The sequence below is a fragment of the Telmatherina bonti genome (assembly GCF_933228915.1).
Source record: "Telmatherina bonti genome assembly, chromosome: 12".
Classification (NCBI taxonomy): domain Eukaryota; kingdom Metazoa; phylum Chordata; class Actinopteri; order Atheriniformes; family Telmatherinidae; genus Telmatherina; species Telmatherina bonti.
In genome coordinates this window covers 6671468-6741140 of record NC_136610.1, presented here as the reverse complement: position 1 = coordinate 6741140, position 69673 = coordinate 6671468, and the positions used below count along the sequence as shown (strand labels likewise).

General features: G+C 44.5%; 5 protein-coding genes across 10 annotated transcripts in view; 1 reads left to right on the top strand and 4 right to left on the bottom strand.

Moving 5' to 3' along the window:
* The window catches only part of tbc1d2 (TBC1 domain family, member 2), a 25201-nt gene extending 5522 nt beyond the window's left edge, over positions 1–19679 (bottom strand). The window contains exons 1-11 of one of the 6 annotated variants that reach the window (XM_079249993.1): positions 19521–19679; positions 15417–16383; positions 14590–14689; positions 8482–8602; positions 8289–8401; positions 6251–6504; positions 5898–6167; positions 3320–3448; positions 2878–2988; positions 1284–1456; positions 1073–1184 (exon numbers count right to left, since the gene is read on the bottom strand). In XM_079249993.1, the coding sequence (XP_079106119.1) occupies positions 1073–1184; positions 1284–1456; positions 2878–2988; positions 3320–3448; positions 5898–6167; positions 6251–6504; positions 8289–8401; positions 8482–8602; positions 14590–14689; positions 15417–16379 (2346 nt within the window). In that variant the 5' untranslated portion in view covers positions 16380–16383; positions 19521–19679. Of the gene's footprint in view, positions 1–1072; positions 1185–1283; positions 1457–2877; positions 2989–3319; positions 3449–5897; positions 6168–6250; positions 6505–8288; positions 8402–8481; positions 8603–14589; positions 14690–15416; positions 16384–19520 lie in introns of those variants that run through there. The other 5 variants (XM_079249996.1, XM_079249994.1, XM_079249995.1 and 2 more) reach the window with 5 other exon arrangements.
* Positions 19680–25412: 5733 nt separating this feature from the next.
* Positions 25413–28420, bottom strand: LOC306763103 (tubulin alpha-1B chain-like). The gene is made up of 4 exons (XM_079249800.1): positions 28328–28420; positions 26753–26975; positions 26530–26678; positions 25413–26451 (listed from the first exon to the last, which is right to left on the bottom strand). Exons 1-4 carry the CDS (start codon positions 28328–28330, stop codon positions 25471–25473), a joined length of 1356 nt encoding a protein of 451 aa, XP_079105926.1. The 5' UTR covers positions 28331–28420; the 3' UTR covers positions 25413–25470.
* A 1069-nt stretch (positions 28421–29489) lies between these two features.
* nipsnap3a (nipsnap homolog 3A (C. elegans)) lies at positions 29490–34590 on the bottom strand. The gene is made up of 6 exons (XM_079250497.1): positions 34527–34590; positions 32306–32513; positions 32052–32213; positions 31826–31975; positions 29923–30009; positions 29490–29795 (listed from the first exon to the last, which is right to left on the bottom strand). Exons 1-6 carry the CDS (start codon positions 34587–34589, stop codon positions 29719–29721), a joined length of 747 nt encoding a protein of 248 aa, XP_079106623.1. The 5' UTR covers position 34590; the 3' UTR covers positions 29490–29718.
* Positions 34591–36645: 2055 nt separating this feature from the next.
* Positions 36646–51281, top strand: noa1 (nitric oxide associated 1). The gene is made up of 9 exons (XM_079250596.1): positions 36646–36959; positions 38986–39945; positions 41882–42046; positions 42131–42241; positions 45095–45186; positions 47083–47214; positions 47381–47497; positions 47571–47688; positions 50500–51281. The coding sequence occupies exons 1-9, from the start codon at positions 36722–36724 to the stop codon at positions 50751–50753; spliced, it is 2187 nt and encodes a 728-aa protein (XP_079106722.1). The 5' UTR covers positions 36646–36721; the 3' UTR covers positions 50754–51281.
* Positions 51282–51315: 34 nt separating this feature from the next.
* rest (RE1-silencing transcription factor) lies at positions 51316–64610 on the bottom strand. The gene is made up of 6 exons (XM_079250595.1): positions 64490–64610; positions 58491–58753; positions 57870–58418; positions 57436–57596; positions 57276–57359; positions 51316–54144 (listed from the first exon to the last, which is right to left on the bottom strand). The coding sequence occupies exons 2-6, from the start codon at positions 58736–58738 to the stop codon at positions 52427–52429; spliced, it is 2760 nt and encodes a 919-aa protein (XP_079106721.1). The 5' UTR covers positions 58739–58753; positions 64490–64610; the 3' UTR covers positions 51316–52426.
* Positions 64611–69673: the final 5063 nt, after the last annotated feature.

The window sequence follows — 69673 nt, the reverse complement described above, 5'->3', positions numbered from 1 at the left end:
TTCCCCCTTCATCCACTAGGGGCTGCAAAACAGAGCAAATCCTCATAGACTCCCATGTTAAAAAAGACCAACTTTACGGCAGAAATAAACACGGTTACAGCCTGGTTCAAAAATCCATTTTCGGTTAATATGTCAGGTTTACCTTCATGACAACTGTGGGGGCAGTGAATTTTCTTTCCAACTCGTCCGTTTAAAAGTAATTTCATCCCGAAGTTCGGCATATTTAGGGGCGTGTCCTTTTGATTGACAGGTACCCAATCTCCTGCTTCCAAGTAAGAACATAGAACAACCACGGTTTTTAGCCGGTTAACAACGTTAACGTTAGCATTAGCTGGTTAGCTCCTGTTATCTCCGGGTTAGCTTGGTTAGCTCTTAGCTACAGAAAGCTCGAAGTTGGCTAGATGTCAATCATCCAGCTCAGCTCCACCTCTTTGCCCATATATGTATTTTCCGTAGAGACAACACGCATGACGCTGTCAAGATGGCGATGGTAGGAACTGCCCACCGAGCTTCAATTCAGTTCTTCAGAAACCTACGGGTGACGTCACAGAGGCTACGTCAAATTTTCCATCTATGGTACTACCCCACGATAGCGGCGCTGAGACCGCATGTGGACCACCTGACTGAATCCTGATGCAGACAACACCAACTCCACTCGCTTAAGTCGCATTCACATCAGGATAGTCCAAGGGACTCTGTTTAATTGTAATGCCTAAAAAATTTTAACCTTTGTATGGTTTGGTTTGTTTCACAATGTACTTTTCAACCAGACCTAAGTCACACAATTACAACATACTGCTCAGTAGGGGGCAATACAACAAAGTTCAGAACACTCTGTATCTACTCTGACAACAGCAGCCGGCGTCAGGGTAAACGGGGAGTGTATGACACCCTTCGCTGCATGCTTGATAAATATAGATTCTTTTTTTTCTTTTGGTTCTTTCAAACTTTCTAGATTTCATTTGCAGGGTGAATTTTACGAATGTTTCTATGAACAGTTGATAAATGAAGGACCTGGACTCTGCAGTCAGACTGAAACTGCATCAGCATGAGTCCAGTTCAGCGTTCAGACCTGGTGCAGCAGGTTGTGGGACCGGATCTCCAGCGCCTGGATCTTTGCTAGAAGCTTCATGTCCTCCACCTCATAGTCCGGGATGATCTTAAAGCCGTACTTGTCGTGATTCCTGAAGACACAGCAGAGGGTTTACTTTCCCTGTTTGTTTCACAGGGAAATGAGACGTATGATGAACCTCTAGAAAGTTCTGTTCTGTAGGTGTTCGTACGTGTCTGAGCTGAGCTCGATGACACCATTTAGCTCTCCTCTCAGAGCATCCTCAACCATCTTTTGCACGGCCTCCCGCTGACCTGGATCCAGAGACTTGGTCTCCTGTAGCTTCCTCAGGACACCTAGGTAACGGCTCTCCATCTGACAATTACCAGCCTCCAGGTAGGCACACTGGAGCCAATCAAGAGGCAGAAGACAAGATTTATCCAATCAGAAGGCAGGAAACAAGCAATGAGCCAATCAGAAGGTGGCGGACAGAGAAAAGGACTCAATGAGACCATCGTAATCCGACAACTGGAAGTGACCATTTAGTTTTTATATGACCCGACATGACCAAATACCCTGGTCTGCATTTTCAGATCACGCTTGGAGAACATACGTGGTGACGTAACGTTATTTTCAAAACTTTGTTAGAATATTTGTTGTGGTTAATCAATAAAAGGCATTAATGTCATTGCAATACTTTAGCATGTGCAGCCCAAATTCTGACTTCCTGACTGTTTGTGACGCTGCTTCACACACAGACTGCATCAGCTGAACTCACGCACATTGTGGAGAAATTTAGTCATGATCTAACTTCTCATAATCATATTATGATGTTTACATGATCACTTCAACAATCTGATAACTAAATAAATCAGATTTTTGGTGTTTATTAATTTAACACAATAAAAAAAATAACATATTTGTCAGAACGTTTGTTGGTGCACCATTTTTCCTGGTATGCCGATAACACTGACACACGCGCTAGGTTAGCAACTTGGCGCTAAATTTAGCGTTTTTCTAAAACCTTTCAAGTGAGTCTATTTAAAGAAAAAGGAACTATCAACAAGTTCAGAAACTTTTCTGGTGGTATAATGGACCGTTAAAAGAACACGTAGTTTACTCTCAGTTAGCGGGAGCTGCTGCGTAAGCCCCTCCCCCATCCAGAAGAACACTCTAGAAGCTCTCTTTAGAAGGTCCTCCTGCAGCTTCCAGAGCAGGCAGAGCAGGAGGTGAGCAGGACCAGACTGAAGCCACAACACAGACTGCTTTACTGCCACATGGTAATGTCTGTTAAAGAAGTTAATGTTAATGTGGACGGAAACATTTTAAAGGTTAAAATTAACGACTAACATGCTGAAGACTCGTCATAACAGAGTAGCTGCAGTTGTTAGTTAAAGTATTTAAAATGACACTTTAACTTTGGTTCTGGGACATTTTCTGTTTATTTTTTATGGTTTTAAAAGTAAATGTATTTTTCAAGAAATTAATAGAGCTTAAGTTTAAAATAATAATGTTTTTAATGTGTCTTATTTTATTTAGTCGTTCACTAAAATATGTTTAAATACTTTAAACAAGTTGCTTTTTGGGGCAAATATCGTTATGTGATTAAAATGCAGTTAATGGAGATAAATTCATTACAAAGCCTGTAATTATTAGATTATTTTTTAATCTAGTTCCACACCTGGTGTTAATGTATAATAACTAAATCTGACACATTACTGCTGCAGCTGTTGGCAGTGGCAGAACCGGGCCCAGACTTTGGCTGTAGCAGAACTTGGCCCAGATTGTTTGCAGTGTAATAATCCAGTTCTTCCAGTCCGACCCACCTTCACCATCAGGCTCTTCTCCTGCTCAGAGCTCTTCCTCCACAGTTTGGTCAGCTGGTAGATCTCAGAGTTCAGGAACTTGTTCTGAATCTTGTATGCTTCAATGTCATCCTGAAGGTGAGACACAGAACCAGAGTGAGACCGCAGATCTTCCAGACCGGATCTAGATCCAGCATCTAAAGAACCTGAAACTGTTCTGAACAGAAGCTGGACTCGTTTATAGCAGAACGGACTAGAACCACTGAGTCACTGAACCATCTACAGGGTTAGGGAATGACGCTGCAGATGTTGATCAGGAAGTGGAGAAGTGGTTTTCACCGCTGTAAGTGACCTGGTCGAACCAGGTCTCTGTAAGCTGATCCAGACCCGGTTCTGTTTCAGTGCTTTCAGAGTTTCAGGTCCAGATGACTTTACAGTGTAGTCTACTACAGGGAAACTTTACCTTCAGGTTCTCGATCTTCTGCTGGAGCTGCTTGAAGCTCTGGGGGTCCAGCGCTTGAGCGGAGGAGGAGCTGGACTGCCTGGCGTCAGACAGACTGGAGGTCACCTGATCAGACAGCTTCACGATCACCTGGCGAGGTGACACAGACACGAGACACAGGAAGATGGTGAGAAGCAGCAAACAGATTTCTGCTTCCTGCAGTCCATCCAGGTGTTCAGCACACCTGCAGCTGATCAGTCAGAGGAGAGACGTTTTTCCTCTGAATCAAAGCGTTTGATCCAGTCTGCTTAGACTGGGAATGTTCTCCATGAACTGGTTTCTATGAAAACAGTTATGGATCACATGATTTTAGTTTTAAGGATTATAGTTGGACTATAATGAATGAAACTGTCTGTAAAAGTGAGAAGACTTTATTGTAAAATAAATAAGAGTTTAATTCAACATCAAACTAAATGAATTTGTTGTTTCCTGCTAGAATAAACGTTAAAGTACCGCAGAGGAAGAATGGTCAGGATGAATCATCCTAGTTGGATTTTTTTGTGCGACTCGCCTTTCCAAAAGCATTTTAACGCCACGATAAAAAAGCGAATGAGGAAAACGTGTCGCCACCAGCAGCAGGACAAGCATCCAGTTTAGCATGTTAACGTAAAAGTTCTGTAACTGGGATTTATCCAGTGGAACAGTAAACATAGTCGTCCCATTGGTAATTGTGTTCACCTGCAATCATTAAAACAAAAACCTTTTTACGGACAGTTTTATTGTGTGGAAAAGTTGATAAACTGAATGCAAGGTCACTTTTCAGTCCTCGGTGTGCAACAGCCTGTAGAGGAAACTGCGTTTAATTCCTGATGTAGGTGTTTCATCTTTCTTTTCACTCTTCAAGTATCATTTATATTTCAGCAAAACGCAGCTGTGGTATACGGAGGAGTATTAACGCCACTGAATAAAAAAAATTAAAAAAATCTGTGAAAAAAAAATCAGAATTCTGACTTTAATGTCAGAAGTTTAACTACAAGTTAAGACTAGAAGTTCAACGTCTGGGATTTCAGCAGCTTCTTCAGTAGGTTTTCTGTTCCCATTCCATTCTTTCGCAACGTGAAAGCAAAATTTGTCAGATTTGACAAAAAACAATTGAGATTTGTAGGTGTTTCAATTGAGCTGTGCATTAGGGCTGTGACGATATGCTTTTGTCTTGATTTGATTCCGATTTTTTTGGGTGGCGATTTGATTTAAATTACAATTCTCACAATTCTTCAATATTGCTGATTTTTGTAGATTAGAAACAAAATAAATGGATAAAACTTTTTTTTGCTCATTATTTTTCTTGATTCCAATTAGGATAAAACAAAACACAGTAGCCAGATCATAATTCTGCTGCTATAAAAAAGATTATTAAAAGATTAATGAAAACAATAAAAATGTTTTTTGGTTTTTTTTAAAAATCTATTTTTTGTTTAAAAAATCTATTTTAAAATATTCCCACCCCTACTGTGTATAGTGTGTATACCTCAGTTCAGAATTGTTAAAATTGCTGCTTATGCAGCGCAAAATAACGCTGCGTGGCGACTCTGAATTCTGACTTTAATCTCAGAATTCTGACTTTTATCTCAAAAAAGTAAGAATTCACTGATTTTTTTTAAATTTTTTTTTTTTTTTTTTTTTTTTATACAATGGTCCTAATCTTCTTCCATAGTGACAAAAAAGCTACATGGATGTTTTTCCTGCGTTTTTTTTCTTTAAAAAAAAAAACCAAAACATTTTTACGAAGCAGTTTCCATCAGCAGACTGGTTTACACCCAGTTGGAAGAGCCACACTCCAGCAGTAGACTGGTTTACACCCAGTTGGAAGAGCCACACTCCAGCAGCAGACTGGTTTACACCCAGTTGGAAGAGCCACACTCCAGCAGTAGACTGGTTTACACCCAGTTGGAAGAGCCACACTCCAGCAGTAGACTGGTTTACACCCAGTTGGAAGAGCCACACTCCAGCAGCAGACTGGTTTACACCCAGTTGGAAGAGCCACACTCCAGCAGCAGACTGGTTTACACCCAGTTGGAAGAGCCACACTCCAGCAGCAGACTGGTTTACACCCAGTTGGAAGAGCCACACTCCAGCAGCAGACTGGTTTACACCCAGTTGGAAGAGCCACACTCCAGCAGCAGACTGGTTTACACCCAGTTGGAAGAGCCACACTCCAGCAGCAGACTGGTTTACACCCAGTTGGAAGAGCCACACTCCAGCAGTAGACTGGTTTACACCCAGTTGGAAGAGCCACACTCCAGCAGTAGACTGGTTTACACCCAGTTGGAAGAGCCACACTCCAGCAGCAGACTGGTTTACACCCAGTTGGAAGAGCCACACTCCAGCAGTAGACTGGTTTACACCCAGTTGGAAGAGCCACACTCCAGCAGTAGACTGGTTTACACCCAGTTGGAAGAGCCACACTCCAGCAGTAGACTGGTTTACACCCAGTTGGAAGAGCCACACTCCAGCAGCAGACTGGTTTACACCCAGTTGGAAGAGCCACACTCCAGCAGCAGACTGGTTTGGTGTGGGTTTCACCCCGACCGCTCCTCACCTGCTGCTTGGCGTTGTTTTTCTCCGTTAGCCTCCGGATGTTGTCCTGCAGCTCGCCCACCTGCGCGTCTCTGTCTGCCAGACTCCTCCTCAGCGTCTCTGCCTCCATCTTGGCGTCCTCCAGCCGACCCCGCAGGTTGGCCGCTTGTCGCTCGCGGTGCCGCAGCAGCTCCAGGCGTTCCTGCTCATCCTGCTCCGCCAAAAATTCTGCACAGGTCCTCTTCTCCAGCTGAGCTGCTTCCAGGGCTTTGTGGAGGATCCAGACCAGCTCCTGCAGGACAGAGGTCATCACCTTCATCATCATCATCACCAGCAGCAGCGTATGCTCGACCCCGATCAGTAACGATTGATCACCTTCTGAGCTTTGACCTCCTCCATCAGCATTTCTTTCTCCTGCTGCAGGCGGGACGTTCGGTCAGAGGACGTGGACGTCATGTTCCTACGGAGGAGCGGCATGGTGGACGAGCTGCGAGTCTTCGCTCCTCCGCTCCACATCTCCATCGGTGACGGCGACGCCCTGCTGCATGATGAAGATGCCTGATCGGCCGGACAGGCCAATGGGAGAGGAGGGGGCGGAGTCTTTGTGGGTGTACCTGAGGATGAGGAAGCTGAATCAGACAGGAGGAAGAACACCATGAGACAGAGGCTCAGCGGGGTTCCACACAGCTCCGCTAGTCTGAGATAAGTCGGTCCTAAAGAAAGTGGTCCTGGTCCTGCAGGTTCTGCAGATCCTGAGTCCAGGTCAAGTAGAACCAGGAGAGACAGATGTTCCCCGCTTGGTTCCATGTGTCAAAAACAGAGAGGAACCACATGGTTCTGTTTAGTACTGTGTGGTTCCTACAGTTATGGATCTGTTCAGTTTTGTGTGATTCTTGTAGTGATGGATCTGTGTGGTTCTGTGTGGTTCTTGTAGTGATGGATCTGTGTGGTTCTGTGTGATTCTTGTAGTGATGGATCTGTGTGGTTCTGTGTGGTTCCTGTAGTGATGGATCTGTGTGGTTCTGTGTGGTTCCTGTAGTGATGGATCTGTGTGGTTCTGTGTGATTCTTGTAGTGATGGATCTGTGTGGTTCTGTGTGGTTCCTGTAGTGATGGATCTGTGTGGTTCCTGTAGTGATGGATCTGTGTGGTTCTGTGTGATTCTTGTAGTGATGGATCTGTGTGGTTCTGTGTGGTTCTTGTAGTGATGGATCTGTGTGGTTCTGTGTGGTTCTTGTAGTGATGGATCTGTGTGGTTCTGTGTGATTCTTGTAGTGATGGATCTGTGTGGTTCTGTGTGGTTCCTGTAGTGATGGATCTGTGTGGTTCTGTGTGATTCTTGTAGTGATGGATCTGTGTGGTTCTGTGTGGTTCCTGTAGTGATGGATCTGTGTGGTTCCTGTAGTGATGGATCTGTGTGGTTCTGTGTGATTCTTGTAGTGATGGATCTGTGTGGTTCTGTGTGGTTCTTGTAGTGATGGATCTGTGTGGTTCTGTGTGGTTCTTGTAATGATGGATCTGTGTGGTTCTGTGTGATTCTTGTAGTGATGGATCTGTGTGGTTCTGTGTGGTTCCTGTAGTGATGGATCTGTGTGGTTCTGTGTGGTTCCTGTAGTGATGGATCTGTGTGGTTCTGTGTGATTCTTGTAGTGATGGATCTGTGTGGTTCTGTGTGGTTCCTGTAGTGATGGATCTGTGTGGTTCTGTGTGATTCTTGTAGTGATGGATCTGTGTGGTTCTGTGTGGTTCCTGTAGTGATGGATCTGTGTGGTTCTGTGTGATTCTTGTAGTGATGGATCTGTGTGGTTCTGTGTGGTTCCTGTAGTGATGGATCTGTGTGGTTCTGTGTGATTCTTGTAGTGATGGATCTGTGTGGTTCTGTGTGGTTCTTGTAGTGATGGATCTGTGTGGTTCTGTGTGGTTCTTGTAGTGATGGATCTGTGTGGTTCTGTGTGGTTCTTGTAATGATGGATCTGTGTGGTTCTGTGTGGTTCTTGTAATGATGGATCTGTGTGGTTCGGTATGGTTCTTGTAATGATGGATCTGTGTGGTTCGGTATGGTTCTTGTAGTGATGGATCTGTGTGGTTCTGTGTGGTTCTTGTAGTGATGGATCTGTGTGGTTCTGTGTGGTTCTTGTAATGATGGATCTGTGTGGTTCTTGTAGTGATGGATCTGTGTGGTTCTGTGTGGTTCTTGTAATGATGGATCTGTGTGGTTCGGTATGGTTCTTGTAGTGATGGATCTGTGTGGTTCTGTGTGGTTCTTGTAGTGATGGATCTGTGTGGTTGTGTGTGGTTCTTGTAGTAATGGATCTGTGTGGTTCTGTGTGGTTCTTGTAGTGATGGATCTGTGTGGTTCTGTGTGGTTCTTGTAGTGATGGATCTGTGTGGTTCTGTGTGGTTCTGTGTGATACCTGCAGAGCTGGTTCCTTTTGGTTCTCTGTGGGTCCACGGCATCGTATCGCTGTAGAACATGCTCTGACTCAAGTCCTGAGACGTTCTCTTCCTCAGACTGTGAACGGAGTTTCTGGTCACACAGAACAAGATCTTTATCAGCGGAGCGACAACGGAACACAAACCCGACCATGTTGAGACGTTCAGACTCACTGGATCTCGATGAGCGGGTGTTTGATGGACATGTTGGCGAGAGGTGTCCATGGCATCGACGCGCTCGCCGCCGCCTCCCCCACCAGACCCAGAGGGCTCTTCAGTGTCGGCAGGAAGTCGTCTGAACAGACAGGAGAGACAAACCTTCATCATCATCAAAACGTTTCCTCTTCTGTTTAATTTTTCTGTTTGATGTTTATTGTTTTATTTTTCAACATTAAACTAACATCAATGAGTAAAAACTGTTTGACACCAAATTCAGGTTTAAGTGTAAATTCATCATTTCAGATTTCTCCTAAAATCCTTCATCTGGATTCACCAGACTGAACTCTTCCAGGTCTGTGTTTTAGTTGTTTTCTGTTCAGATGTGGAAAAAAAACAGGCATTTATTTGATTTTAGTTTAAAATAAAAAACTAAAAATAAAATATAAGAATTTTTCCTTTTAATGGGATTAACAAACAATGAAAGACTGAAAATGGTTTGATTATAATTTTATAGTTTGGAGGACGAAAATTAAAAACACTAAAATATAAAAAGACAAAGAATAAACACATTTTCAGACTGGAAGTGGGGGTTTATGTGTACTGGGAGGGACTTGCCTCGTAAACAGGTTTGGATCAAAGAGAACACAACCCTGTTTCCACCAACAGGTACGTCTTGGGACACATTTATTTGCAATTCCATAGCCAAACTGGGGAAGTGCCAGAATATCCAGTCTGTCCAGTCCTACTGTTTGAGACCCTTCCATTGGGGTCCGATAATTTACTGATCCCACCTTAAAGGTTGGAGCTTGAGATGGTGCAGTCCAGGGATTGGTTGAAAGTGAACTCATCGCTTCCTGTGTGAGTCAGCACTAAGAACAGAGCAGGAGCAGCGCAGTGTTTGAATAAACATGTTGTTTCACGCCACAAGACAGGAAGGGAGAAGACAAACCTCCGCATGTCCACCATCCTCCTCACGTTCACGTTCTTCTTCTTTGGTTTAATTCAAGGAAGTCGTTGACATATACAAAGAGGCTAAATGTTTTTGTGTTTTCAAAAAGTCATACTCAGACGGAATAGGGTGGATTGCCCTCTCCGGGTTGGAAGTCATCCGCTGCTCCTCCGCATAGAGAGGAACCCGTTGAGGTGACTCGGGCATCTGGTCAGTATGCCTCCTGGACCTCCCTGGTGAGTTGACAAATGTGGCTGGGGAGAGGGAAGTCTGAGCTTCCCTGCTCAGGCTGCTGCCCCGCCACCCGACCCCGGATAAAAGATGGACGGATTTTATACAAATGGAGCTTTCCCAGAAAGGCGTAAGCCCACATGATTCCACACCAGGCCTGTGAGTCCTGCAACGTTGCCAGAAATACATCAAAAACTCAGAAGACATGGAGCGTTCGGAGATGCAAAGCACCGGCAATAAAGAAAAAGAAGACGGAGGTTTTCACACAAACACAATTCTGGCTGTTCTAGAGACTCTGAACCTCGGTGCTTTCTGGTGAACCAGACCGCGTTCCCACCAGTTTAACCAGAACCAAAGTGGAAGTTACCATGAATGTCTTGGAAGTTTGTTCCTGTGGTGAATGGTTAAACTGCCAGGCAGCATTCTAACACACAGGCTGTGTCCAAACATCCACACTAGTCCTTAACCCCTCGTTTACCACATGTGGCTGCACGACACAGTGAACTCAGTCTGGTGACGATTTGGGCACGTATCTGGCTATTTTCTCCTCGTCACTGATCATGATTACCGACTGTCACCTCAACAACCACCATAGTCGTTCCAAATCCAAACTCGAGTCAGAATCTTTTGTTTTCCTATATTGTATTTTATTCTTTCTTTGTTGAATATTTATTCAACAAATGAGGATAAAAAATGAATGATCTGTAGTTTGTTTTGTTTTGTGTTTTTTTTTACCTGCTTTTTGTCACTTGCACAACTTTAAACTCCTGCCCACAATGCATTGTGGTCTGTATTGACCAGTCTAGTAACCATTGATGATCACTACTTTTCAACATGCCTTGTGGGTAATTTTGAGTGTTTTCGTTCTCTGGACATAGAGAATGATGAGAGCGCTATGTAGGGAACAGCGAAGAGTGATTTTCATGACATCTTAGGATGCCAACATGAGCTGACATAATTTTCTCTTCCAAATTTTGAATCGGTTACTAGGTAACATAACACGGCTTGAAGGTTGGAAAGACCTTTTGTACTTTATTGCAACACAGAGTGTAATCAGGACTCTGGCAGGGCATTTCATTCGAGCAGGTTTGGAGCCAGAGACAGACTTAGCACCGCTTCTGCTTTCTACTGCCTAAGCACCAGCTCCTGGTTCTCAAAACCAGTTCTATCCTGCCACCAACTCTTTGCTGGGCCAGAGTTGAGAAACACTCCAGGAGCTGGGGCTTCTACCACTGGTCAACAAATTAGTTTGACAAATTTAACAGAATATTTCTGGAGATCATAAAAAGGAGCTGGGACATGGCAGCAACGAACGACCCAAAAGAAACCCACATTTCCAGATCCTGAATTTTGTTCTTGATGACCGGACGGCAATGACGCAGCACTGACCAGACTCTTTCGGTCAAAACCAAAACCGGTTCTTTGCTAGCCCCAGAGCTGAACCACCTAAACACTGGGTCTAGCACCGGTACCAGTTCTTCTTTGGTCTAAAAGCTCTAAACCAGGCAGTGTTGTGAAAGGGCTCCAGGGTGATGGTGTCTTTGGGTCGCATAAAAAGATGCTCCTACACAAAAAAGGGTGGATGGAGCCCTAAACCCCTGCCAAGTAAGGGTGCAGTTTACTGAACCAAAAGGCACCAAACCTCCTTGTCCCATACTGGACCGGTTAGTGTAGGGGTGTCAAACTCCAGTCCTCGAGGGCTGGTATCCAGCAGGTTTTTGTTGTCTCCCATTACCAACCAGCTGATTCAAATCAAATGGATCAAGCAGCTTCTTGTCAACCTATTTATGAATTTCTACCAGGCGTGTTGGAGCACGGAGACTAGAAAAACCTGCAGGATACCAGCCATCGAGGACCGGAGTTTGACACCTGTGGGTTAGTGGGAACAAGACTGTGATTTTATCGCAAAATTTTATTCAGAAATAATTTTTGACATGACAAAACCAAACCTGTCATCTGCAGAAATTTCTGCATGCATCTCAGGAAAATCTGCATGAGCCAGATCCTTTATGGTAAAATCACCTTAAAAACAATATGAAAAAAGGGTTAACATTTTTTTTATTTTATATTTTAGTGATTTTTATTTTGTTTCTGCAAACTACTAAAACCAAAATCAAGCTATTTTCAATATTTTATTAATTTAATTTTAACAGTTAAAAGGAAAATGCATCATAATTTGTGTTTCGTTTTTCTATTTTCATACAAAAATGAAGAAGATTTAGTGTGTTTTTTAAATCACCTCTGAACAGACCAAAACACAGGCTGACCCTTCCACCACCTCCAACCCACCTGATGCTCAGGAAGCTGGTTCTGCAGCCTGTAGGGGACGCTAACAGCATGCTACAGTCTGCCTGTCTGAGCTGAATGTTTTATCTCTGTACAAACACTGGAGAGTCTGATGAAGCTGATGAACAAGTCAGGACATGGACCTGAAAACCAGGCAAACTGCTTCAATGGCAGTAACAACAACAAACAGCTGATTTCTGACTGAAGAAACACCAAGAATCTGATTAGAAACTTCTATACAGCATGACCTGAGTGATCCGTTTTCTCTTCTCAACAAAACCCCTGAAAACTGAATGTAAAACTGAGCTGACATCAGTTCCATCCTGTGGAAGGTGAAAGAGGTTGTTCACTGTTTTATATTTAGCCCTCTGATGTTTCTTCTCACTCAGAAGACCCTAATGTCAGTAACATCCTGTTTTTGTGGTGATGTAAGACCCCAAGCATTACAGCTCATCAGCTAAAAATAACTGGACCCCTCTCTGAAGAGCTGAGAGACAGAAAGAAAAAGTGTTGTCAGTAACGATCCACAAGCAGCTGTTGCAGCTGCGATCTGGGAAGGACAATGAGGTAATTTCCAAACTATGTGGAGTCTGATTCAGACTTTTAGTTGCTGCTCAGTAAATAACAGCACTGTATGTCACGTTGATCATCTGCGTTAGGAGCTTCTGAATCTTTTAATCCTTTAAACTCCACTAGCTTTGCAATGCAACTGCTAACTTATATTGTCATCAGTTTCCCATGAAGGGTAGTGTGGAATTTATATCCTGTCCAGGAGGTTTACAAGAGCTAGTATTGATTCAGACTGTATATAAATGACTGATCCATGATAACACCGTTAACTCCGTCATTTTCACCAATCAGAGAACTTAAATTGATGGAAATGTCCAATCAGGAGCAGCCAAAGATCAACAAGCATGCAGAAAGTTCTACCTGTGTGAAAAAAAGCAAAATGAATGTTCCTCTGTGGCTGGAATAAAGACAAGAAGGCAGTTTTGATGCAGTTTTGACAACTTCTGAGTTGTTTTTTGTGAGGATACTAGGTAAATACAGGTACATCTCAGAAAATTACAATATTATGAAAAAGTTCAATATTTTTTGTCACTCATTTCAGAATGTGAAACCCATATGTTATATAGACTCATTACACAGAGTGAAACATTTCAAACATTAATTCTGTGAAACTTTGATGATTGTGGCTTATAGATGAAAATGAAAACCCAGAATGCAATGTCCCTGAATCTAATTTCCTGAGATGTACCTGTAGTTATGTAAATAACTAAACACAGCTGGAGGAAAAGCTGTAAATAGGTATGGATGTTGACTGAGATTGTGAGGTTTAGCTGTGAGATCAACCTTTGCATTAAAAAAATAAAAGAAGCGGACTAAAAACAGCAAAAGACAGAGCTGGGAAGTGGATCTGTGTGGTTCCTCTAGTGACGGAAAGTGCTAGTTTGTTTAGCAGTCAGACTGTGGGTGAGCTGCTGGTCCTTGAAGCTTTTCCAGCAGGAAATGATCCTCATCTCCACATATCAAAGAGTATCTCAAACATCAGGTTTCCTGCTGGAACGCCCCTCATTAAAGCCACGTTCCAACATGTTCGTGCTGTAACCACAAGTCATACAAGCTCGTATCAGAGCTCCCAATGAGACTACAGCAGGGCCGTAATGCTCCGGTCCTCGACAAACACAATCCTTCAGATTTTCCAAGTGTTGAAGCAGGAATACATCAAAAACCTGCATGATAGTAACCCTTAAGGACCCAGATTTACAGGATAATGAGGGGGTTAGCTTGGAGACAGATCTACAGTCCAGTGAAAACCAGTGAGCTGATCTAGAAGAGGACTTATGATCACACTGGTCCTGCATGAAACATCAGACCCAAAGAATCTGAATCCTCTGACTCGCTCTGAGTCGTCAGGGTTAAACTTACAGGGTTAAACAACAGTGAGTCAGACTGAACCCACTCCCTCCCTGCAGGAAGGATTTCCCAAGTCTCACTGGGAGGAGGAGGAATTAGTCACAGGAAACGCCCACTTCCAGAGCTCCACCAATCACACAAGGCTGACAGGCCCGTTGGAGCTTCAAACACTTTACAGGTTTAGACGGAATCCAGCTGAGGCGCAAAGCCTGACTTAGGAAGTCCAGTGATCCACACCAGTTTAACCATTATCCGACCAGTTTATCCACCACAACAGTTAAACCACCAGAAGACCAGTTTAAGCATAACACCAGTTTAACAATCATCAGACCACTTTAACCACCAGCCAACCAACTGAACCATCCTAACACCAGTTTAACCATCACACCAGTTTAACCACCAACTGACCAATTGAACCATTATCCGACCAATTTAACCATCAGGCCATTTTAACCATTCTCCAACATCAAACCAGTTTAACCATCGTAAGACCATTTTATCCAACACAACAGTTAAACCACTAGAAGACCAGTTTAAGCATGATAAGACCAGTTTATCCATTGCACCAGTTTAACCACCAACTGACCAATTGAACCATCGTCAGACCAGTTTAACCATCACACCATTGAAACCATTACCAGACCAGTTTAAACATTCTCAAACCATTTAACCATCACACCATTTTAACCACCAGCAGACCAGTTTAAGTTTCCAGTATCCCAACCCTGTTTGCGTCTTACCTGCGGTGTTGCTGGTTGTTTCTGGGTTGGTCTGTCGGTGACGCCAACGTTTCACCTGCAGCTGCTGCAGCCAGTAGAGCATCAGGTCCTGCGTCACCGCCTGTTGGTCACAAACAGCTGAACTCAGCGGTTCCCCTGCAGGTGGACACGAACTGGTTCTCCTACGGGTAAACACGAACTGGTTCTCCTACGGGTGAACATGAACCGGTTCTCCAACAGGGGAACTTAGACAAGTTCTCCTGCAGGTTAACATGAACTGGTTCTACTACAGGAGAATATGAACCGATCTCCTGCAGGGGAACGTGAACCGGTTCTCCTGCAGGGGAACGTGAACCGGTTCTACTACAGGGGAACGTGAACCGGTTCTACTACAGGGGAACGTGAACCGGTTCTACTACAGGGGACCATGTACCGGTTCTCCTACAGGGGAACTTAGGCCAGCTTTCCTACAGTGGAATATGAACTGGTTCTTCTAAAGATGAACGTGAACCGGTTCTCCTGCAGGTGAACGTGAACCGGTTCTCCTGCAGGGCAACGTGAACCGGTTCTCCTGCAGGGCAACGTGAACCGGTTCTCCTGCAGGGCAACGTGAACCGGTTCTCCTGCAGGGCAACGTGAACCGGTTCTCCTGCAGGGGACTGTGAACCGGTTCTACTACAGGAGAACATGAGCCGGTTCCCCTGCAGGAGAACATGAACTAGTTCTCCTAGAAATGATCCTGGACTGCTTCTCCACACCAGTGAGCTCAGACTGGTTTTCCGTACTGGTGAATCCAGATCAGGTCGGGACTTTCTACCTTCAGGATGAAGGTGCGTTCGGGTTCCTACCTTCAGGATGAAGGTGCGTTCAGGTGTCTGGATGTGGAAGGTTCCTTTCTCCGCCTTCAGTGGGTAAGTGAAGGTGGCGCCGCTGAGCTCCACCCTCCCCAGTGGCATGACATCCTGCGGCGTGCGGTAGTAGAACAGCTGGTTCTTCTTCTCTTCGTAGGTGAACCAGCGCTGCTTCCAGGCCCGCAGCGGCCCGCCTTGTTTCTGCAGGTAACCACATAGCCTGGGCTCACCTGAGGAGTCGGGAGGTGGGGGGCACACCTGGGGCGGAGCCGGAGGAGCCAGGGTCAAAGGGTGGGTTGTTGGAGAAAGGAGGTTCTGCTGGTCGGTGGAAAGAACCTGCTGGGTGTTCGGGTCTCGATGAGGACTGTGGGAAAAGGCGAGTTTCTCTAGAAATGGATCCTGGTGGTTCTGCTCGTCTCCGGACTGCTGGACCTGGAGCTCCTCTGTTCCTTCAGGTAAATCCTCGGAGGAAGGAGGAGAGTCTTCTTCAGCATCCAGGTCTACAACTCGAAGGTTTTGGTAGTACTGAGTGCGACCTGGTCCATGTTCTGGTCCAAGTCCAGAAGAACTTTGTTTCTTCTGATCTCTATTCAGACGGTGTGGTTTGGTCGGTTCTGGTTTCGGTGGATCATCTGGAGGAGGAGGATTCTCTGCCAGACCAGATTCTTCTGGTTTTTGGGGCGCAGAAAGCAGACCCAGTTCACATGGACTGGTATGTTCTGGTTCTGGTTGTTCTGGATTTGGGTCAGCTGGTGGAGAATGCTGCTGGTGTGAAGTTCTGATGAGGTCTTGTAGTTCTGGTGTCTCTGCCAGAGGCGGGTGCTTCTGGGACCCGGACAGACCGACGGACTCTCTGCTCTGCTGGTCATGCTCTGAGGCCGACCCCGCCCCGCCAGCGTAGGCAGGAAGCGAGCCAGACAAGGCAGCGTTGGGATTTCCTGCCGCGCTGCTTCCATCCATGCTGCTGAGGAAAAGAAAGAGAAGCAGGAAGACGAGAACAACTTAATGATGTTTGTGAGGAAACGGGTCAGCCATCAGAACCAACACGACTCAGACTGAAATCTTTCATCCCGTCTGATCCGGTTCCGCTCTGGACAAACATCCAGAACTCTGATCATGTGACCGTGTCCGAGTCCTGATGATCCCGCTGATGTTTGAGCTTCATGTTGTCGATCCAGGAAGCGGGCTACGTTGAAACTGAGCTGGGGTTTCTGGTCCAGGAGAGCCAAGTCTTACCTCGAGTCTGTTACCATGGCAACCGACTGACGTAAACATGGCGGGTCCACCATGAAGTTTCTACCATCTCCTCCACCTGCAGCAGCTGTGGGCAGGGCCGGATTAAAAGTGCACAGGCCCTTGGGCCCAGAGTGTCCCAGGGCCCCCCTTCCCCACCGCGTCATTGGGAAAATTTTGAAAGTTAGAAACTACATTTCTAACACCTCTCAGCCAGTGGTACCAATAGCGATACACAAGACACTGTTGTGTTACTGTGTGGCTTTTACGTACATTTTGTTTCATGTCGAAACTGCTGGTGTTTGCCCTGAGTGGGCCCCACATGGGCATGGCTCTCACACACACCTGAAGGCATAAGTCCACCTCATAGACTATATAAAAAAATGGTGGAGCCTCCGTGACTTCACCCGTGGGTTTCTGAAGAGCTGAATTGAAGCTCAGTGGGCGGTTCCTACCATCGCCATCTTGGCAGGGACACGCACTTCGTCTCACCCGGAAAATACAAATATGGGCAAAGAGGTGGAGCTGAGAGGGGGGCTGTGAGCGTCATGGTGGATGATTGACATTGAGCGAACTCCGAACTGCCTGTAGCTAAGAGCTAACCGAGCTAGCCTGGAGCTAACAGGAGCTAACCAGCTAACAGAGGTAAGCGGCCTAAAGCTACGTCCCGTTGCTAACCGGCTAAAAACCGCAGTTGTTCTACATTCTTCTAACCTGAAGCAGGAGATCGGGTACTTGTCAGTCAAAAGGACACGCCCCTAAATATGCCGAACTTCGAGATTAAATTACTTTTAAACGGGCGAGTTAGGAAAAAATCCGCTCCCCACACAGTTGTCATGAAGGTAAACCTGACCTATTAAACCCCCCCCCACCAAACCCACACACACATTCCTACTTATTCATGAGAGATGAGTAGTTTGTGTCTGAAGTCCTCTGCGGGTTTTCTTTGTGTTCCTGATGAGAAATCTAAAGATGTTTTTTTTCACATCATTCAAAGAGATATAAACACTTTCAGCCCGGATCTGCCTCCATCCTAACCTCCCCTGATCTGGTCCAGACCAGGAAAAGACATGACTCGTCACGTTATTTATTCATCGTATGTCCACTAAAACCATCATAAATATGTCCGAGACATTTTACTTGGTTCTGGGCTGGCTGAGAACCTCTGCACCAGACTGTCTTTTACTTTTAATTAATTTATTCGTTTGTGTAAAATAGAAATAAAAGATATAAAATACCTTCAGACCTTACTGGAGGATGTTTTCATTCTTCATAGTCAGTTTCCTTCGTGTGTTTTTCCTTGAGTGGGACTGAATCTAAGTACTTTTCTCTCAGGATTTTAACGCACATGCTCCAGTTTTAATGGGAATTTAAACATCCAGTCAGTAAACTGGTGGATTCCAGTCTCCACACTGACTCTTCAGCAGTTTTCTGCCATCATGCTTTGCTCTCCGTCATCTGGCTCTTTATTTTCTAGAATTCCTCTTCGTGTTCCTCGTGTCTGAGAACAACTTTATCCAATGAGGTGAAAGGACAGGTGGCTTTTTACAGCAGTTGCCACGGTAACTCCAGGTATCAGAGCTCCATTGATGATGGGTTCTGATCTGGAACCAGAAACTTGTCGGTTCTGCTTTTAGAAGGGTCCAACGGGCTTCAGTCTGAAGCACAGACCGATCAGAACCTGCAGAACACAAGTTCCACTGATGGAACAAACATCATCATGTTACTATGACATCACCAGAACCGTGGTCAGAACCATGTGATGGGTTCTATCTGTTGTTCTGGAAACATTCGGGTCGGTTTGACGGTTTTCTGCTGATCAGAACCAGTAAAACTGTGACCTTCCCACCGACTCCGGACCCGACCAGCTGGATCACCCACAGATTAACGCTGAGTTAATATCTTTACTTATTTACCAGTTGGACTGATTTAATGGGGGTTCTGGCTCGAACCGGCTGGTTCTACCAAGTGATTCCCTTCAAACCCAGAAACAGTGTTTTTCCCAGTAAAGGAAACTGGAAACTTAGGGGACCATCTTCCAGACTAGATCTAACCGGGCTTTTCTGAAGAACCTGGTTCAGTGTTAGGGTGTTTGGCTTCCCTCAGAGAGGGCTCAAACCTCAGGTTCCCCACCAGAACAGAACCATGAGACTGAAACCAGCAGAGACGGGTCAGAACCAAAGCTTCCTTCTTTATGTTGGATCAGACGGGTTCAGACTGGTTCTGTCTGTATTTAACAAACCATGTAGTAATTCTGCATTAAATTATATTTGCCACTAGTTTTAGGAGCCAATGGCAGCAGAACCGGTCCTAAAGAAAGACCACATGCTTATCGGGTCCAAATGCTGCAGAGGTTCTGAGAATCAGTTTGTTCATCCAGGAGTTTTTTTAAACCCAGCTCTGGAAAAGAAGGAAACGCTGACAGAAATGTTTCAGACACGTACAGAACCTCTTTCTGCGGATAAAAACACTGTTTTCCATCTGAAATGGAGATAAACTATCCAAACCGAACCGAACCTGTGCAGCTGCACTTTGTTTACAGTCGGATGATGAAAAGGTAAATAAATGTGTTTCAGCCAGAGACGCAGCATGACACTCTGTGGTTCCGACCCTGTTTCTGAGGGATCACAGAACCCAGTAGAACCCGGCAGAACCCTGCAAAACCCAGCAGAACCCAACAGAACCCTGCAGTCTGACAGGAAGTTGGGAAATACCTCCCGGTTTTAGAAAAAGCTGCTTAAAGTCTGTGACACACTTCTCACCCACGCGCGCGCAGAGCAGTACTTCAGTAGAAAAACTAGAAGAAAAATAAAGTCGTGATGGAAATCCGTCCTGGAGCCGAACGAACCGCTCAGAACTCCTTGTTACCTGAGGGGGCGTGGCCTGGGCGCACCTGGCAGGTCTGGTCCTGCTTGATTGGCAGCTGTGTTGAAGGAAACAGACTCTCCTCTTTTCTTTTCTCTTCCCTCTGATTGTTGTTGTTTACTTATTTGTTTTCTCCTTCTCCAGTTTGTGGCTCGTGGTCTCCTCTCCCCTCCGCAGGTCTTCCTGATCCTCCCTCCCTGCCGGACACACTTCTCCCGTCTATCCCGAACACACACAACTTCCGTCTGCTCTCTCTTCACAATAAGACACTTCCTGCTTTGTTTTATAAATAAAAACCAACCACGCTCCAATAACGTCACATATGTTGTTGTTTATTGTTCCTGTTTCATTCAACATTGTAGGGGATAGGGAAGACGATTAATCTTATATATCTCTTTTTTCAAGACAAAATAAGAAGAAATGATCAAATCAAATGTGATTTAAGGCTGATGATTGTCCGTTACCATCAGGGCCGGATAAAAAGTGCACAGGCCCCTGGGCCCAGAGTGTTCCAGGGGCCCCCCCTCACCACGCCAACATTGTGAAAATTGTGAATGATACACTGTGAAACGACATTTCTAACAACTCAGCCAATGGTACCAATAGCATCACACTAGACACTGTGGTGTAACTATTTGGATTTTATCTTGTTTAATGTCCAAACTGCTGGTGTTTGCCCTACGTGGGTCCCACATGGGCCCCAAGTGGGCGTGGGCCCCTGGGTTGGGTTCATAATGCCCATTGGATAATTGCCTTGGTTAAGATGGTAGGGTCAGGACCATAGATTGTATATAGAGATGGATGTAGCCTCCGTGATGTCACCCATAGGTTTCTGAAGAGCTGAATTGAAGCTCGGTGGGCGGTTCCTACCATCTCCATCTTGGCAGGGACACGCACTTCGTCTTACCCGGAAAATACAAATATGGGCAATGAGGTGAGAGGGGGGCTGTGAGCGTCATGGTGGATGATTGACATTGAGCGAACTCCGAGCTTTCTGTAGCTAAGAGCTAACCGAGCTAACCGGAGCTAACCAGCTAATGGAGGTAAGCAGGCTGAAGCTAAGTCACGTTGTTAACTGGCTAAAAACCGTGGTTGTTTTACGCTCTTCTGACTTGATGGTGGAGATTGGTACCTGTCAATTGAAAGGACACACCCCTAAATATGCCAAATTTCAAGATTAAATTACTTTTGAACGGGCGAGTTAGAAAAAAATTCACTCCCCCCACAGTTGTCATGAAGGTAAACCTGACCTATTAAACCTAAAATGGATTTTTGAACCAGGCTGTAAACATGTTTATTTTTACTGTGGAGTTGGTCTTTTTAACATGGGAGTCTATTGGGATTTGCTCTGTTTTGGAGCCCCTAGTGGATGAAGTTTTATGCACTTGCGCATAGCCTTCACTTTTAACAGCCGGAGGTTGCCGCTTGGTCAGGACTGGCAAAAGCCAATCAAAAGCTCTTATTTTCAACACCTCTAGCATGTGACTGTCTTTTACCTTTAATTCATTCTTCATGTGTGTAAAACAGAAATAAAAGATGTCCAATGGTGCATTCAGAGGGCGGAGTCTTCATGTGATGCAAATGACGAGCGGGTCCCTGCTGTCCCGCTCAGTTTTTGTGGCACGTGCAAACCTTTATTCCTCATGTGGTTGATGGAGACACAAGCTGGAAGTCAGCAAGGTTAACATGTCATTCAGTCTCCCTTTAGCTAGCAAAGGGCTGATAATCTGATCAATGATCAACGATCCACTTTGATCATTGCTGTTTTAAAGTAATGCCTGCTCTATTCAAGAAATATTTTATACTTTTTTAGAGGAAAAAAGAATCTTCATCACTCATTGTCTCTTCTGGCCACAACTCTAGTACTGGTCTAGAGTCCTGAGGTTGGTTGCACAAAACCAAGATACTGGATTAAACTGGGATATCAGGTTATCATGATCAACTCATCCATGATCTGGTTGCAAATAAGTCATATAGTGGAAACTCTGATATGATACGAGTTACCATGGAGATTTATTCCTCTTCTGTTATTACAGTCAGCAGTCTCTGCAAATGGAAACCAGCCTTTATTCCACTGTCCACATTGTTATCACACTCAACTACACACATTGTCATTACTTGGGATCAATAATTGCAATAATTTTAGATACACTTTGGATGATTTGAAGTGGTTAACTAACTCTTTCCCACATACTAATGAATATCTAAAACACATATCGAAGAGTTACATGATGCTCTTTTATTGATAAGGAACAACTTTCTAGATGCTACCACCTAGAACAGGAACATCCTGGATAAACGTATTAAATTTCCTCCATCTTTTAGAGCTTGTTGGTGCGTGTTGGGTCTTATAATCGGACCTCAGTCGTTCAAAACACTCCGTGTTTAATGTTCTGCCATGTGTATTGTATTTATGACACTTTCTGAGACCAGATTGCGGTACTTTGTGGAAAGACTTTGCTTCAAAGCCTCTTGCATGTGATCCATACTTCTCTTTTGCCACCTGGTGGCACAGCAGTAGCTGTGATGTATCACATGGTAATGAATCCTACATGTTTGCAGATCATTTTGTTTATTGTCTACACATTTTGAAAACCCTCAATGCCTAGTGTGGTGCATTTGTAGCAAGCCCCAGTATTTCTTTTTATTTATTGCAAGGCAAATTTATTTCTATAAAATACCAGAAGTTTGCCTTTCTTCAGTGATGACTACAAAGCATTTTTCATCATTTCATATGTACAGCTGGGTGTTGTCAAGCTGAACATGTCAACTCTGTTGTTGTGAAATATCAATGAATTAAAAAAAACTTTTATCACGTAGACAGTTATCTTGCTAACTGAATCATGCACCTAAATGTCCACCATGTGCTCATTAAATGACAATATTAGCCAAAGACGTCCATCCTGTCAGCAAGCCTGTGATGACACGGTGGACATGACTGAATAAAGGTCAGACACTTAGTTTATGCCATATTCTGATAATGTTGTTATGCTTTAGAACTGCGACTACACACAGTTTCATGTGTTATAAACAATAACAGAGGACAACACAACAGCACCTACCAAACTGAACCATTCCTGTGCAGACAGGAAAACTATTCTAAGATGTGTTATTTTTTAGGTATAACAGCACAGATATCGTAGTTTTACCGAGATGTGCTAAATTTTCTCTGTGACTTTTACTTTTTTTTTATGTCAACCAGTCTCCACTTTTGGTCACCATTATTACAGCATGCTGGAGAAGCAGATTAAAACCACTTTGTCCAGATAATATTCCCCCCTCGATGGGAAAAGCCCCTTCGACAGTTTTTCCAAAATGATTTGCTAGATTTTCTGCATTTATCAAATAATGTTACACAAAGTGTCCTCCCTGTTGTTTCCATGATATCTGCTCAGTAACTTGTAATTAGGGTCCGAGCCATACGAAGTACGGCAGGGCCCTATTGTTATTTAAATGTTTCTTCTATATTATTATTATTATTATTATTATTATTATTATTATTATTCTCAGTACAACTCACTCAATTTTGACCCCCTTACCCCCTGTGAAAAGTTGCAAAACTTGGCACACACCTCAAGCCAGGCGAAAATAGCGATATTCTCGGGTCACGCCAATGAAAAAAAATGCCAAAAATGGCCTCTAGAATGGGGTCAAAAAAGGTTAGTTTGACGTGGGATGAATTCGGTACACATGTCTACCGTGTCGAGACGAGTAAAAAAAAGTCAATTAAAGAGCTGTTGTCATGGCAACAGGCTGTCCGCCATCTTGGCGTTTACGACCATTTTTTTGCCCGTTTTTGTCAATTTGGGTGCATCGCATTTGAACGAACTAGTCTGAGGGGATTCGTGATTCGGGGGGGGGGGTCCCAAGGGTATACTTTGAGCTAGAGCTACAAAATCGGCACACGTGTAACAACCCATGACGAGCTAAAAAGACAATTAAGCACCTGTTACCGTGGCAACGGGGTGTCCGTCATCTTGGCGTTTCCGCCCATTTACCACTGTATGTGCCCTGTTTTTTAAGAAATTAGTTTGGGATTCATGCCATTGACCCAAAGGCTTTGTGACAAGTTCGGGTGGAGGTTTCGGCATGAGGCGAGGACCCGATGGATGCCGCTTGCGGCTTTAATTAATCTTGCTTTTATTTGAATATAATTTTACTATTTTGTGGTTTTGCTATCTGTGTTCTTTCTTACACCATCTGTATGCTTTTAATGTTTCTTGAAAAGCACTTTGAATTGTCTTGTATGTGAAAAGTGCGATACAAACAAACTCGCCTTGGCTTAACCTGATTGTTTAAAAGAAATAAACTTTTAGTTAGCAGAAGCTTTTGTGGGATTTCTTTATAAACAGATGAAAGCCGTATAGCTTTGTTGGAAAGTTTGACCAAATATTTGATTTTATTAAGAAAAAAAAAGAGCAATGTGAACAGATTTTATAGAAAAAATGTCATAATTTACATCTTTACCAAACATTTTAATCATGAACTAAAAATTTATTGTTAAAATAAGGACCAAAGGGTCCTAAAAATGTACATTTTATAATCAATATGTAAGGGTGGACATTTACTGCTGTTTGCTCGCAGTGGGAACGTGACCAACACCATTTCTAACAGCCTAACATCTAAATACAATATGAAGCTCAAGATAAAAACTGCTTTGTGGGGATTTTAATATTGAGCCCCAGTCTCCCTGACAGGGAGCTGGGAACTGGTCTGTGAACACCCCCTGCTGGAGGATCTGCTGCCAGTTCAGTCTCATATTCCCTCTGCCCAGGAGGTTCTTTTTACCGGCGTTTGTGTTCAGTATAACTTAACTTATGGTTGGATTTTCATGAGATTTTCAGAAGTTGTTGGAAATGTGAAAAGAACAGTTTTAATTCAGATTTTTCACTGCTTGGATCCAGGAATTGTTAAAAGGATTCTTTAACATTGTGACAGTGACATTTAACTCCAACTAAAATGGTTGGAGCACTTAGAATAATATACAGGACAAGCTTCCAGCAGGTTGTAAAATTTATCCAAGACTGATCCAGGTTGAGCCTATCATGGTATTTAGCAATGCGACTGTCTTAGAAATTATTGTGGTAGACAGTATTGCGTTGATTGTCATTTGAGACCATTTTTAACTAAAATGCCATAATAATGGAATTACACCCTTTCAAAGACTAACATTAATTTCTAAAGAACATTTAGCTCAATGTGCAGACTAGTTTGTGTTGATCCAGTCCCCAGTCTGCTGAAACAGATCAGAATTTCTCCTGCGGTTTTGACGCGTTTATCTGGAACATATGGTCTCCAGAGTTCAGGGTCCAGGCAGCAGTTATATAGCCTATGGTAAAGCTCATATAACGGGACATGTTTGGACTTGACCAGAGGTGGAATGATAAAATGTCTGATCGCCTTCAGTATGTAATTGTAAAGTTGTGGAAATACTGTTTGTAACACGTTTATCCAGGAGATCCATACTGGCTGAAATGTCTCATTTTAACATTATTAAAGGGCAGCATGGCTCTACCAACCACACTGTCTGGGTGCACACCATGTTGCCCTGTCCTGTTGGTAGATGATCTGTTGGTTAAACACCTAGGTCATCATGGACTGTTGGGAAAACAGAGCTAGCCTGTTGGAAGTCTTTTCTCCCGGTGGGAAAGCTGCAGTTGATTTATTTAGACAAGCCTAATCCAGATTAAAAGGAATCATTCCAGATACCAAAATCTAGAATATGAGAATAGGGGGCCTTTGGAATTATAACAGAACTGGTGTCCTTGGCAGAGGTTTGTGCTCCCGAGTGCTTGTCTCGGTACCTCTATGGATCCGTTTTATATTGGGTATAAACTGACAGTTTCTACAGCTTCAACTACAAGATATTTGTTCAGACAAAGACAAAGACCCATTTCAGATACTTTATTGAACATTAGGAATGTAAAATGTAACCACAACTCCCAGTTTAACCTCAGTACTCTTCTCCTTCCTCCTCTCCCTCTCCTTCGATGGAGTCAACTCCCACCTCTTCGTAGTCCTTCTCCAGCGCCGCCATGTCCTCTCTGGCCTCGGAGAACTCGCCCTCCTCCATCCCCTCCCCGACGTACCAGTGGACGAAGGCCCTCTTGGCGTACATCAGATCAAACTTGTGGTCGAGGCGAGCCCAGGCCTCGGCGATGGCGGTGGTGTTGCTGAGCATGCACACGGCCCTCTGGACCTTGGCCAGGTCTCCACCAGGAACCACGGTGGGGGGCTGGTAGTTGATGCCAACCTTGAACCCAGTGGGACACCAGTCCACAAATTGGATGGTGCGCTTGGTTTTGATGGTAGCGATGGCCGCGTTGACGTCTTTGGGCACCACGTCGCCTCGGTACAGAAGGCAGCAGGCCATGTACTTGCCATGGCGAGGGTCACACTTCACCATCTGATTGGCGGGCTCGAAGCAGGCGTTGGTGATCTCGGCCACCGTCAGCTGCTCATGGTACGCCTTCTCAGCGGAGATGACGGGGGCGTAGGTGGCCAGAGGGAAGTGGATACGGGGATACGGCACCAAGTTGGTCTGGAACTCCGTCAGATCAACGTTGAGGGCACCGTCGAAACGCAGAGAAGCGGTGATGGAGGACACGATCTGGCTGATGAGCCTATTCAGGTTGGTGTAGGTGGGACGCTCGATGTCCAGGTTCCTGCGGCAGATGTCATAGATGGCCTCGTTGTCCACCATGAAGGCGCAGTCAGAGTGCTCCAGGGTGGTGTGGGTGGTCAGGATGGAGTTGTAGGGCTCCACCACAGCAGTGGACACTTGGGGGGCGGGGTAGATGGAGAACTCCAGCTTGGACTTCTTGCCGTAGTCCACAGAGAGACGCTCCATCAGCAGGGAGGTGAAACCAGAGCCGGTTCCGCCACCAAAGCTGTGGAAAACCAGGAAGCCTTGAAGGCCGGTGCACTGGTCAGCCTGAGGACGAAATGGAGACCAGTTAGGAATTAACTCACTTAATGTGCATCACTGGTAGCTAAACCCAACTTTACCCACCAGTTTACGGATCCTGTCCAGAACCAGGTCGATGATCTCTTTACCAATGGTGTAGTGTCCACGAGCATAGTTGTTGGCAGCATCCTCCTTCCCAGTGATCAGCTGCTCAGGGTGGAACAGCTGGCGATATGACCCAGTACGTACCTCATCTGAGGAAACAAACTTGGTAAGCTCTGGTTTTCACATCATGCCTTCATTTAAATGTAAAACAGGGATTTCTTACCAATGACGGTGGGCTCCAGGTCCACAAAGACAGCCCTGGGGACGTGTTTTCCAGCTCCAGTCTCACTGAAGAATGTGTTGAAGGAGTCATCTCCTCCTCCAATGGTCTTGTCACTCGGCATCTGGCCATCCGGCTGGATCCCATGTTCCAGACAATAAAGCTCCCAGCAGGCGTTTCCGATCTGGACACCAGCCTGACCAACGTGCACTGAGATACACTCACGCTAAAATGATGGAGTGGAAGGAGAGAAAAACAGCTGTTAGTGTGAAATTTGTTCTGGCAAGATCAAGTTTTATGAAGCAGGAAACCAGATCAGCACTCCAGTCACCTGATTCTGACCCACAAGACTGAACTGAGCGCCTTTCAGGGACAAATAACCACAATGAGTCGAGTCTGTTCAGGTTCCCGTTTTTACAGCACAGCTGTGACTAATCAAACCAAGATCAGGGGAGGAGGGAGACCACCATGTGTATACTTCATTTTAAAAAGAAAAAAAAACCAAAACAAACAAACAAAAAACCGTGACAGACCATATGGTTGCATTACAGCCGTGAGAATATCTTTTGTCCCAATTCAATTCGATTCCAACTTTTTGGGTGCTGATTCTATTTAAATTGCGATTCTAAAAATGATTCCATATTGCTGATTTTTGTAGATTAAAAACTAAAAGTTATAAAACTTTTGCATGTCAAATTTTCTTGATTACAGTTTAAAAAGCAAAACAAAAAGACAGTAGCCAGACCATCATCCTGCTGCTATAATGCCCAAGAACACAAGTAAAGAGATCTGTAAAAGCAATAAAAATGACAAAATTCAGTGGATTAATTTTATGTAATTGAATATAAAATTAAAATAAAAATTGAAATTGTGAAACAAAAAAATCCCGATTTTCTATTCGATTTCCCTCCACTAGGTTGCACGTATACTTAATTTAAAAAAAAAAAAAAAACCAAAATAAAATGAGCTAAAACGATTTTAAAAAAATAATAAAATGACAAGCATCCCCCGTTTTATGTAAAATGTAAAGCGCAGCAGCGCCATCTAGTGGTACATCAGCCTGCACTGCAAGCTGCCTGCGGGACGCAATGCACCATGGTCCACCCTCACCGACGTCGTGACCATCGGCTTTATAGCATGTGACAATGTGGCGCACTAAAAAGTAAAAAATTAATTTAAAAAATTTGTTTTAATTGATATTTTTTGCCAACTAAAAATGTAATGTATTGATTGCACACCCCAAAAAGCTTGGCGAGCCCACCCTGACTGCCATCTTAAAGCCTTTTCTTTCATTGAATGGATGAAAGGACCGGCGTCACGCCCTGTCCTCATTTCCATTTCCCTCTCCTCTCCTCTCGCTTATGAAGGCCGAATTTAATCCATGGTTTTTCAGGTTACAGAAAGGACGTCGGACCTTTTCATCGACTTTAAACACCTAAAAGGATCGTGTTTCTTAATATTTAAGACGTTGTTTTTTTTTTATTTGCCCGCTTTTTACTTTTGTTTGTAACTGAAGCACTTTTGATATATATATATATATTTAAAAAAAAAAAAAAAAAAAAAAAAGTTTTTACTCACCATCTTTCCTTAACCGACAAAGTTTCACCTACAAAATGAGAAAAAGAAGGAGAAAAGTGTTGCCTCCTACAGTTGGACCTTTATGTGTCCTGCGCAAGAGTAACTGAATAACGGCGGAGTGACGACACATTTATATACCGTTAGCTTTGTCCCGCCCCTAAACGGAAATATCTCAGGCCAATTGGTTGAAAGTCTCATAAGCCTCGTTGCTATTGGTTAAAATAAACTCTGTCTCTTTAAGAAAGAGCGGCAATAGACAGGAAGTGGAAACGTCCTTTTTTTTTTTTTAAAGTATTTTTTTTTCACTTTAACAAACAGTGTCCAAATGTCCACCCTATTCCCAAACCAATCATTTACTACACAGGGCTACACTATATAACACAATACTTAATGCACTCATTCTGTTGGCGATTCGGGCACAAATTTAGCGATTTTCGCCTCGTTGCAGATCACATGACTACCGGCCGTCACCACGGCAACCACCACGCACCGTTCCAAAAGAAAAATCCAAATTTTCCTACATTGTATTTTATTTTCTTGTTTGTCTTCTTATTGTATTTCTTTGTTGCATTTTTATTAAACAAATAATGATATAAAATTTATCTATAGTTATTTTTCTGAAGTTGCTTTGACGTTCGTGTCCCTTGCAGCACTTTGAGCTCCTGGCAGCAATGCATTGTGGTCTAGAATGGCCCGTCTAGTGACCATCGATGCGTTGTGGGTCATTTTAAGTGAGCTATGGTAGATCTCCACGACCAGACTAGACGTCCTCTGCTTTACATGACTGATTTATAATAATGTCGGCCAGAATCCTGCAGATATTGCATTTCCCCCATAGACTGTATGGTTTCCCCTTAAATAATAAATAATTAGCAAAATGATGCACAGTGTAATGTCAAACTCTGCATCAATCTGCTAATTAAGTCAGATGTGTTGCAGCAGAGAAACTCTGAACACTTGCAGGACTGCAGCTGTCCACTCCTGTCTCTAAAATTAAACTGACCATGAAACATCCCAGCAGCTTCTGGCACTTAACAGATAAGACCTTTGTCATTGCAACTCGTAGAGAAAATTACAGTAATGATTATCTTTCTTTGTGTCAAAAACATGAAGAATACTTCCAATCAACTTTCAAACAGTCGAACTTTATTGATCCGTTTCATATTATTGTTCTTCTTAGTCACGTTGCTTGAGGAACGCTCCTCCCACTCCCAACATCCAGCACAGGATTTGACGGTGCAGCTGTCAATCACCCTGCTGAGTCCCAGTTCCCGCCCCTTCAGCTGTGATTGGCTAATCCAGGGAATGGGGTGGAGCTCACAGTTTGACGCTTCAGGTTCAGGTTGACAAAGTAAACATGAGAACATCTGTTGCCATGGAGATGACGGATGTTACTTCATTGGGGAGAAAGGACACGGAAACATGAGCTGGCTCTTCTGAGAGTCAAGATGGGCGACGCTGCTTCTGACTGAAACACACAAAACCCAGTCATTGATTACTGATAATTCTATAAAACATTTACTGATCTTTTGATAGAAATAATTGGATATGATTAATAATGGAAAACAGAAACTGATGAGGGGGCGGAGCCTCACCTGCAGCGACCACTCTGGCGTCAGTGTGAGCTTTGTGTCGCATTTCAGCTCGATGGTCAGCACTCTGAAACCACCAGAGGGTGTGAACTGAAGGAGAGAAAGTAAAATCATCATCTCCATCCTCTTTAACATTACCACCACTTTCACCATCATCATCATAACCCTCATGATGTTTTATCTTCAACATCTTCATCACTTTAATCATCCTCATGATGAAATTACTGCTGAACATGATGATGGTATGATAACCTTTCATGGTTATTGATCAGAAACATCAAAGTAGTTGCAGGTTTGTCATGTTTTCACTTTAACCAGGAAAAATAATTCTGAAATTTCCTACAACTTTCATCAGTTTCTTTTCATCTAGTTTTACATCTCAGGCTAAAGTTCAGCTCTAATGGTGAGCATGAAAGTAACGATGTCATCATGTGAGTCACAATGATTCGTCCAAACCCCGTCTCTGATGATCAAAGATGTTAAGAAATTAAACAGAGCCTCCTGTCTGTCCACTACGTCCTTTGGTCCTAGGTGCTTTGTTTTATTTAACAGCTGCTGAAACCACCACAGTCTTCTGAGTGAACGTCATTGTCATCATTTCACTCATTTTGTTACTAGTTTCTTTACTGCGAGTCATTATGTCGTGGCTTTTAAATTTCCCTTCAGGGACAAAAAGAGTTACTGAACTCCAACTGAACTGATGAAGAACCACATTCTGCCACATGACTGAGGAAGAGGAGGGTACTGTAGCTGAACCGGTCTGCTGGCGGTCTGACCAGAAACAATTGTGACCTGCTCTGTTGGACACCTGAACCAAATCAAATCAAAGATTTAAAGGTTTCCCCGAGGGGAAACAGCAACCCACAGCAACGAATGCAGCAGGATGTCTCTCTTTGGTAAACTCACCAGCCATCGTTGGAAATAACTTTATCCCACGTTTTCCACCCGCCTGATGTATTTGTACATGCCCTTGTTAACCAGTAGAAGGTAACCAATCATCAAACCTTATCCCCCGGGACGTCACAAGGATTTCCAAGTAGAAAAAACTCTTTAAAACGACTCGTTTTTCGTCGCCATGGAAACCGAACAGAAAGAGTGCTGGAACTCAAACTCAAACTCAAACATGCGTTTAGGTGATAAAAAACGGTGCCGTTCACATGTCTGATGAGGATTCAACACTGTAACACTGTAGAAAGCTCAGAAAACTCCAAATACCATCATAGGATCCCTTTCAAAAGACCAACTTCACAGCAGAAATAAACATGTTTACAGCAGAAATAAACATGTTTACAGCCTGGTTCAAAAATCCATTTTAGGTTTAATAGGTCAGGTTTACCTTCATGACAACTGTGGGGGGAGTGAATTTTTTTCTAACTTGCCCGTTTAAAAGTAATTTAATCTCGAAATTTGGCATATTTAGGGGTGTGTCCTTTTAACTGACAGGTACCCGATATCCCGCTTCAAGTCAGAAGAACGTAGAACAACCGCGGTTTTTAGCCGGTTAACAACATGACTTAGCTTTAGCCCGCTTACCTCCGTTAGCTGGTTAGCTCCTGTTAGCTCCCGGTTAGCTCGGCTAGCTCTTAGCTACCGCAGCTCGGAGTCCGCTCAATGTCAATCATCCACCATGACGCTCACAGCCCTCCTCTCATCTCCACCTCTTTGCCCATATTTGTATTTTCCGGGAGAGACGAGACACATGCCCCTGCCAAGATGGTGATGGTAGGAACCGCCCACCGAGTTCAGCTCTTCAGAAACCTACGGGTGACGTCATGGAGGCTCTGCCCATCTCTTTATATACAGTCTATGCATTGAACGCATCGTGACCCACATGGTGACATCACTGATCAGATGTTACCACAGAACAAAACGTGATTGATGTGTGATGTCACACGGCGTCTTGTACCTCGGTTCAGCAGACCAAACTCGCTGTGAAAGGCTCCCAGCAGCTTGCTGTACCCCGATGCATCATGGGAGGTGATGGCGCCCTGGAAGTCTTTGCCCCAAACTGCTGGACCGCCGGGACGCATCTGGTACGAGACCAGCTCAAACACACCTGAAACACAGTCAGCTGCTGTCAGTACCGGACCCACGGTTGCTCGGCAGCGCCTCACTGTGGGGGCGGGGCTTACCACCATCCTGCGGCGGTCTCTGCAGCCGGCTCCAAGGAATCAGATACGTCACCTCATTGTCCTGCGACGTCAGCATCGGCATGGCCTTAGAGATGTACTCTGAGATCCAGGTGGGGTCCTGAGACAGGGCTGCCCGAACAACTGCCCGCTGGGAATAACTGTCTGTGGGGGAGGAGGAGGGGGAGGTTGTCAGAAAAAGAAAGTCCCATGAAGAAGAAGAGAGGGACTCAGAGACAGAAGAAGAGGTTCCTCACCGTACTTCCATAAATGGAAAACTTTGTTCAGGCCACCGTACTCGACGCTCCAGTAGCCAACCAGCTCAGAGTGCGCTGTGCGAAGGTGGATCTTCTCATTGGTCAGTTTGAGAAAGGCGGCATTCTGGTCCGGGCGGATGCAGTAGGTCCGGAACTCGTAAAAGGTTTTGTGGTCTTGCTGGGACCCAGTGGAGAAGTGTGCCCGAGTCTGCAGAGATAGCAGAGAGAAAGGAGGTCTCACTCTGGAAGAAAAACTGATGGTCAGCTGCTCAGAATATAATCACGGTAGGGCCCGACAGAACCAGGGGCCCAAAATAGGCCGGGCCCGGGTTTGAAATGAGTTCTGCTGTCCAAACTCAGAGACACAAACCAACAGTACCAGCAGACTCAGGGAGGACACAAGGAGGAACACAGGGAGGAGGAAGATGTAAGGTGGAAGGAATACTGGGACGTGTCCCGAGGACACAAAGACAAGGACGGTTAACTGGGACAAAAAACTACAATTCTCCAGAATTAAACATCAACATTTTGACAATCAAAAGCAAAGGAGACAAGTGGACGAGGAGATGAAGACACGGGAGAATAGGGGACGAGTCCATAGGAGACAAGTGGACAAAGAGACGGGAGAATAGGGGACGAGTCCAGAGGAGACAAGTGGACAAGGAGACAGGAGAATAGGAGACGAGTCCAGAGGAGACAAGTGGACAAGGAGACGGGAGAATAGGGGACGAGTCCAGAGGAGACAAGTGGACAAGGAGATGGGAGAATAGGGGACGAGTCCAGAGGAGACAAGTGGACAAGGAGACGGGAGAATAGGGGAGGAGACAAGTGGACGAGGAGACGGGAGAAAAGGGGACAAGTCCAGAGAGGACGAACCCAAAGGAGACTAGTGGAGACAACAAAGACAGACGACATGGGAAAGGTCCGTTTGTCTTGGCTTCTGAATTTCTGAAGTAATCACAATATGATGCAAAACCCAGAAAGAAGAACTAGATCAGAAGTTTTATTGTAAATTTCAGCATGTAGTGGTCTAATGTAGTTCTAATGTGGTTCTGAAGCGGTATAATGTGGTTCTGAAGCGGTATAATGTGGTTCTGAAGCGGTATAATGTGGTTCTGAAGTGGTATAATGTGGTTCTGAAGTGGTATAATGTGGTTCTAAAGCGGTATAATGTGGTTCTGAAGCGGTATAATGTGGTTCTGAAGTGGTATAATGTGGTTCTGAAGTGGTATAATGTGGTTCTAAAGCGGTATAATGTGGTTCTGAAGCGGTATAATGTGGTTCTGAAGCGGTATAATGTGGTTCTGAAGCGGTATAATGTGGTTCTGAAGTGGTATAAAGTGGGTTAGTGATGTTCTGAAGTGGTCTAATGTTGTCTGATGTCTGTTGTTAGTCTGATGAGGTTCCGATGTGGTTCTGGAGAGGGGGCCACTGTCACTGGAACAGTCTGAGTTGGTTCTGGTCTCTGGCGCCTCCTGGTGGTCATCAGGAAACATTACAGCTGACTGATACGTGACTGTGGACCATGACCCCGTGTGTGTGTGTGTGTGTGTGTGTGTGTGTGTGTGTGTGTGTGTGTGTGTGTGTGTGTGTGTGTGTGTTCACCAAGCTCGGTTCGCCAGTGTAGCAGACATAAAGACCATCAAAAGAACTTTTAATTCAATTAACTGTAACTTGTATTTTTTTATTTGGATTTTATTTTTTACGTTTGTTTTTAATTAGTTTTATTCTTATGTTTGTTTTAAATGTTTTTGCAGCTTTAATTTTTATGTAAAGGACTCTGAACAGTTTTTTCCCTAAAATGTGATGCAGAAATAAACCCGCTTTGCCCTCACGGACCCTGAAGTGCTCCCACGCGCAGGGTGAACGCTGCGAGACGTTCAGGGTCCAGGGCTCCTGTCGGGCCCCTCAGCTGCTGGTTAATGTTAAACTCGGGTTCTGACCTTCAAAACTGTGGTCAAAGATCAGCGACACAAACTAAAACTGCAAACAGCCGAACCGAACCGAACCACAAAGAAAACCTCCTGCAGAAGTGCTTCATATGGTGCCGATGATGAGCACGTGAGTGTGTGTAGATATGAAGATAGGCGTGTCTGTATGGGTGTGTAGATTTTAGTGTTAGACTGCAAAAGAAAAGCTGCAGGTTCGACCGGTTCTGTTCAGTCTGTGGTGGCATGGCAGTCCGGTTCCAGTCCGGGTGTATGGTTCTGGATGGACTTACCTGTGCTGCAACGGGTCTGACCAAGGCAAAAGCGGGTCTGAGAGAGCGGCTCAGCTTCAACATGTTGGCGATGAAGACTCTGAAAAGCGATGAAGAGGAGCAGAGCTGTTTTAAGTGGCCAAGATCCTCGAATGAACAGATGTCCCACTCCGATAAAAAAAAATAGGATATCCACGAAGTCTGACAGAAAACAAGAAACCCTGTTAACTTCAACACAGATGTACAAATTTATATATATATATATATATATATATATATATATATATATATATATATATATATATATATATATATATATATATATATATATATATATATATATATATACACAGATGTACAAATTTATATATATATATATATATATATATATATATATATATATATATATATATATATATATAATTTGTACATCTGTGTTGAAGTTAACAGGGTTTCTTATATATATATATATATATATATATATATATATATATATATATATATATATACACAGATGTACAAATTTATATATATATATATATATATATATATATATATATATATATATATATATATATATATATATATAATTTGTACATCTGTGTTGAAGTTAACAGGGTTTCTTATATATATATATATATATATATATATATATATATATATATATATATATATATATATATATATATATATATACACAGATGTACAAATTTATATATATATATATATATATATATATATATATATATATAATTTGTACATCTGTGTTGAAGTTAACAGGGTTTCTTATATATATATATATATATATATATATATATATATATATATATATATATATATATATATATATATATATATATATATATATAAATTTGTACATCTGTGTTGAAGTTAACAGGGTTTCTTGTTTTCTGTCAGACTTCGTGTCAGACCACCGCTTTAGAACCACATTATACCACTTCAGAACCACATTATACCGCTTCAGAACCACATTATACCGCTTTAGAACCACATTATACCACTTCAGAACCACATTATACCGCTTCAGAACCACATTATACCGCTTCAGAACCACATTATACTGCTTTAGAACTACATTAGACCACTACATGCTGAAATTTACAATAAAACTCCTGATCTAGTTCTTCTTTCTGGGTTTTGCATCATATTGTGATTACTTCAGAAATTCAGAAGCCAAGACGAACGGACCTTTCCCATATATATATATATATATATATATATATATATATATATATATATATATATATATATATATATATATATATATATATATATATATATATATATATATATAAATTTGTACATCTGTGTTGAAGTTAACAGGGTTTCTTGTTTTCTGTCAGACTTCGTGTCAGACCACCGCTTTAGAACCACATTATACCACTTCAGAACCACATTATACCGCTTCAGAACCACATTATACCGCTTTAGAACCACATTATACCACTTCAGAACCACATTATACCGCTTCAGAACCACATTATACCGCTTCAGAACCACATTATACTGCTTTAGAACTACATTAGACCACTACATGCTGAAATTTACAATAAAACTCCTGATCTAGTTCTTCTTTCTGGGTTTTGCATCATATTGTGATTACTTCAGAAATTCAGAAGCCAAGACGAACGGACCTTTCCCATATATATATATATATATATATATATATATATATATATATATATATATATATATATATATATATATATATATATATATATACACGGTGTATTTATAAAGGAAAAATGCGCATTAAACAAATTTTCACTTTTAATCTAACCTGTAAATGAACGTATTATAGTAAATGAGCTCACTTCAGTCTGCAGTCCCTCTGCAAGTTAACACAACAAAACATAACATAATGTACAACAGAATCTGTTTTTATAATTAGGCTCCTGAATTTTGTGCAGAGTGAGACATCTTCCCATCTGTTGCAGCGTCTAATCCTTTCCAAACGTATCACCTTAATCATATATTTATTCATTCGGCTGTGTATCTCTAAAATTAGACACAGGCTCATTTTATTTGTTAGAAAATAAATTATTGCTTTATTTAAAAATAATAATAAGATAAATTTCAGCGGAACGAAAACACATGTTACGTCACATCCGGTAAGGAAGTCGCTCGTTTTTCAGCATGGAGAGTCTCGTGCTGTCGTAGTTACAGCAGGTTTTGTGTCTGCGCGCGGCAGCGTGATGCTGAAGGTGCTGCAGGTGTGTGTCCGCCGCCAGGTGTGGAGGAATGTCCGCCGCCAGGTGTGGAGGAATGTCCGCCCTGCGGTCCGCTGCGTGTCCTCTGCAGGCGGCGTGGGGGCGCCGCCACGCAGCTCGGAGCCCCGCTTTGGGACCAGGCTGACCTCTGCAGGAGTCCGGAGCTGCACCGTGGATCCAAACCAGGAGGAGCAGTTCGTCTTTCTGGACCTGGACTGTACAGGTACGTGGTGGTTCTGCTGTGGAGGTGAGAGAACCGGTACCGGGACACTGTCATGTGGAGGGTTACAGGTTCTGTCTGGTACCGCTGGTTCCGTCCAGGTTTGTCTGGTCAGTTTGATTCTACAGCACATTTACAACAAACCCAGTTACCAAGCGACAGTATATTAAAACAAAGTTAAAATAGGAGCCAAGAGGTGTGAAGGGGGAGACCGGTCCATGAAGGAGGAGCCATCAGACCCCCACATCCAGAAGTGCCATATCCTCCTGACTACCAGTAGTTCCCAATTTGTCCTCTGTGGAGGACCTTTATAAACCTAAATATTTTCATCTCCCTGAATGCTACTGAACTAACATCTTTTCGTCTTTAAAGAGGACATTTAGTGCTTTTAAATGGTACCTCATTTGTGGGGTTGGGGCTTTGTGAACTTTCTTTCTCTCTTCAAGAAAAATGGCCTCCATTGCAACAAGCATGTTTTATGGGAAGAGCAAAACTGCATAATACTTTTCTTTGTGCTGATTTTTATTTTCATTGAATATCTTATAAATACATTAAATCGTTTCTTAGATAAATATAATTATATTTTACCACAATATTTAAAAGTTTAAGCAATGTCCTCCAAAGTGGACATTTATGGTTAACACATTTTTTTTCCTGGTAGTCAGGAGGATATGAGAGGGGGAGGGTTAGGAAGATTTGGGGCCCCATGACTTGACAAGAGCCCAAAAATGTGTACAAACTATATAAGAAAATCATTAAACCTTCATTATAAATAATACATATTTTTTTCAAAGGTTGTCATAAAATATAGCAGTAAAACAGATGAACCATTTTTATTAAAATAATCTAGTTAGATGTATGCACTGTGATTTAACCCGTTATAGGGTACTCAATGAAATACCTTCAAATTAGAAATTTTAACCTAAAATTGTCCTTCTGGTATGAACCAAGACCTCCGGAAGAGGGAACCTCCAGAGGGAGCTGGTAGAGGTCATCATCTCTCCATAGTTCCAAGCTTTAGGGCCACAGAGAAACAAGGACACCAGGTGTCCAGCTCCGGTCCTCGTGCACCAAAGTCCTCCAGGATTTCCATGTATCCCTGCTCCAACACACCTGACTCAAATGAATGCGGCACTGTGCAGAACTTCATTGGCTGTTGGATCTGATAATGTGATCCAGGTGTGTTGGAGAAGGGTTACATGGAAAACCTGGAGGACAGCGGGCCTCGAGGATTGACGCCGGACGCCCCTGCAAGCAGCTCAGGCTTACCAAACATCATTATTTATTTTTTTTGTTTCAATGTAGGAAGTCCAACATTCATGAAATTAGATGATGTATGTGGTTTCAGGTGAGGATGGAGTGATGGGATGACTTTTTAAATTTACTGTCGCCCCTGTTAATCATAGACCGTATATGAAAGATGGACGGAGCCACCGGCAGTTAAAAGTGAAACCTATGTAGATGTGCATAAAACTGCAGTTCCCCCTTCATCCACTAGGGGCTGTAAAACAGAGCAAATCCCCATAGACTCCCATGTTAAAAAGACCAACTTCACAGCAGAAATAAACATATTTACAGCCTGGTTAAAAATCCATTTTAGGTTAATAGGTATGGTTTACCTTCATGACAACTGTGGGGGGAGTTAATTTTTTTCTAACTCGCCCGTTTAGAATTTAATCTCAAAGTTCGGCATATTTAGGGGCGTGTCCTTTTGATTGACAGGTACCAGATCTCCCGCTTCAAGAAGAACGTAGAACAACCGTGGTTTTTAGCCGGTTAACAATCTGACTTAGCTTTAGCCCGCTTACTCTTCAGAAACCTACGGTTGACGTCAAGGAGGCTCCGCCCATCTCTTATATACAGTCTATGATTTTAATAGAGTCTGAGTCAAAATGATAACTAAATATTCTGAACTCCACCAATATACGTGACGGAGTTTATAGTCCTGTAACGGTTCTGAATTATCGGACTGGTTCTAGCACCGGTACCGCAGGATGGTTCTGAGTTCTTCTGTTCTGCCCCGGTCCAGATCCAGAAGAGGATCCCCATCAGCAGCAGGAGGAGCTTCTCCGTCAGCTTAGCGTCTCCTCGTCTCCTCCTCAGTCGGGTCCTGGATCCGATCCCGCTGGTCAGGTCGCTCCTCAGAAACAGTTGAGGTCTCTGGAGCGGCAGCTGCAGGCGTTGAGGGGTGGAGCCAGGCAGGAGGCAGTGCCAGACTCCCTGATCCAGTTCCAGGATGTGGACTTCCTACTGGACGAGAGTGTTGCGGCTGAGAAGAAGAAGAAGAAGCTGTCACAGAAAGGTGACCACAAGATCTTTGGGAACCCGGACATGGATGAGCCGGTGAGTGACACCCGCTGTTCAGGGTGCGGCGCCATGCTGCACTGCACCGCCGCCGCCGTGCCCGGTTACCTGCCCAGTGAGAAGTTCAAAGTGCTGCAGAGGGAGGGGCAACTGGGCGGAGCCACCTGTCAGCGCTGCCACCTGCTCACCCACCACCACAAGGCCCTGAACCTGCAGCTGTCCAGAGACCAGTACCGAGACGTGGTGCGGCAGATCCGGCCTCACAAGGCCCTGGTCCTCCTCATCGTGGATCTGCTGGATCTGCCCGACTCCATCGTTCCCGACCTGCCAGACCTGGTCGGGACCAAAAAGCACATTGTCGTCCTCGGTAACAAGGTGGACCTGTTGCCCAGCGACTCGCCTAACTACCTGCATCGGATCAGGCGGCAGCTGAGTAAGTACTGCCAGGATGCCGGGTTTGGCGCTCAGGTGACCGACGTCCACCTGATCAGCGCCAAGACGGGGTACGGCATCGAGGCGCTGATCTCCAGCCTGCAGCGGTCCTGGAAGTACAAAGGTGACGTGTACCTGGTGGGCAGCGCCAATGCCGGGAAGTCGACGCTCTTCAACACGCTGCTCGAGTCCGATTATTGCAAATCCAGAGCCGCTGACGTCATCCAGAAGGCCACCATCTCCCCGTGGCCGGGTCAGTACCAGAATCCCTTCACTTCACAGTTTAACCCTCAGGGAAGAGGTTCTGCTGTTCGACCCAGAACCTTGAACAGGTACAAAACAGTCAGAACGTTCAGGTACGTTGCAGATGGTTTGATCCAGAACCTTCAGGAACGTTGCGGATGGTTTGATCCAGAACATTTAGGACTGTTGCAGATAGTTTGATCCAGAACGTTCAGGAACGTTGCAGATGGTTTGTTCCAGAACGTTCAGGAACGTTGCGATGGTTTGATCCAGAACATTCAGGAATGTTGCAGATAGTTTGATCCAGAACCTTCAGGAACGTTGCGATGGTTTGATCCAGAACATTCAGGAACGTTGCGGATAGTTTGATCCAGAACCGGTGGGAACACGTTCAGAAACGTTGCAGCTGGTTTAATCCAGAACCGGTGGGAACACGTTCAGGAACGTTGCAGATGGTTTGATCCAGAACCGGTGGGAACACGTTCAGGAACGTTGCAGCTGGTTTAATCCAGAACCGGTGGGAACACGTTCAGGAACGTTGCAGATGGTTTGATCCAGAACCGGTGGGAACACGTTCAGGAACGTTGCAGCTGGTTTAATCCAGAACCGGTGGGAACACGTTCAGGAACATTGCAGCTGGTTTAATCCAGAACCGGTGGGAACACGTTCAGGAACGTTGCAGCTGGTTTAATCCAGAACCGGTGGGAACACGTTCAGGAACGTTGCAGATGGTTTGATCCAGAACCGGTGGGAACACGTTCAGGAACGTTGCAGATGGTTTTATCCAGAACCGGTGGGAACACGTTCAGGAACGTTGCAGCTGGTTTAATCCAGAACCGGTGGGAACACGTTCAGGAACGTTGCAGATGGTTTAATCCAGAACCGGTGGGAACACGTTCAGGAACGTTGCAGCTGGTTTAATCCAGAACCGGTGGGAACACGTTCAGGAACGTTGCAGCTGGTTTAATCCAGAACCGGTGGGAACACGTTCAGGAACGTTGCAGCTGGTTTAATCCAGAACCGGTGGGAACACGTTCAGGAACGTTGCAGCTGGTTTAATCCAGAACCGGTGGGAACACGTTCAGGAACGTTGCAGCTGGTTTAATCCAGAACCGGTGGGAACACGTTCAGGAACGTTGCAGATGGTTTGATCCAGAACCGGTGGGAACACGTTCAGGAACGTTGCAGCTGGTTTAATCCAGAACCGGTGGGAACACGTTCAGGAACATTGCAGCTGGTTTAATCCAGAACCGGTGGGAACACGTTCAGGAACGTTGCAGCTGGTTTAATCCAGAACCGGTGGGAACACGTTCAGGAATGTTGCAGATAGTTTGATCCAGAACCGGTGGGAACACGTTCAGGAACGTTGCAGCTGGTTTAATCCAGAACCGGTGGGAACACGTTCAGGAACGTTGCAGATGGTTTGATCCAGAACCGGTGGGAACACGTTCAGGAACGTTGCAGCTGGTTTAATCCAGAACCGGTGGGAACACGTTCAGGAACGTTGCAGATGGTTTAATCCAGAACCGGTGGGAACACGTTCAGGAACGTTGCAGATGGTTTTATCCAGAACCGGTGGGAACACGTTCAGGAACGTTGCAGATGGTTTTATCCAGAACCGGTGGGAACACGTTCAGGAACGTTGCAGATGGTTTGATCCAGAACCGGTGGGAACACGTTCAGGAAAGTTGCAGATGGTTTTATCCAGAACCGGTGGGAACACGTTCAGGAACGTTGCAGATGGTTTTATCCAGAACCGGTGGGAACACGTTCAGGAACGTTGCAGATGGTTTAATCCAGAACTGGTGGGAACACTAACGTTTCAGTCCATTTTATTGAATGTTTCCTTTTGGTCAGAACTTGCAGAACTTCCTGCACCATCATCTTCTCCTCACCAAACAGAACCGTTGTCATGTGAGCGTTTCTTCCCGTTGTGATGCGTTCAGGGACCACTCTGAACCTGCTGAAGTTCCCCATCATCAACCCGACTCCATACAGGATGTTCCGCCGGCAGGAGCGCCTGCAGGAGGCGTCGCAGCAGACGGAGGAGGAGCTGTCGCAGAAGGAGCGTCAGAGGCTGCAGAACCTCAGTCGCCAGGGATACCTAGTGGGTAAGGGAGGAACGAAAAGTTTGGGGGGGGGGGGGGGGGGGGGGGGGGTCAGATGTGTTACTGATCACCTGTTCACCTGCTCAGGTCGTGTTGGCCAGACGTTCCGGTCTGATACGTCCAGGACAGACGAGATCCAGTTCGATCCCGACAGTTTGGCGTTTGGAGAAAACGATGATGGACAGGAGGAGACGGCAGGTGAGGCAGCTGATTGGTTGGATGAGTTGTGATGTCACAGATTCAGGTTTTGGTTTACTGGTTTGCAGTCCGGTACTAGCTGGGTTCTGGACAGTTTGCAGAGCCGTTCTTTTTTCGTCTGTCACATGTTCAGAGTGAATCTGTGTTCTGAAGAGTCGGTTCTGATCACTTTCCCATCCTTCATCGCAGAACTTTGTTCTTCCATTCTTGTCTCTGTAGCCCTGCCCCCCGACTCACACAGAAGTGGTACCAGTACAGCACTGGGTTCCTGGTGCTGGTGAAACTGAATGGTTGTAAGCCAGACCAGAACCAGAAGTGATTGTATCACTGCGGGTTTTGTTGGAGCAATTTCTGGTTCGGTTTGTAAGAACCAAGAAAAAACAGAACCTGCATTTGGACCTAGTTATGTTCAAACTGTTGGGGTTCTGATTGGGTTAAATGTGTCAATTGGAGTAAAGGAGAACCAGGTTTGGACCTTTATTCTGCCCGAGACAGCACAGATAAGGGGAATTTATGGTCTGTATCAAGGCAAAAGCCATCTGGATCAGAACCGTACCTTACTGGACAGACTTTGGGGAACTTTTTCTTCACCTGTTGGTACACAGAACCTCCAGTCTACAGCTTCATCACTTGTTATCATGATCAGAACTGGACCAGAACATTTATTCAGAGCTTGACCCAATTTTCTGATCATAGGAACTCATGTTTGGATCAGACTTTGAGGTTTCGCCAAGTTTGTTCCAGATATCAGGAGCAGAAAACTGAATGTCTAGTTTTATCCCTCAGGATGTAAACAAACTGGACCCATTCGGTGTCACCAGATCACACCTATCTTCAGGACAGAACCATTCAGAACCTTCTACCCAAGCAACATTTTACAGAGTGATATGTAAATCTTTTTTCATAGGTTTGTGAGAACACCAGCAGCAGTTGGTTTAGGACACGTTCACACTGGGGTTTTTTGGTCCATTTCTAACTAATCGTGGTTTGCTTCTGTGGATGGTACGGTTCGTTTGGAGTAGTGTGAAAGTAAGGGTTCACACACAGCCAGGCGTTCTCGGTTTGATTCAGCAGGGAATGTCGCTCTTCACTGAAGCGGACCGTACCGCCTGGACAACACAACAGCTGTTTACTATGGGGCAATATTCCCTCAAAAACCACTGAACAAGAAGAAAGAAAAAGAAAAACCGTCTGATTTGATTGGCCAGGACTAAGAGTCTCATTCTAGTCAAGCTGCAACCATCTGCTAGAGTCAATACCAAGCGGGAACCTCCAGCGCTTAAAAGTGAAGCCAATACAGAAGCATATAAAATAGTAGGTCAGGTTTACCTTTATGACAGCTGTGGGGGAAGTTAATTTTTTTCTAACTCGCCCATTTAAAAGTAATTTAATCTCAAAATTCGGCATATTTAGGGGTGTGTCCTTTTGATTGACAGGTACCTGATCTCAAGAAAAACGAACGCAGAACAACCGCTGTTCTAGCCGGTAAACAATGTGGCTTAGCTTTAGACCGCTTACCTCCGTTAGCTGGTTAGTTCCTTTTAGCTCGGTAAGCTCTTAGATACAGAAAGCTCGGAGTTTGATAGATGTCAATCATCCACCATGACACTCACAGCCCCCCCCCCCCCTCTCAGCTCTGCCTCGTTGCCCATATTTGTATTTTCCGGGCGAGACAACACGCATGCCCCTGCGAAGATGGCGATGGTAGGAACCGCCCACCAAGCTTCAATTCAGCTATTCAGAAACCTTCGTGTGATGTCACAGAGGCTCCACCCAACTTTCTATATACAGTCTATGTTCAATCCCCATAAAAAACATTTTAGGCCTATTAGGTCATGTTTACCTTCAAGACTACTGTGTGGGGAGTAATTTTTTTAAACTCATCTGTTTAGAAGTAATTTAAACTTGAAGTTTAGCTAAATAATGGGAGTGTCCTTTTGATTGACAGGTACCCGATTTCCCGCTTCAAGTAAGAAGAACGTAGAACAACCGCGGTTTTTAGCCAGTTAACAACGTGACTTCACTTTAGCCTGCCTACCTCTGTTAGCTGGTTAGCTCCAGTGAGCTCTTAGCTACAAGCAGGTCGGAGTTTGATAGATGTCAATCATCCATCCTCCCGCCCACAGCCCCTCTCAGCTCTACCTTTTTCCTTATTTTTGTATTTTCCGAGACTGACGCATGCGTGACGGTGCCAAGATTAATTTCCTGTTTCCGTTCTTGTACGTAGAAAAACACAGTGAATATGTTTTTCATCTTTATTGTGAAGCTAATGTTATCAAGAGCCACTGTGGAAGGTCCAAAGAGCCGCGGGTTGCAGACCTGGTTTATGGAAATATCAGCCCCTAGTGCGGCGTTGTTGCAACTGCATCAAATTGTCCAGGAAGTAAAGTGCGCATGAAAGCAAACCATACCAAAGGAAGGTGTAAAAATGTTCAGAAATACCGTTCAATAGAACCATCGTGGTGTGAACCCATCCTTCTTTCCAAATGAACCGCACTGTTGTTGGAAGCGGACCAGGGTTATTAAAAACAAACCAAAAGGCATCAGTGTAAGCGCACACTTAGTCTTTTTTTTTTTAAGAAAGATCTGTCAAATCTACATTACGGTGGTAAAAAGTACTGAAAACATATAAATATTTTTTATTAATCGTGCTGAGCCATCAGTCCCCTTCAGGCTGCATTATACCTTCTGTTAGAAATGCTTCTGCACACGTATCATCATGGCTGCTGTTCATTCCCAGTGTACGCCATCTGGCATGAAAGGAATATGAGGCTGCTGGGATTGATGTGGTTCTGGTCCAGGTTCAGTTCCAGACAGACTGTAAATAACTGGACCTTCTTTCTGACCCAACAGCTGTCAGCAGGTCACATGACAAGCTGAGTCTGAATGAGCTGAAAGACGCCCACTGGCTGTTCGACACGCCGGGAATCCTGAAGGAGCTGGATGTGAGTCTGACCTTCATCTTCATGTCATCTCTGTTTAGACACAATGGAGCCAGCCAGATTATTATCAGCTGTTTACCAGTAGTTTACCTGATTTTAACCAGTTTATCAGCTGTTTTTCTAGTTGTTGACCTAATGTTAACCAGTTTATCAGCTGTTTACCAGTTGTTTACCTGATGTTAACCAGTTTATCAGCTGTTTTTCTAGTTGTTGACCTGATGTTAACCAGTTTATCAGCTGTTTTTCTAGTTGTTGACCTGATGTTAACCAGTTTATCAGCTGTTTTTCTAGTTGTTGACCTGATGTTAACCAGTTTATCAGCTGTTTACCAGTTGTTTACCTGATGTTAACCAGTTTATCAGCTGTTTTTCTAGTTGTTGACCTGATGTTAACCAGTTTATCAGCTGTTTTTCTAGTTGTTGACCTGATGTTAACCAGTTTATCAGCTGTTTTTCTAGTTGTTGCCCTTTTGTTAACCAGTTTATCAGCTGTTTTTCTAGTTGTTGCCCTTTTGTTAACCAGTTTATCAGCTGTTTTTCTAGTTGTTGCCCTTTTGTTAACCAGTTTATCAGCTGTTTTTCTAGTTGTTGACCTGATGTTAACCAGTTTATCAGCTGTTTTTCTAGTTGTTGACCTGATGTTAACCAGTTTATCAGCTGTTTTTCTAGTTGTTGACCTGATGTTAACCAGTTTATCAGCTGTTTTTCTAGTTGTTGCCCTTTTGTTAACCAGTTTATCAGCTGTTTTTCTAGTTGTTGACCTGATGTTAACCAGTTTATCAGCTGTTTTTCTAGTTGTTGACCTGATGTTAACCAGTTTATCAGCTGTTTTTCTAGTTGTTGACCTGATGTTAACCAGTTTATCAGCTGTTTTTCTAGTTGTTGACCTGATGTTAACCAGTTTATCAGCTGTTTTTCTAGTTGTTGCCCTTTTGTTAACCAGTTTATCAGCTGTTTTTCTAGTTGTTGACCTGATGTTAACCAGTTTATCAGCTGTTTTTCTAGTTGTTGCCCTTTTGTTAACCAGTTTATCAGCTGTTTTTCTAGTTGTTGCCCTTTTGTTAACCAGTTTATCAGCTGTTTTTCTAGTTGTTGACCTGATGTTAACCAGTTTATCAGCTGTTTTTCTAGTTGTTGACCTGATGTTAACCAGTTTATCAGCTGTTTTTCTAGTTGTTGACCTGATGTTAACCAGTTTATCAGCTGTTTTTCTAGTTGTTGACCTGATGTTAACCAGTTTATCAGCTGTTTTTCTAGTTGTTGCCCTTTTGTTAACCAGTTTATCAGCTGTTTTTCTAGTTGTTGACCTGATGTTAACCAGTTTATCAGCTGTTTTTCTAGTTGTTGACCTGATTTTAACCAGTTGATCAGCTGTTTTTCTAGTTGTTGACCTGATGTTAACCAGTTGATCAGCTGTTTTTCTAGTTGTTGCCCTTTTGTTAACCAGTTGATCAGCTGTTTTTCTAGTTGTTGACCTGATGTTAACCAGTTGATCAGCTGTTTTTCTAGTTGTTGCCCTTTTGTTAACCAGTTGATCAGCTGTTTTTCTAGTTGTTGCCCTTTTGTTAACCAGTTTATCAGCTGTTTTTCTAGTTGTTGCCCTTTTGTTAACCAGTTTATCAGCTGTTTTTCTAGTTGTTGACCTGATGTTAACCAGTTTATCAGCTGTTTTTCTAGTTGTTGACCTGATGTTAACCAGTTTATCAGCTGTTTACCAGTTGTTTACCTGATTTTGACCAGTTGTTTATCATATATTGACAAGTTTTGTTTTTTTTACTGATCCCAGCTAAGTATATAGTCATTAATAATCTCAGAAGCTGTTCTAGTTTCCATGGAAACGTCTGCTGCTGCTCAGGTGAGTCACTGATTGACAGTTTCTGGTTCTGGCCCGGTCCATCAGGTCCTCCAGCTGCTGCAAGAGGAGGAAGTCCGTTTGGTGGTTCCGACTCAGGCCATCGTTCCTCGGACCTTTGTGTTGAAGCCTGGAATGAGTCTGTTTGTGGGAGCTCTGGCCCGGATCGACTTCCTGCAGGTCAGAACTGTCACCAATTATTGATTGATAGATTAATAATAATGACGATAAAGTCATGACACGCTGAGATCCAGTTGGAGGGTGGGGAAAACAGCTGTCCGCTGCAGTTCTTTAAACTTTAAAAGATCATTGATTATTAGTGACTCTATTGATTTATGCTCCACAGGGAGGAAAGTCCTGCTGGTTTTCAGTCATGGCCTCCAGTCGGGTTCCGGTCCACATCACCAGTTTGGAAAAAGCCGATGGAATTTACCAGAAACACGCGGGACACGCCCTGCTGGGGGTGAGTCATATGATCGCAATCACCTGCTTGTTGCATTCAGGTGCAGCAACTCTGCCGTATGTGCTGCCTTCAGGTGCCTGTTGGTGGATCGGAGCGGATGGAACAGTTTGGAGCTCTGGTTCCTCAGGAGTTCAGCCTGGAGGGCCGAGGTCACCTGGAGGCTGCTGCGGACATCAAACTGTCGTCTGCAGGTAAACACCTTCAAATAAATGACACAAATTGTGAACAATTTGGAGGTGAATTATCAACGTTTCTGTTTATGTGATGCTAAATTGTGATAAATTCTAAAAGAAAAAAAAAAAAAAATTTTAAACCCCCACTAGGTGGATTCCACATCAAGTCACAACAGCAGTGTGTTGATGCTGCTAAGGAAAATGCAAAACAAGGCGCTGGGTTTGTCCTGTTCTAGAGGAGAGAGGAAACTATGGGAGTTTCATTGTTTAATGCAGGATCTGAAGTTGGACCACGACCGATTCAGGACGGACATTAGGACATCCGTGGGACAGGTGGAGGATCTGCTTTAGTAGCAGCTGCTTGCTTGAAGAAGCAGAGAAGAAATAATAGACACTCAGCTATGATGGTACAAAGACTGAATGAAACAGGAGTGAAAGTGACGCCTGCATAGCTCGCATCTATCAGTCAACACGCCTTCTCTGATTGGTTGATTATATATCTGATATAAATAATTTTTTTTTTAAAAACACCTCAGCTTGAAAAAATAAATCTTGCATAATTGCCGGATAGAATTTTGTTACTGGTGTGAACATTCACATTGACTTCACACTTATCTGATTAAAAATTGCCGTGTGAATTAATCAGACGAAATATTAAGTGTGTAAAGGTCTTAATTGTGTGTTCATCTCCTATTACTGTACATGTGTAAAACCAAAGAAAAAATCCTTGTAAAGGTTTAATTTCTTTTGATACCAACATAAAATAATATTTTTCCATATTATTTTATGTTGGTATCAAAAGAAATTAAACCTTTACAAGGATTTTTTCTTTGGTTTTACACATGTACATGTAAAGTAAAATGAAATAACCAAGTCTCGTTCCAGCTAAATAGGAATTAGGGTTAATCTTCTGTGTAAACCCTAAATGAACCTACTGACCTCACGCCGCTTACGATGGAACCACAAAACTACACAACTCGTTTTTGTCTGTGAATGTTACATCATACAGACATGTACATGCACCTTTTTTTTTTTTTTTTTTTTACATATTTTTCAAATGAAAATTATGTACAACCAGAGGGAAGAACATGCCGGTGGTATTCACCATAAAGCACGTCATATCATCATCGTATGAAAAGATCCAGTGTTACATTCATGATGTCGTGTTGCATTACGAAGACTGTCGAACGCCGCCAGCCCATACAACACAAAAATCAACAAAAATAACGGAACTGGATCGTCGTTGATGGGAGGTGAAGAAATTGGAGGACTATTAGACACTATGATTAGTTAGTTGTGGCGATTAATACCGTGATTAACATCCACAATGACTTGCTGCGTTTACTATGTGCTGCACTTCCTGAAACAGTAGCTGCGTTTCCATGACATTTTTATGTTTCGACAAACAACAAATGCGATTTGCGGGTGTTTCCATCTAACAGTGTTTAGCCTTAAGTCTCGTAAAATCGAGAGTAACGAGTTTTTACGAAAATTGTGGTTAATGTAGAGTAGGTACGTACCGTTATTTATGGATTTTCTACTTGCTGCGGAGAATTTGCTACGGATTTGCGAAGCTTTTCCCTCGTTTCTCTTTTCCGAAACTCTGAAATTCGCTGTTGTTTGTTCCACACCGCACCATCTTTACCGGAAATGAACTGGTCACGAGCCCTACATCATGTCCGGGGACACGGAAATGAGAAAATGTGTTTCTGTTACACTTTTGCAAAATATTTCTATATCAAGATCTCTGAAAAACCACCTCATGAGAGTGTAAAAGCTTTTTAGCAATATTTGAGACTTTTTTTTTTTTTTTTTTTTTTTTTAATGTAGGTGTTTCCATTAGTGATTTTTTTCTTTTAGTGCGATATTTAGTTTGTGATGGAAACGCACCAAGTGGCCACTCCTCACTGATGTTGTAAGATCAAGTTTGTATTTATTTACTGCCTGTTATTCATTACTTTGTATTTCATAAAGCATAATAAAGTCCACAAATGGTGTTAAAAAGATTCTTTTAAGAGTACATCAGAAAAACTGTCCCGTTGACAACAACAGCATCATGGTGGATGATTGACATTGAGCGAACTCCGAGCTTTCTGTAGCTAAAAGCTAACCGAGCTAACCTGGAGATAAGATAACAGGAGCTAACCAGCTAACGGAGGTAAGCGGGCTAAAGCTAAGTCACCTTGTTAACCAGCTAAAAACCGCGGTTATTCTACATTCTTCTGACTTGAAGCGGGAGATCGGGTACCTGTCAATCAAAAGGATACGCCCCTAAATATGCCGAACTTTTAAATTAAGATTAAATCACTTTTAAACAGTCGAGTTAGAATAAAATTCACACCCCCCACAGTTGTCATGAAGGTAAACCTGACTTATAAACCTAAAAATAAACATGTTTAATTCGGCAGTAAACATGCTTATTCCTGCTGTAAAGATGTTTATTTCTGCTGTGAAGTTGACCTTTTTAACATGGGAGTATATGGGGATTTGCTCTGTTTTGCAGCCCCTAGTGGAGGAAGGGAGAACTGCAGTTTTATACACTTCCACATAGGCTTCACTTATAACCGCCAGAGGCTCCGTCCATCTTTTGGTCTATGGGCAGAACACACAGATATTACACAATCTTTAATTAAAGGAGCTGCAAAAAATAAAATAAAAAATCTTAAATACCTCCAATATGCATGAGAAATAAGATTTAATCATATTAAATGCACATCATCTCATCTTTACATCAGTTTCTCATACAACCGTGGATTAACCGTGGTAAAATCAGGAACTCTTTGCCTCCCCAGCACCTGTTTTACCTGTATTTGTGTCTCCTGTGTGCAGGCTGGGTGGCCGTGACGGCGATGGAAGGCGAGCAGCTGCAGATGAGGGTTCACGGTCCGCCGGCTGCAGGTTACGGTTTGCGGACGCCGCCACTGCTGCCTTACATCGTGTCTCTGAAAAGACAGCGTGTTCGTAAATCTGCTGCCTACAAACCGCTGAAAGCTGTTGGGCGGCTGGACGGAGGACTGTCAGGTGACGGAGCCACAACGCTGCAGGTCGTCAAGAAGAAGAAGAAGAAGAAGAAAGCAGAGTGACCTCCTGCTGAGGTGTTGTGACCTCAGAGATGACAGATACCGGAACACGTTTCCATGGTTACATACCAGACCATTGGCCAGGCTTTGTGTTTGAACAGAACCAGACTGGTTCTGGTCTCTTCAGGTGTTCCAGCTCTGAGCGCGCTCAGACCAGCGGCAGGTGTGAAGAACACAAACTCCAGCACCAACCCATCATAATCAGCCGATTCATTTAACTGAAAATCCAGACACATAAACCGACTCGGTTTCCGGGTCGGAACCAACACATCAGGACAGAACATAAACCCACACAGATGCTAGGTTTCCATGGTAACCTGATGGAGAGCCTGGAGGTCTGGAGCTCTGGTCCAACCAGCTGATTCGCTCTGGTGTCATGTGACGCATCATGTTAATGTACTGGGAGCTTCCGTCAGCCTCTGGGTTCTGGTTCTGGTCCTGGTCGTGTTGCTGTGGTGAAATGATTTTATTATGTGTCTGGTAAACTGTTTGTGTGAGACATGAATCAGAGAATAAATAAATGATCAATGATTTTGTAAATCTTTATTTAAATGAAAATGTGAGCGACACATGACGGGTGTTAGTTCCGAATGACCCAACAGAACCCTTTCATCCTGGTTCTGAGCGGCCCATTCAGGCACAGTTCATGATGTACTGACAATAAGTTCACAACAACCACTTCCTGTCAGATCAATAAACATGTTCAAAACCGACCCGATCAGACAGCTGCAAATCAGGAAACGGTCCTGAAGATCACACCATCATCCTCCTCACCACCCCGCAGGTTCAGAACCAGAACCACATCTGGACCACAAAGTTCTGAATTATTTAGAGGTGGTTAGAGTGGTTCCACAACAACCGAGAGTTTCATCATCATCAAACTAAAAGGATGAAGTCCAGATGGAAGCGTGTTTATTGATCTGAATGAGGACAGAAAGTAAACAACAACCACGTAAGGAAAACAAAGGAAACAGGCGGAACCGACAGGTGACCTGGACTCGGAACCAACGCCAGCTGATTGTCGAAGGCACTGAAAGTTCAAAACTGGACTTTGTGACATGGTTCTGATACCAGAGAACCCGGTTCTGCTTATTTGGATTCTGCACTACTGATAGATCTGAGACACCAGAACAGAACCGAGTCCAGAGTTGTCTCCAACGACCCGGGACCAACTGGACCTGAAGGTTTCTGGATCATCTGAACTGAAAAGTTTGTAAAGTGACTGAATTCCGGGCGCTTCTGCAGATGACCCATTCCAGGACTACCAGAACTACCGATAAACTCATCAGCCGACTCATCTGGGTTTAAAATCAAATTCATCAACGAAAGACATGATTGGTTCTCTGGCCTGTCACATGACCACTACAGCAGGGAAAAAAAAAACATCTCCATGGAAACTGTAATCGCCATGGAAACCGTAACATGTCTAAAAAAACCAGATGGAGCCACTGGTGTCGGCCTGAGTCGTCGAACCAAGACCCGGTCCAAACTGTTCCAAACCATCAAAGAGAAAATGTGAAATTGATTTTAATGAACGGGTCAGAACCAGTGTCCTGACCCGGCAGTGGGCAGAGTCCAGAACCCGTCCAGAACCATCTAAAGCAAAAAGCTGATTAACTGATATCAGGTTATACAGAACAAATGTCCAGTTGGCGTGTTGCCATGAAGACCGTGCTTCATTTTTGGGTTTTGCTGGTACCGGTACCGTCCATGTAGTAAACGTTGACCAAGTGGCGGTTCAGGTGGCGCCGGTACTCCACCTCCAGCGGGAACGTGCGGTCGCAGAAGATGCACATGTGACTCTTGAGCTCGGTTGGCGTGGGTATCTCCTCAGTGGGCGTTTCCGGGTCGTTGGACATTTTGGCGGGCCCGGCACCGGTACTGTTCATGCCAGAGTCGTCGCTGCCCTCCGAGGCGCTGTCACTGATGTCACTTCCTCCCTCGTGGCTGCTGTGGATGCCCTCGTCATCCTCTGGCTCCGTGGGTTTGCTCTGCGGGCTCGGAGGTACAGGAGAAGACGGTGAGGTCGGTTTGATGAAGGTCGGCGTGGCCCGGTCTGCAGCTGAACCTGGTGGTTCTGGTCCGGAGCTCCTGGGTTCTGAAATGTCCATCTGATCCAGAGGTTTGCTTGGAGACTCTTTGGGTTCTTGTGGAACCGGTTCCTCTGTGGGTGAGCTGATCTGTGTTGGACTGGTTCCTGTCAGCTCAGTTTGGGTCGGGTTGTCTGGTTCGACAGAACCTTCTGGAGCGTCTGAGGGTGGATCGATGACAGGAGGTGTCTCCTTTGGACCCTTCTTGCTGGAAGTTCTGGTCTTCTGTTTCACAGCTGCTCCTCCTTTGGACTTTGAAGTCGGGCCGGACCCGTTCATCTTGGTTTTCCCGACCGACGGCTTCTCCGCCGCCTTCACACGTCTGGTCTTGCAGGACTTTTGGGAAAGATCTAGAACCTCGGTGGACTTCCTCTTGGTGGCCTTGTCCCTGACCACCTTTGCTTTCGGACCAGAACCGTCTGGTTTCGGTGAAGTTTCCTCCTCGTGTTCTGGAGTCTTCTCGGACTTCTTTGAACCAGACTTCCTGTTCTTACCGAGGTTTTTGTTGTCGTTCTTCTGACGCTCCTTCGCCTTCTCAGGCCTCACCTTCTGGACCTCCTCAGAACTTCTTGCCTCTGCTTGGAATTTTTGGGATGTGGGTTCTTCCGCTCGGTCCCGGACTGCAGTTCTTTCAGTGGGAGGCTTCTTGGCCCGTTTCTTGGCCTTGTCAGAACCTCCGGTTGGTGGAGTGGTCTCTGGCTGGACGTCTTTAGCAGCTGCTGTCTCTGTCGGAGTCTCTCCGACCTTCTTCTGCCGGGTGACGATCTTCATCTTCGGCGTTTTCTCAGACGGGACGTTTGGTTTCTTGGCAGCCTTTTCAGAACTTTCAGTCGGTACCTTCTGGTCAGTACCGGGCCGGCCGCTCTTCTTTATGGACAGATTGATGGGCGAGGAGTCGTCATCCCCGTCATCCCCGTCGTCCCCGTCGTCCAGGTCCATGTCCTCCTCCATGCCAGGAGAAGCTTTGGAGTTCTCATCTGCGCCGTCAGAACCAGGTCTCTTGACCCGGAGTTTGACTTTGGACACGTCCAGCGCAACATTGCAGCCCGAGTGTCTGGACTTGATGTGGTACTGCAGGTTGCACTTCTTGGAGGCGGCGTACTTGCAGAGCGGGCAGAGGAACTGGCGAGGGTTCAGGTGGAGCTCCACGTGCTTCTTGAAGTTGCTGCGGTCGGCAGTCTTATACTCGCAGTACGGACAGGACAGCGGTTTGGGACCGTTGTGGACCTGCCGGGCGTGGCGGGTCACCTCGTGCTGGTTGGCCGCCAGGTAGGAGCAGCTCTCACACTTGAATGGACGCTCACCTGCAAACAGGAAGAGACAAACGTCTTAGAGGACAGGTGAGACTGACAGGTCTCCATCAGGACATCTAGAACTGCCTGCTGCTTCTTCTCAGCTGTTAAACCAGGTGACTCCACCTGCGAGGACGATCTGTTCCTGATCTATACTCAGACATCAGCTGTACCAGTACACCAGATACTGGTACCCCAGTCCCACCAGCAGTTTGTATGTTCTAAACGGAACCATTAAAGCAAATTCAGCCAATCCAGATTCATTCGTTCGTTCATTTTCTTTCACCGCTCAAAACCGTTCAGAGGGAAACTGGAGTCTGTAACAGCCATCACTGGGCGAGAGGCAGGGTTGATCTGGATTCAGACACCCTTATTTATCCCGAAGGGTCAATTCCATTTACAGACATGGGTCGCAGAGAGGGGCAGGACGTTTCACACATACACACACGCACAAACACACGCACACACTCACAGTTTACACATCGTCAATGTACAGAACATCGGAACATAAGACGATACAGCCAGACCGTGTCGCAGGTTCACCATCAGCGACAAGATAACAACTACAGCAGCTGGTTCTGTTGTGGGGATTAAGTCTAGTTCTGGTTCTGTATTGGGGATATGTCTGGTTCTGGTTCTGTGGTGGTGATAAGTCTGGTTCTGTGTTGGGGATAAGTCTGGTTCTGGTTCTGTGGTGGTGATAAGTCTGGTTCTGTGTTGGGGATAAGTCTGGTTCTGTGTTGGGGATAAGTCTGGTTCTGTGTTGGGGATAAGTCTGGTTCTGGTTCTGTGGTGGTGATAAGTCTGGTTCTGTGTTGGGGATAAGTCTGGTTCTGGTTCTGTGTTGGGGATAAGTCTGGTTCTGTATTGGGGATATGTCTGGTTCTGGTTCTGTATTGGGGATATGTCTGGTTCTGGTTCTGTGGTGGTGATAAGTCTGGTTCTGTGTTGGGGATAAGTCTGGTTCTGGTTCTGTGTTGGGGATAAGTCTGGTTCTATATTGGGGATATGTCTGGTTCTGGTTCTGTATTGGGGATATGTCTGGTTCTGGTTCTGTCATGGTGATAAGTCTGGTTCTGTGTTGGGGATAAGTCTGGTTCTGGTTCTATGCTGGGAATAAGTCTGGTTCTGGTTCTGTATTGGGGATAAGTCTGGTTCTGGTTCTGTATTGGGGATAAAACTCGTTCCATCTTCCAGGAGAACTTTCTTGTTTTTGAGTGAGAAGAGAATGACGGCATTTTGTTCTCACGGACGTGTTTGAAGACAGTTCTGGACAAATCGGGCCGGCAGAACTTTTTTTTTTTTGGACTCCAAGAAGTATCTTGTGATTGGCCGGACATGTGAGGTGGGCATGGCTAACACAGAAAAGCATCAAGCAGGCGTTTTGGGGTTTCCCTGCTCCAACACACATCAGACTGTTGCAGTTGACATCAACACGCACCAGTCTGTCATTACCAATAGATCTGAGTCAGGTGCGTTGCAGCAGGGAAACTCCCAACAGGACTGCAGCTCTGGAGAACCAGAGTTGCCCATTCAGGAGGACATGCATGAGCTCAGAACATGAAGACACACACACACACACACACACACACACACACACACACACACACACACACACATACACACACAAGCAGAACAACACAAGCAGATGTTACATTACCGTGTTAGTCCACCTGGTGGCGGATCAGAGAGAAATGACACAAACAGGTGATGAGAGACAAACAAACGTGACTACCGTTACTGATGTCATGTCACAGTGTCAGACAGGTGAGTTCTGATCCAATCACAACAGTCCAAATCCTACAGGTAACCGGGTTAAACTTACAAGCAAACAGGTGATCCATCACGTGATCGGACAGAACCGATCACATTTTTAAAGAGAAGACTGAAACACCTGAACGGAACCTTAAATTTAACGTGCAGATCCAGCAGACGGAGGAGTTCTGGTCCACCGGCGGGTCAGATTTAAACCAACGGTTCTGATGAGGACTAGCAGGAGAGATCATATTTCACCAGTTTTAGCCTCTCTACACTGGCTCCCTGTTAAATCCAGGATAAAGTTTAAATTCTTCTCCTCACATATAAAGCTCTCCATGAGCTCCATTGTACATAAAAGATCTTATAGTTCCATATATTCCAAATAGAGCACTTTGCTCTCAGACTGCAGGTTTACTGGTGGTTCCCAGAGTCTCAAAGAGTACTATGGGAGGAAGGGCCTTTAGCTATCAGGCTCCTCTCTTATGGAACCAGCTCCCACCGTGGGTTCAGGAGGCAGACTCCCTCCACACCTTTAAGATGGAGCTGAAAACCTTCCTTTTCCATGATTCTTATAGTTAGGATATGAGCATCTCCTGAGTTGGAGTCTGCATGTACGGGACCCAACTGTCCAGGTTATGCTCATTGCTCTTATAGTTATGGGTAGTCTAGCCATCCATTACTTTTGTAGCAATGTGGATGTTACCTGATGCACTGAGAAGTACTTCGCTCTATTTATTAATGTATAAATATATGCCAATATTGCCGTCTCTAACTTATTTCTCCTTTTTTCCACAGGTCTTCCTGAATAAGTGCAGTTGTACATGTTGATCTGTCTTTCCTGTCGTCTCCACCCCAACCAGTCGAGGCAGACGGCTGCCCTCCCTGAGCTGGGTTCTGTCGGAGGTTTTCTTCCTGTTAAAGGGGAGTTTTTTCCTTCCCACTGTCGCGTCATGCAGCTCAGGATGATTCGATGCAATCAGTTGGTTTCTATTATAGGATATGTATGAATTGGTTTAAATTGATGTGTATGTAAAGTGTCCTGTGACAACGTTGTTGTGAATTGGCGCTATACAAATAAAGCTGAATTGAATTGAATGATCGGGACATGTGACCATAAAAAAAAGGTTGAACTCAGGATTTAAATCTGGAAATAGTTCACATAATTTCACCCGGATCAGTTTATTCTTCTTCTGGTCTTTGTTGTTTTCTGGTACTTGAATCATCCGCAGAGGTTTGGTTACATTATTTATTATTACCACAGAAGAAGAAGGAGGAGAAGATCAAAGTACGGTGTTTTATCTGGGATCAATAAGCAGCTTGGAATTAATCGTTATGATAATTTAAATCAGAAAAAATCGCTTTCTCACACACACACACAGTCTCACCTGAGTGTGTCCTCATGTGTCGGGTCAGGTGTGTCTTCTGAGAGCTGGAGTAGTCGCAGTACAGACACTGGAACGGACGGACACCTGGATAGGAGACGCAGTGTGATCATGTGACCGTACGGGGACAGGTGGGTAGCTGGGCGGGGACAGGTGTTCTTACCTGTGTGTGTGCGGATGTGTTGGATGTAGTTGCTCTTCCGGTCGGAGAAGTAGGAGCACTGGCTGCAGGTGTGCAGTTTGCTGGGGAAGTGGTTTCTCAGGTGTTTCCTCCAGTGGTACTGGCTGACGGTGGTGTACGGACACAGTGTACACTTAAACACCCTGGAAACACACACACACACACACACACACACACACACACACACACACACACACACACACGTTTACCTTCGGATCAATAACGTCTCACCTGAAAATAAACCGCAGATCCTTTGAAGCCTGAACACCTGGACCAGTAGCTCTGACGTGAGGCGGGAACAAGAACAGGAGTTCTGATTGGTCATCAGAGGTTGGACTTGGAATGTGGGCGGAGTTTAAGCTGGGAAGAGATCAAAGGCAGTTTTGTCCCAGTGTGTGTGTGTCCAGGTGTGTTACCTGTGGTCGTCGCCCTCCTTGCTGTGGTGCTTCAGGTGGGCGATGTAGTGGTCGTATCGGTTGGTGTTGTAGCCGCACCGCTCACACCTGATCAGCCCTTTGATGTCTCCTGGTGTGTTTGCCGCCTCGCCGCTGCTGCTCTCCACCTCTACGGCGGACGCGGTCTCGGTTTTCTCCACCTTGGCCTTGCTCCGCCCCTCCACCTGGTTGACCACCATCATCTTGCTGATGCTGTGGGTGCTCAGGTGTTGAACGAAGTCCTGCTCGCTCTGAGCCTGGAAGTGGCACGGCTTGCAGCGGAACGGCTTCTTCTTCTTCTTCGCGCTCTCTGAGCCGGTCGCCGGTCCGTCTTTGCGTTTGATGCCCTGCTGGGTTGTGGAGGGGCGGAGCTTAGGACACCTGGATCGGCCCTCAGCTTTGTCCCCCTCGTCGTCCTCCTCGTCCTCGTCTCTGTTGTCTCCCGAGACGCCCACCTTGGCGTTGGCGCCCGGGGACTCTGGATACTCCACGATGCAGACCTCTCTGTGGTTCTGGTTGTCGTAGCTGTACCTGCTCAGACACGCAGGTGAGTAAATGGCGAGTGGCGGGTTGGAACTGACAGGAGCGGGTTTAACTCGGTACCTGATGATGCCTTCGTCCTCACTGTCGGAGTAGCCGCATCCCACCGTCTTCAGCTCCATCATCTCCTTCTCGTCTGCCACGCTGCCGTCACCGCCACCGGCCTCTGCAGCCGTCACCGCCGCCACGTTGGCCAGCATCACCAGCTGAGGGGCAGGCAGCGTGTTCCTGGGCATGTCGCTGAGACCCGGCCCGTCCTCCACCAGTGACACGCCCACAGGAAACACGGAGAACACGGTCTGAGCCGCCATGCTGACGTACTTCACCTGCCGACACATAACGGCATCTTCACACGCAAAGTCTGGATCGAGAGACGGATCGGGGTTTTTGCTTCATAATTATACCTTCATATATATATATATATATTATATACTTGTATATGTTTTGTTTGTTTTTTTTATCTTCATTTGTGTATATATATATATATATATGTTAAAAAATCTTTTTTTTGACAAATAAATATAATCCGTTATAACTTTTTTGTAATTTTTATTGTTTTTATTGATCTTTTTACTTGTCTTTTTGGGCGTTGTAGCAGCAGAATGATGACTGAGCTGCTGGTTTTTTATTTTTTTACGAACTGAAATAAAGAAAAATAAACAAAAAAAAAGTTTTTTTTGGTTGTTTTTAGTTGACAAAAATCAGCAAAATCGAAGAATCCTGAGAATTTAAATCAAATCGGGATGAAAGCACATCGTCACAACCCTAGTTAAGGGTCTGGCTCGGGAACCAGATCCTGGCTCCAACACGCCCCCCCCACCCACCTCGACGACTCCCTACTAAAAGGTCACATCAACTTTTTGTTGATCTGGTTCAACGAAGCCCCAACAGAAGTTATTTCCGGTTCCATTTCCTCTAGAATGGCTTTAAACGTCGTCCTTTGATTAAAAACTGAATGAAAACTAAACAGTCGGACTGGATTTTATCGGATTTACACAACAGCATGTCGTAGCTGATTTGGCAACGTAGCAGGATACGTAGCATGGCAACGCTTTGTTTGGGGGGGGTGGCGGCTTGTCTTAGTATATTGAGTTCAGCTCTTGTTGAATTAACAGTGAGGATCACTGCTATAGACTGTAAATAAAAGATGGATGGAGCCTCCGTGACGTCACCCGTAGGTTTTTGAAGAGCTGAATTGAAGCTCGATGGGCGGTTCCTACCATCGCCATCTTGGCAGGGACACGCACTTCGTCTCGCCCGGTAAATACAAATATGGGCAAAGAGGTGGAGATGAGAAGGGGGCTGTGATTTTCATGGGGGTTGGATGATTGTCATCTATCAAACCTGCCTGTAGCTAAGAGCTAACTGAGCTAACCCGGAGGTAACAGGAGCTACCCAGCTAACGGAGGTAAGCGGGCTAAAGCTAAGTCACGTTGTTAACCGGCTAAAAACCGCAGTTGTTCTACATTCTTCTGACTTGAAGCGGGAGATCGGGTACCTGTCAATCAAAAGGACACACCCTAAATGCCGAATTTTGTGATTAAATTACTTTTAAACGGGCGAGTTGGAAAAAAATTCACTCCCCCCACAGTTGTCATGAAGGTAAACCTGACCTATTAAACCTAAAATGGATTTTTGTACCAGGCTGTAAACATGTTTATTTCTGCTGTGAAGTTGGTCTTTTTAACATGGGAGTCTATGGTGATTCGCTCTGTTTTGCAGCCCCTAGTGGATGAAGGAGGAACTGCAGTTTTACGCCCTTCTGCATAGGCTTCACTTTTAACTGCCGGAGGTTGCCGCTTGCATGATACCAGAGGAAAAGGCAGAGCAGCACTGTCCCTTCAACAGAGGGTTTGACCTCGACTGTAAACAGTGCAGAGGTGAGTTGTGAAGCTTCTGTCTGGCCAGAAAGAGGCGCTGTTCAGTCAACTTGAAATATAACTTTAATGTTACATTAAAGAATAATAGTTATAGAAGAAAGTTAATTATTAAAATTGAACGATTGCATTTATTTCTTTCTGCCTTGGGTAGGCACTGCCTAAACACCACTGGTTACCAGTCCTGGCCAAGCAATGAGCTGGGTTTTCTCACTGGTCAGTCGTCATTTCAGGAAATAACGCCCTGGCGGGCAGTTGTTGTGTGACATCGTCCGGGTGGTTCAGCCGGTTTCAGTAGTGCAGAGTGAAAGCAAAGGAAGGTGGTTAATTCCCAGCCGGATCGAACCAGCTTCCTGTAGCCATCCAGTTGTTTCCTCAGGCTTCCTGTAGCCGTCCAGATGTTTTCTCCCTAGCTTCCCGTAGCCGTCCAGATGTTTTCTCCCTAGCTTCCTGTAGCCGTCCAGATGTTTTCTCCCTAGTTCCGGTAGCCGTCCAGATGTTTTCTCCCTAGCTTCCAGTAGCCGTCCAGATGTTTCTCCCTAGCCGTCCACATGTTTTCTCCCTAGTTTCCCGTAGCCGTCCAGATGTTTTCTCCCTAGCTTCCTGTAGCCGTCCAGATGTTTTCTCCCTAGCATCCCGTAGCCGTCCAGATGTTTTCTCCCTAGCTTCCCGTAGCCATCCAGATGTTTTCTCCCTAGCTTCCCGTAGCCGTCCAGATGTTTTCTCCCTAGCTTCTGTAGCGCCCAGATGTTTTCTCCCTAGCTTCTGTAGCGCCCAGATGTTTTCTCCCTAGCTTCCCGTAGCCGTCCAGATGTTTTCTCCCTAGTTTCCTGTAGCCGTCCAGATGTTTTCTCCCTAGCTTCCCGTAGCCGTCCAGATGTTTTCTCCCTAGCTTCCCGTAGCCGTTCAGATGTTTCTCCCTAGCTTCCCTAGCCGTCCAGATGTTTTCTCCCTAGCTTCCTGTAGCCGTCCAGATGTTTCTCCCTAGCTTCCCAGAGTCGTCCAGATGTTTTCTCCGTAGTTTCCGGTAGCTGTCCAGATGTTTTCTCCCTAGCTTCCTGTAGCCGTCCAGATGTTTTCTCACTAGCTTCCTGTAGCCATCCAGATGTTTTCTCCCTAGCTTCCTGTAGCCATCCAGATGCTTCCTCAGGCTTCCTGTAGCCGTCCAGATGTTTTCTCCCTAGCTTCCCGTAGCCATCCAGATGTTTTCTCCCTAGCTTCCTGTAGCCGTCCAGATGTTTTCTCCCTAGCTTCCTTAAGCCGTCCAGATGTTTCTCCCTAGCTTCCCAGAGTCGTCCAGATGTTTTCTCCCTAGCTTCCGGTAGCCGTCCAGATGTTTTCTCCCTAGCTTCCTGTAGCCGTCCAGATGTTTCTCCCTAGCTTCCGGTAGCCGTCCAGATGTTTTCTCCCTAGTTTCCGGTAGCTGTCCAGATGTTTTCTCCCTAGCTTCCGGTAGCTGTCCAGATGTTTTCTCACTAGCTTCCTGTAGCCATCCAGATGTTTTCTCAGGCTTCCTGTAGCCGTCCACATGTTTTCTCCCTAGCTTCCCGTAGCCGTTCAGATGTTTCTCCCTAGCTTCCCTAGCCGTCCAGATGTTTTCTCCCTAGCTTCCCGTAGCCGTCCAGATGTTTTCTCCCTAGCTCCCCGTAGCCGTTCAGATGTTTCTCCCTAGCTTCCCTCGCCGTCCAGATGTTTTCTCCCTAGCTTCCTGTAGCCGTCCAGATGTTTTCTCCCTAGCTTCCCGTAGCCATCCAGATGTTTTCTCCCTAGCTTCCCGTAGCTGTCCAGATGTTTTCTCCCTAGCTTCCCGTAGCCATCCAGATGTTTTCTCCCTAGTTTCCCGTAGCTGTCCAGATGTTTTCTCCCTAGCATCCCGTAGCCGTCCAGATGTTTTCTCCCTAGCATCCCGTAGCCGTCCAGATGTTTTCTCCCTAGCTTCCAGTAGCCGTCCAGATGTTTTCTCCCTAGCTTCCCGTAGCCGTCCAGATGTTTCTCCCTAGCTTCCCTAGCCGTCCAGATGTTTTCTCCCTAGCTTCCTGTAGCCGTCCAGATGTTTCTCCCTAGCTTCCCAGAGTCGTCCAGATGTTTTCTCCGTAGTTTCCGGTAGCTGTCCAGATGTTTTCTCCCTAGCTTCCTGTAGCCGTCCAGATGTTTTCTCCCTAGCTTCCTGTAGCCGTCCAGATGTTTCTCCCTAGCTTCACGTAGCCGTCCAGATGTTTTCTCCCTAGTTTCCGGTAGCTGTCCAGATGTTTTCTCCCTAGCTTCCGGTAGCTGTCCAGATGTTTTCTCACTAGCTTCCTGTAGCCATCCAGATGTTTTCTCAGGCTTCCTGTAGCCGTCCACATGTTTTCTCCCTAGCTTCCCGTAGCCGTTCAGATGTTTCTCCCTAGCTTCCCTAGCCGTCCAGATGTTTTCTCCCTAGCTTCCTGTAGCCGTCCAGATGTTTTCTCCCTAGCTTCCTGTAGCCGTCCAGATGTTTTCTCCCTAGCTTCCTGTAGCCGTCCAGATGTTTTCTCCCTAGCTTCACGTAGCCGTCCAGATGTTTTCTCCCTAGCTTCCCGTAGCCATCCAGATGTTTTCTCCCTAGCTTCCCGTAGCCGTCCAGATGTTTTCTCCCTAGCATCCCTAGCCGTCCAGATGTTTTCTCCCTAGCTTCCTGTAGCTGTCCAGATGTTTTCTCCCTAGCTTCCAGTAGCCGTCCAGATGTTTTCTCCCTAGCTCCCCGTAGCCGTTCAGATGTTTCTCCCTAGCTTCCCTCGCCGTCCAGATGTTTTCTCCCTAGCTTCCTGTAGCCGTCCAGATGTTTTCTCCCTAGCTTCCCGTAGCCATCCAGATGTTTTCTCCCTAGCTTCCCGTAGCTGTCCAGATGTTTTCTCCCTAGCTTCCCGTAGCCATCCAGATGTTTTCTCCCTAGTTTCCCGTAGCTGTCCAGATGTTTTCTCCCTAGCATCCCGTAGCCGTCCAGATGTTTTCTCCCTAGCTTCCAGTAGCCGTCCAGATGTTTTCTCCCTAGCTTCCCGTAGCCGTCCAGATGTTTCTCCCTAGCTTCCTGTAGCCGTCCAGATGTTTTCTCCCTAGCTTCTGTAGCGCCCAGATGTTTTCTCCCTAGCTTCCTGTAGCCGTCCAGATGTTTTCTCCCTAGCTTCCTGTAGCCGTCCAGATGTTTCTCCCTAGCTTCCTGTAGCCGTCCAGATGTTTTCTCCCTAGCTTACCGTAGCCGTCCAGATGTTTCTCCCTAGCTTCCTGTAGCCGTCCAGATGTTTTCTCCCTAGCTTACCGTAGCCGTCCAGATGTTTCTCCCTAGATTACCATAGCCGTCCAGATGTTTCTCCAGCTTATTCCAGGTGTTTCTCCAGCGTCCTGTAGCCGTCCAGAAGTTTTCTCCCGGTTCTTCCAGATGTTTCTCTAGCTTCCCTTAGCCGTCCAGATGTTTTTCCAGCTTCCTTTAGCCGTCCAGATGTTTTTCCAGCTTCTTCCAGATGTTTCTTCCAGCTTCCTCTAGCCGTCCTTACAGCCGATGTGATCTAATGACAGCCTGTCAGCCATTTTGGAACAGCACCACGGTTCGGTCGACAGCGCCTCGCGGACACAAACACGAGACAAAAACCTAAATATGAAGTAATAAAATAGGAAACTGAAAGGTTTAATCATATTTTTAAATAAATTAACTTTACAAGGATTTGGGAAAGGAGAATTTAGCTTGTTGTAGCGCGAGGATCAGGAGTTTTAGGGTTAAACTGGGAGATTAAAAAGTTCTACTGGGACCCGGTTATATGTGTGCGTGGTTCCGGTGGGACAGCTGGGTCGAACCGGCTGGGTCGAACCGAACCGGCTGGGTTTGTTCGGGTTTTCCTGCTGACAGACTGTGTTGAGCTGAGATTTCTGCCATTTTCACTCACAGACTTTCTCTAAAGTTTGCGGAAGTTGAAGGAAGCGTGTCCCGCAGCGATGCGGGGTTAAAAGTTGGTGTTTGGTGTCAGGTGTGTGTCGGCGGAGATCTGGGGCCTGCGGCGGGTTTGGGTGTCGGAGTGTTAGCCATGGTCCTGATCAGCCCTGGACAGCGCCTTCTTCTCCACCTCACCGCCTCCATTTTCCCCAAACTTTCCAGCCGCTGCAGCGCCGCAAAAAGCGCAGAAAGACCCGCTCCGAGCCCCGCAGCCCGGCCCCGCAACCCCGCACACTCACCGGATCCCCGATCCCCAACTCTCAGGAACTTTTCCAAAACTTTTATTCCTCTTCTGGACCTCTTTTCTTCGACGAACAGCGCAGTGAAAAAAGTGGAGAGAAGTTTCCGCACATTCCTCCACAGCTACGTACGGGCGTGACGTCATCACGTCGCTGCTCTGAACCAGCTCCGCGCGTGTTTGTAGTCTTTAATAAAACTACATGTTTGGTGGTTGTGTTTTCTGCTCGAAGTTGGTTCTAAAAACATTTTGCAATCAGTTATCTGTTATCAATAATCTATCACCTGTAGCAGAAAAATTCCGACACTTCTGGCTCTCTGATTATCCGAAACAGAGGAGCAGGTTAGAGTTGAATTAATGGATATGAGACAGTTGGACTCAATGAGTCAGAACCATGATAATTTGGACCAAAGGTTCTCCATGAGAAGTCTCAAATACACAGAATGTCCTATCAGACAGATTCCAACAGTGATGGAGGACAGTCTGGTAACAGCAGAAGATCCATGGTTCTGCTTTGAACTCTGGATCAGATGCTTGTTTTCATCAGCTGGTTGTTGTTTTCATCAGCTGGTTGTTGTTTTCATCAGCTGGTTGTTGTTTTCATCAGCTGGTTGTTTTTATCAGCTGGTTGTTGTTTTTATCAGCTGGTTGTTGTTTTCATCAGCTGGTTGTTGTTTTCATCAGCTGGTTGTTTTTATCAGCTGGTTGTTGTTTTCATCAGCTGGTTGTTGTTTTCATCAGCTGGTTGTTTTCATCAGCTATTTGTTGTTTTCATCAGCTGGTTGTTGTTTTCATCAGCTGGTTGTTGTTTTCATCAGCTGGTTGTTTTCATCAGCTGGTTGTTTTCATCAGCTATTTGTTGTTTTCATCAGCTGGTTGTTGTTTTTATCAGCTGGTTGTTGTTTTCATCAGCTGGTTGTTGTTTTCATCAGCTGGTTGTTTTTATCAGCTGGTTGTTGTTTTCATCAGCTGGTTGTTGTTTTCATCAGCTGGTTGTTATTTTTATCAGCTAGTTGTTGTTTTCATCAGGTGGCCATCTTTTTTTATTTACTTTTCAAGACTGGATAGGATAATGGTTGTAGTTGCATAAGACTTATTTAACATTGTTCTCCTGAGAACAGAATAGAAAAGATTATATCACTGTTTTGGTGTTTTTATTTAAATGACACCAGAACTATCCTGCAACAAAACTCTAAAAACATTTTGCAATCAGTTATCTGTTATCAATAATCTATCACCTGTAGCAGAAAAATTCCGACACTTCTGGCTCTCTGATTATCCGAAACAGAGGAGCAGGTTAGAGTTGAATTAATGGATATGAGACAGTTGGACTCAATGAGTCAGAACCATGATAATTTGGACCAAAGGTTCTCCATGAGAAGTCTCAAATACACAGAATGTCCTATCAGACAGATTCCAACAGTGATGGAGGACAGTCTGGTAACAGCAGAAGATCCATGGTTCTGCTTTGAACTCTGGATCAGATGCTTGTTTTCATCAGCTGGTTGTTGTTTTCATCAGCTGGTTGTTGTTTTCATCAGCTGGTTGTTTTCATCAGCTGGTTGTTTTCATCAGCTATTTGTTGTTTTCATCAGCTGGTTGTTTTTATCAGCTATTTGTTGTTTTCATCAGCTGGTTGTTGTTTTCATCAGCTGGTTGTTTTTATCAGCTGGTTGTTTTCATCAGCTGGTTGTTGTTTTCATCAGCTGGTTGTTGTTTTCATCAGCTGGTTGTTGTTTTCATCAGCTGGTTGTTGTTTTCATCAGATGGTTGTTATTTTCATCAGCTGGTTATTTTCATCAGCTGGTTGTTGTTTTCATCAGCTGGTTGTTTTTATCAGCTGGTTGTTTTTATCAGCTGGTTGTTGTTTTCATCAGCTGGTTGTTGTTTTCATCAGCTGGTTGTTGTTTTCATCAGCTGGTTGTTTTTATCAGCTGGTTGTTGTTTTCATCAGCTGGTTGTTGTTTTCATCAGCTGGTTGTTTTTATCAGCTGGTTGTTGTTTTCATCAGCTGGTTGTTGTTTTTATCAGCTGGTTGTTTTTATCAGCTGGTTGTTGTTTTTATCAGCTGGTTGTTGTTTTCATCAGCTGGTTGTTTTCATCAGCTGGTTGTTGTTTTCATCAGCTGGTTGTTTTTATCAGCTGGTTGTTGTTTTTATCAGCTGGTTGTTTTTATCAGCTGGTTGTTGTTTTCATCAGCTGGTTGTTTTTATCAGCTGGTTGTTGTTTTTATCAGCTGGTTGTTTTTATCAGCTGGTTGTTGTTTTTATCAGCTGGTTGTTGTTTTCATCAGCTGGTTGTTGTTTTCATCAGCTGGTTGTTGTTTTCATCAGCTGGTTGTTGTTTTTATCAGCTGGTTGTTTTTATCAGCTGGTTGTTGTTTTTATCAGCTGGTTGTTTTTATCAGCTGGTTGTTGTTTTTATCAGCTGGTTGTTGTTTTTATCAGCTGGTTGTTTTCATCAGCTGGTTGTTTTCATCAGCTGGTTGTTGTTTTCATCAGCTGGTTGTTGTTTTCATCAGCTGGTTGTTTTTATCAGCTGGTTGTTGTTTTCATCAGCTGGTTGTTGTTTTTATCAGCTGGTTGTTTTCATCAGCTGGTTGTTTTCATCAGCTGGTTGTTGTTTTCATCAGCTGGTTGTTGTTTTCATCAGCTAGTTGTTGTTTTCATCAGCTGGTTGTTATTTTTATCAGCTAGTTGTTGTTTTCATCAGGTGGCCATCTTTTTTTATTTACTTTTCAAGACTGGATAGGATAATGGTTGTAGTTGCATAAGACTTATTTAACATTGTTCTCCTGAGAACAGAATAGAAAAGATTATATCACTGTTTTGGTGTTTTTATTTAAATGACACCAAAACTATCCTGCAACAAAACTCAGTAAATTGTTGTAGTTGTAAAATATAACAAAGATAAGTGGTTGAAGAATGATTAATGTTTCTGATTCACTGTGTTGTAGTACTCTCATAAAGTAATAAACTAATGATACAATATGTAATATAACTATTGGTAACATTAACTCAGAGGAAATATTGAACGATTAAAAACCAAACTTGGCAGCATTTTTATTATTATTGATGACATTCATGTGAGGTTTCTTGGACAAAGGTGACATCTGCTGAAGAAGTTTTAATCTAATAAATGCACATTTAGATTGATTTGGAAGACTTCAATGTTTTTCTTTTTATCTGAATCTTATGTTAGTTTTCAGATGATGTAGAGAAATTTAATATTGAATGAATGTATGCAGTATTGTTTTGCTATAGGTTTAAATCTGTAAACTGTATTTCAATATTAACTTCTTGAAGTTTGAGTATTTTTAATATTGTTTTCCTAAATTAATGCAGAGATGATGCTGAAGTATGTGGAAAGAGGAACACGAGGCCAGGAGGCAGATGCAGATGAGCAACCATCTACTAGCAGCTATGTGGACTCTGGGACTTCTGAAGGTACAGAGAGTCCTGCCACTGGGAGACCATCTCAACCAGTGACACTACAGAGAACTATACGACCCCTCCAGCTGACCTTGCTCTTGGTCAGCACACAGTTTACCTGCTGATCGTGTGGAGGTTGTACAGTCCATTTAAAGTCAAGCAGATTTCACTTTTCCAAAAGGAGCTGATGATGGAACATTTCATACGAGCCTTCAGATTAAAAACAATGCAAAGACAAAATTAGTAGTTCTGTTACTTTTATTGGAATAATTGAAAAGATCTTTTATATTATTGTGTTTACAGTTTTATTCTTCTTTTCATTTTTTTTTATGTTTAGCATTGTTAATTTTGTCTTCATACTGTTAAGATTTTCATTTCTCCACCATGCTTAAAATACAAATAAAGACAACTGCTGGGAATTCCATCCATCCATCCATCCATCCATCCATCCATCCATCCATCCATCCATCCATTCATTCATTCATCCATCCATCCATTCATCCATTCATCCATTCATCCATCCATCCATCCATCCATCCATCCATCCATTCATTCATCCATTCATCCATCCATCTCAGCCCAGACTTCCCTCTCCCCAGCCACATTTGCCAACTCTGCGGGGGGATCCAGAGGCGTTCCCAGGCCAGCCGAGAGATATAATCCCTCCAGCGTGTCCTGGGTCTTCCCCGGGGTCTCCTCCCAGAGGGACGTGCCTGGAACACCTCACCAGGGAGGTCCAGGAGGCATCCTGACCAGATGCCCGGGCCACCTCAACTGGCTCCTCTTGATGTGGAGGAGCAGCGGCTCTACTCTGTTCTCCTCTCAGATGACCAAGCTCCTCATCCTATCTCTAAGGGAGAGCCCGGCCACCCTGCGGAGGAAACTGTTGAATATGTTGGTGGTTGGCAGATCTTGCATAAGATACAATTGTTAAAAGGATGTCTTCACAGAATTTACAAGTTTTAATTGCATAAAAGTAGATACTTCAACACTACTGTGCACTTGTAACGGGGAGACTTCAACATCACAGGAAGTATTATTATGTTTTTAATGGATGTCAGTTGAAAACAGGTTTTTAATGTGACTTAATAGGATATTTTTGTCCTGAAAAGTGAGGACAGCAACAACATACACACTGATGAATCAAACTGATGCTTCCTGTTTTAAATGGGGACCACAATGCAGTTGTGCTACGTGCCCCCAGATGACTAACAGCAGCCCTGCTTAATATTTACCAGGTTAGATCAATTTTTCCTCCAAAACTGCCTCAGTTCTTGGTGTCGTATATTCAACAAACTGTTGGAAAAATTCAGAGATTTGCCATGATAGCGCCACACATTTGCTGCAGATTTGTCAGCTAGACACGCTTGCTGACAATATTCTGTTCCACCACATCCCCAGTACTGCTCTGTTGCAGCTTTTCCTAAACTGGGAAATGTGGGGAAAAACATAACCTGCATTTATCAAATACATTTTTTTATTTTTATTACTGCTGTCAAAATGAGCTTGTCAATACAAAGAGTTAATCTCTTGAATGAACCCCTTTATTGTTCTTATTTATGGAGATTCTGACAGTTTTCAAGCCTTATATTTAAATAATGGCTGCACAATTATCCATTTTAATGTATCACAGAATTAACCACTCAGTTGTATGCAAATCTACTGGGAGTTCAAAATGTTTTATGAACCACAGCTGTATTAGATGTAGATCTGGTGACTGTGGAGCCGTTGGAGGACAGTGAACTCATCGTCAT

Bases quoted from the DNA above. Each gene is read 5' to 3' on its own strand.
- nipsnap3a (XM_079250497.1), bottom strand. From the start codon at position 34,589: ATGTTGAAGCTGAGCCGCTCTCTCAGACCCGCTTTTGCCTTGGTCAGA. The intron at 32,514-34,526 runs GTAAGTCCATCC...CTATCTCTGCAG, and splicing joins TCAGACCCGTTGCAGCACAG to ACTCGGGCACACTTCTCCAC. The intron at 32,214-32,305 runs GTGAGGAACCTC...CCTCCCCCACAG, and splicing joins TTTCCATTTATGGAAGTACG to ACAGTTATTCCCAGCGGGCA.
- rest (XM_079250595.1), bottom strand. From the start codon at position 58,738: ATGGCGGCTCAGACCGTGTTCTCCGTGTTTCCTGTGGGCGTGTCACTG. The intron at 57,360-57,435 runs GTAAGAACACCT...TCTCCTATCCAG, and splicing joins ACACATCCGCACACACACAG to GTGTCCGTCCGTTCCAGTGT. The intron at 54,145-57,275 runs GTGAGACTGTGT...TCCTGTTTGCAG, and splicing joins ACACATGAGGACACACTCAG to GTGAGCGTCCATTCAAGTGT.
- LOC306763103 (XM_079249800.1), bottom strand. The intron at 26,679-26,752 runs GTAAGAAATCCC...TTGTTTCCTCAG, and splicing joins CCTGGAGCCCACCGTCATTG to ATGAGGTACGTACTGGGTCA. The intron at 26,452-26,529 runs GTGGGTAAAGTT...TTTCGTCCTCAG, and splicing joins TGGACAGGATCCGTAAACTG to GCTGACCAGTGCACCGGCCT.
- noa1 (XM_079250596.1), top strand. From the start codon at position 36,722: ATGCTGAAGGTGCTGCAGGTGTGTGTCCGCCGCCAGGTGTGGAGGAAT. The intron at 39,946-41,881 runs GTCAGTACCAGA...TGATGCGTTCAG, and splicing joins CACCATCTCCCCGTGGCCGG to GGACCACTCTGAACCTGCTG. The intron at 47,215-47,380 runs GTCAGAACTGTC...TATGCTCCACAG, and splicing joins CCCGGATCGACTTCCTGCAG to GGAGGAAAGTCCTGCTGGTT.